The following is a 72,089-nucleotide window of genomic DNA, read 5'->3' on the forward strand; positions in this document are numbered from 1 at the left end:
CCTTGCAGTGGTATAACCGTTCTGTTGGACAAAATATATCTTGTGTTGGGAAAAATATAGATATCATATTAGACATAAAGGTTGGTAGAAATATTAAAAAATTGAATTCTTTACTATTAAGCCCCCATCTTAAAAAAATGGCATCACAAATAATTTTGTTATTAATACTGAGGATTAAAAATTATCATATGTAAGCCTATTTTTGTTAAACTAGGTATTTACAATGAACTTTACACTACTTTGTTCATACAAACAATCCCATATATTTGTGTTTAGGAATGTATTTGTACCAGTCTATCTGGTGGGCTGATTTAAATTTAAAAAAGATTTTTTTTCATGAATGAACTACTGAGGATAGAGCTTCCTCATACCACCTGTGTGACTGAATAGTTTTTCATCAGAAAAAAGTAGTGTTATTGACTGTCTTATGTGTCTAAGTTATACAGAAGCATTTCCTCTCTGATTCTTCTTTCTTGTCCTGTTTCCCTCTTTCCTTGTCCTTGTTGCCGTTTGATGTTCTTTAAGGACCCAGTCCCTGAGGTTTTCTCAGGGAAAGCTAAGTCAAGCCTTATTCACTTGCAGTGAATACTTTTCTCCTCCAGGCATAGACTATTTTTTTTTCTTTAAATTCTAGTAGAAAGGATCCAGAACAAAAGGTAAATATCTGTAAATTAGAGGCCCCAGTAAAGACTCTTTTAAACCAGAGGATTACCAGAACTCCATCTCACCATTTGCATCCTGTGAATGGTTTAGACACTCAAAATAAACCTCACATGCTGGCCCATCACACAAACTGGTTCAGGGGCCCTTTACATGCAGAAAATGTTCACACAAAATACTCAGGATCACACACAAAGACAGTACTTTTTTGTTGATATATCCACAATTGTGAGGTTCTTTCAATGCCCAGCAGCCAAACTGTTTAGTCATACGTGAAATAACATATTCAGCTCTTTTGGGCTGGATTGTTTGGTTATTTTTCCCCAAACTAAGCAAGAAACAGATCTATGGATTTCACTTCATATTCATTTACATTATGTTAATGAGGATTTTTAAATCTCAGTTTTAGCTAGTTACAGATGACTTGCCATAAATATTTAAATTGTAATGCTGTTACCATGCATAGCACCAGGTAAAGAAGCCCCAAAAAGCAGCTAACATGCTGGTATAGAAAAATAACAGCATTGTGCTATTTTAAGATACCACTAATGTACTTTCTTTTTAATATCACTTTTCAGCTGCATTTTTTGCTACTCTGAAACAGGTGGTCAAAAGGTACATATGAAGGTACTTAGAAAACTTAGAAATCAAAGAAACATTGACACAGTCACAAACAATCACATACATTCCCTGTGGTAAATCATGTATTTGATCTAAAAAAAATTATGTCCATTTTGTAATAAATATTTACAAAGTCTGTGCAACTTCAGACTCCATATCTGCTACAGTTTCTGGAAGTGAGACTGACCCATGCCTGTTTTAGGGCCTGATCCAAAGCCTACTGGAGTCAATGGCTACAGATGAGGATCTAGTTTCAGTGAAACTATTAGTTTTCGTTTACAAAGATTGTTTTGTTTAAACAAACTGATTAATACTCTCTGTAAGTGGATTAGAACTTATATATTTCTGTGCAAAGAGAAATAGTATCAGATGCCTTTGGAAAGAAGGTGATGCAATATCCATATTCATTTTCATGGCTAGGCTTCGCGAACGAAGTAAGTACAAAAATACAGCAGTATGATGGAAATTATGTCTGTTATTATACTGGAACAGATTCGCATCTGTACTCTTTGGTATTCCTGCATATCTCATTGTGGAAACTGTGCACAGATAAAAACTTGCATCTGTGGCCCTTCCAACCGCTAGACTCCCACGGATGTCAGTGCAAGTTACATGTGGGATCAAATCCTGTTTCCCTGGCACGTGGATAAACTCATGGGATGCAAAGCTGGCCCCTGAATCTGCTTAGATACTACTTGGGTCAGGATTGCCTAAGGGACTAGGGAAATCTGGATTTAGCCCATGTAAGTAATCTGTTACTCTTTTGTTTCTCACGCAGAAGTCATCAAATTATAAACTTTCTCTGAAAGAAATGAAAATATTTTTATTACTTTTTAAGTAATAAAAATCTATAGTGTTTATTAAATACCATTTAAGTTCTGTTTCTGAGAAGGCTGATTCTGCTGCTCAATATTAGGGTTGAAAGCCTTTCTTCTGTAGGTCACCCATTTCAATATTGCAACATATCTCAGTATTCAAATGTTATTAAAAGGGTGGTGTTTGCATTTCATATCAAATGCTTGGTAGTCTACATTCCGTGTTCCTACAGGAGATCTTGTTCCACAAAGCTTCTTGCTCTCTTCTCGTCACTTGCATCTTCCGGTCATCATCAAGGATCCAATTTGGTATGTAGACAATGTTTACAGCCCAATTACTCCTCCTAACAATCTCTCTCCAAATTATCAAAGATGTAATGAAATCAGGGAGTATGATTTGCAATTTCCCTCCTGCGATGACTGTACTATAAATTTTCTGTCCACCTTCCAAACTGTCAGGATGGAAATCACTCAAATAATTAGGAATTCATGAGAAGAGAGGAAATAGAAGGGCTTGGTGAGGAAGGTTTCTGTTATTGAGGGATATCAAATAACTAGACTCATTCATATGAGCCATTCTTTTACCAGCATTAATTTAGATTTCAACTAAACTCCCAGATTTCAAGAACTTTCAAGATCTTACTTGGCATTCACCCTAGAGATAAGAGTGATGTTCATCCTTCTGTATTAACTATATCACTTTCATCTTGTAGCATTTGTACCAAAGTTCATATTTTTCTCTCTATTCTATTTTCCTCCACCAAACTTTAAGTGGGTTTGTGTGTGGTGAGTGGGATGAAAAAGTCTTTCTGCTGTTTTCACAAATACTGTTTTGGCCTGAGGCTGGACCTTGAGAGTGGACAAAACATTTTTTAATAGTAATACTACTGTTCACTGAAGAGTTAAACTGAATTAAAGAATAATCCTTAGCGATTTTAGGGTATTTGTGTATCTTTTACATCCTATAGCATAGTAATTTCAGTAATGTATGTTAAATGGATAATTTTTGTTTGATTTATGAAAGTTGCATGTTGGTTGGTATTTTACATGTCCAGATTGCATTCAACTTTGTTTTGTAATATAACAAGTGGGTAATGAGTCTGGGATACAGGACTGAGATGTCAAGTGCAACTCTCCATGTCTCATCTGTCTTTATGTAGAAGTTCAAGTCTGTTTTGCAGTGGGCATGAAAATTACCACACACAGTCTAAAAGTAAAAAAAAAAAAAAGAGACAATTTTTAGCTTCATCCATTTGAAAGAAACTGGTAAATGTCTCAACTTGTTTGTGTAAAAAAGGAGTTATCTGACCTTGAATAAAGATTGTAAAATTGAATGCATTTTTAATATTTTTAATTGTTCATTCTACATTTTCTTTTTTGGCATCTGTCTTTATCATTGTTTTCATATAGTTTCATCAATCTTAGCAAATTTTTCATGCTTTGTCATAGCCTAGAGATTATTTTATAACTTCTCTCCCTTTTTTAAGACAGCAATTTAATGTCTGGATTTTCTTCATTTGTGATCCTTTTACTTTTCAAGGAAATGAGTTAGTGGATGAATGTTGTAAGCAACCTATTTCTGGAACTCTGATTAATGACGTATGGCATTCTTTCATTCTTTGGAACTAGATGATCTTTTAGTTCCCTTCCAACTCAAACCATTCCATGATTCTTTTGTACAGTGACCCCTAAATTGCACAACTTGCTTAAAGCTAAAGATCCATTCTGTAAGTGTAACAGCAGCAATATCTTTTAGAAAATACACAACAAGGTGCATATTTTCTTTTTAATCCCTTTAATTCCTTTTTTTCATCTAATGAAGAGTCATGTACTTTGATGTTTGCTGATTTCCTGCTCTGAGGAAGAGAACCATATTTAAAGTCTGTTGTAGTCTCCAGGCATACAGTAAGATCATGTTCTCTTGCATTTCACAGTGGATTGTGAAAAAAAAAGTGATACAATTGCATAATGTATACTCATGGCATGTAATTTGGAACATATTCTACCCCAAGACTTTCTTGGTTTGTTTGTTTTTATGAATGATCATGCTTAGAAACCTCTATGTTTTTACTGATCTACATATCAGCTAACATTGACAGATAGCAACTAACCCACAATAACAACAGGTGGTGTAGATAAAAAAAAGGCTTTGGCTTTTCAAAGATCTTGGTAGACAAGAACTTAGTTTCTTGAAGCTGGGTCATTCTCTCTTTTCAACCAATCATCACGGAAAAGCATATAAATACCTTCCTTGTGGTATTTATACTACAATTTAGACTTATTTTTAATCAAATTGGACAATTTAAAATAATTTCAAGACATTTCGGTATTCAGATAGATGAGGTTCTCCAAACATGATACTTTTTTTAAAAAAACATTTTTCCACAGGGTAAATTTCCTCAACAGGGGTTTTTTTCATTACTGTTTCCATATTTAGAAAAGGTAGGAGTGTAAATAAAACTAAAGTCTTTAGGTGTGAAGAAACAGGAAATTTCTATTTAGCATTCAGCAGTTAGATGTTACTTGTGTTTGGAAAACTGTGTACCAACATCAGGCTTCAAAGTTAATAACTCTAGTTCAAAGGCAAATTGTATCTCATGTTGATCTTCTTAGGTGAGGTTAAAATTTGCTTTCTCCAAAACTCTCAACAACTTAAAAACCAGACCTATAATTATAGTGTAATTACCACATAACAAAAGCTTGATTGCTTCTATTTTAGGTTTTGGAGGATTTGAAAAACTATAGATTAAAAAAAAAAAAAAAACAAAACAAAGTCCAGCAACAATAACAAAAATCCCCAATTATCTCAAAGGTGATGGAGAAATTAAGCCTGACAATATATCCAACCAGAAAAGAACTGTTCAGCCTAAGAGTCCTAGCAAAAGAGTCCTTAACATCAATGAATTGTTAGAAAAACTTTTGACACACTTTCCCTCTCCTTCACCAGCATCTGCAGGGAGAGAAAGTCCTCTGTGGTACTGTGTCACGAGCCAGCACACAAGGTGACAGTCCAATGAACCACAGTCGAGAGAATCTGGCTTTTTACAGAAACAGTGGTCTGTACTTCTTGTATTCATCCTAGAGTACTTACAGCTACTGCTGCCACATGTCTGGAACAGCAGCTGCAAGAGAACAGTTCAACATCTCCCTCCCATAGACTATGACTTTTGGATTTCCTTTCTGATGCTCTCTGAATCTGGCAGATAGAGAGCTTTATTAGAGAGGCTTCTCACTGAACACTTTATTTACTGTGGGTGATTTGTCAGCATCCCAAAAGAGCTTATGGAAAGATCGTCCCTAAGGGTTTGTCCACTAGTGGCACTCAAGAAATTAATTCGGAAATATATTGAGGAATTTATTATGGGCTGAATAATCCACATGAAAACTGTGTAGAAAACGTTCACTTTGAATTGGACTGGTCTTAATCAAGTTAATCTTTATTTCAAAGTAAGGACAAGAGTGTCTGAACATGTTTAATTCAATTTATGTGATTTACTGTACAGTCACTAATTTAATTAATTTAGATTAAATTTTGAATTTTTTCATGTTGAGATTCTAAGGATGTAAAGGAGGAGAAAGTTTAATAGCTGGGAATTTTTCTTTCTTTCTCTATATCAAAGGCCAAACTGGTTAAAAAGCATTGCTGGCAAGTCGTTCCCACTGATTAGAACCTTTCAGTGACTCATAGTCACAGCATCTACCCTATTACAGTTTAAGCATTTAAGTTTTTTGACTGCACATTTGCATCTGATGATAAACTCAGTCTCATGTTAGCAAACAGAATTTCCCTGCAGAAAAATTATGCAGTTCTCACCAACATGTCTAACTCTTCATAGGAAAAAATCCACGACCAAGTGTTATTCTCCTTCTTCCTGAAATAAGCAGGGACTAGAAAACGCTTGGTCTTATCAATCCAATTTGATTTCTTGTGCTTGTTAATGAATTTTCAATTGGGCATGGAAGAACACAAAGGAAAAATATTTTTGCTTTTTCTATTTTCTTAGCAGCATAAAATTCAGAGAAGAGAGCAGAAATTTTAACAATTGGTTCACTGGTGCCTACACATATGTGTGTGTGCTGATATAATATAAAATATAACTGTATAAGTAATGAAGACAGATTCTATCGCTTGCAAAACCAATGGGAGCTCTGGTTTCCAGACTTTCTTGAATGATGGTTCTTAAATCCTCAGATATGAGGCTGACTGTATATCTGATTTGCCACAGAGCAAAATATCGAAGATAACAAAAAAAATCTATGCCTATGCATTTTTATTGAATACAAAGTAAGGTATCTAATGCAAGGATTATTTCACCTGAGAAGAAATTGGTTAAAGGAAAGAGGCAAAATAAAATTGCTTTGAGTTTCTCTGTGTGCATATTGTCTAATGAACATAATAAGTCTTTTTATATTAACTGTGGGATTTTGGAGTCTAAATGTGTACGCATGGCTGAGAAAACACGATCAGCTCTTGTGAGAAGTGTACAAGGTGCAAAGGCACACCCTGTCCTAACCTGTGAAATCATGTCAGCACTGAGTACACATTATGCCCTAGAATTTCTGCAAGCATATATCTTTGTTCCAGGTGTTACACACAGTCAAGTTTTTTTTCCGACTAGACTGATAGTACTTTGTTAGCGGTTGTCTGTTCCTTCTGAGTTGTTCATAATCTTTTAGTAAATGACAAAGTTTAATTTTCCTAACCTTCACTTCTGGCCACTCCAGGTTACAACAAAGCCAAGCCAGGCTCACTAACCCTCCTGTTTTAGGCAGCCTTAAATCAGCAGGATGCACAGAGAGGCAATGGGACCTGGCAAGAGAGCTTCTGGTGGCAGTCACTGGAGGTCAAGGCTGGCTGGTGAGGCAGCGTGGGCATGCAGCTATGGAGGGAACACACTGACTGAGGGTCTTGTGCTTCTTGAAAGCATCAGTTTTCCCAGAGCTAACAAAGTTTCCTCAATGCTTCATTGTCAGAATCTATGTTCACTCCCACTTTGTTTTTAAAGTGGAACCTGCATATTCCCTATTACTGTGATTTACAAAGCTTTGTTCTGATAAATTAAAGATGATCTGTGCTTAAGGAGTTGGTTAGCATAGGGTAGAAGACACATCTGGCCAAAGAAATCAGGAATGGTTTTGCCTACAAACTTGTTTGAATATAATTAACAAACAGAGAAAACAGTCTCTCAGATGCATTTAAGCCAGGAAAAATTTCTGGTAAACAATTATATGATGGCTTTATTGGTTTGTTTAAAAAGGATAATATTTTTTGATCACAGTATGGGTAATTTCTGGTATTGAGTACAATGAATCATAGGTTTGTTTAGTAAACAAGTCTACAGTGTAATATTAATAGCTTTTCCTGGGACCACATTAGCCATTCTCTCATAGCAAATCTTTGCAAAAACAGTTTCCTTTTATTGATTTCACTAACAGTACTAACAAGAAGGGCAAAAAAATGACTATGGTACATCAAAAGACGAATGACACAGCTAAGGATCTCAAAGGGAAAGGATCAAAGATAGGCTTTGAGAAACTACCAGTGACAGGCCAGAGGCAGCTCTAGCCCCATTAACCAGTTTTGTTTTATTGCAAATCTTTCAATATCGGATTTTTTCCCTTAATGCCACATCAATTACGTGAAAGTCTGTCTGCTATTGAATTTGATATTACTGCCAATCAACAGCCCATTCGATAGAGATTTATAGTAACAGTAAAATTCCTACCAAAAACTGGCAGTTTACAATCAGAAATTTCATTTAACCTGAAACTGGCCAGCGCAGACTGTCCTGTAAGGCCGCCTTACCCAGTGTGAGCTGACAGGGAGTGAAACTGCAGAGCCTGATGGCCACAGCAATTACCTGGGAGCCTGGAAGAATGGAGTGGTGTAACAAACACAGGTGGGACTGCCAAAGGAGAAAGGCTGTCACTGCTCATGTCTGGGATGCAGAGAAGGTGGAAGCAGTGCCTGTAGTGACTATAACCAGATGTAACTGGACTGGCAGAGTTGATAAATGAGAGTAGTTCTGTCTCTGGGGTAAACAGAAAAGTTGAGTAAAAGGGAAGATGAATGCAAACCTGGGAGTTGATTCAAGATGCCATTTTTCAGAGCCAAACAGGATGTAGGACAGTCCCTCCAAGAAAAGATGGCAGTATTGCTTGCTGGGCACTGCTAATGCAAGGAATTTTTGTCCTGCTTTTTCTTCCTAGGTATTCTCTGGTTTGGTATTTCCATTCTGGCTGGGAAAAAAATGAGACCTGTCCTCAGACTTCAGATTATGAACAGAAATTACTGTGTGAGGAGTGCTGAGCACGACACATTGGATCTGTGTGTGTGCCTTGGAAAGGCAATGGGTTTGTGAGCAAACTGTATTAGTGTGAATTTAATAAGGGTTTTTATTCATGGATGCAGGTAATGAACATTCACTGAGTTCATATGTCTGTATGGATCTCACACAGAAAGTGAAGTTAATGTCTAAGAAAAGATAGGGGAAGGAACTGAACATCTGTTTAGAGTACCTAAATAGCAAAGGCAGATCAACTCAGACAAGTACATATATATTTATATTTATATTTATATTTATATTTATATTTATATTTATACATATGGGTCCAAGAATACACAAAAAGAAAGAGAACAGATCATCAACAGAGAAATGAAGAGAAAAATATTTACAAAAAGTGAGTTCCAGACAGAAAATAAAATAAAGGAGCCAAATCACTACAGCAAATGCCTTGAAGGAACATACATAAAGCTTCAAACAAACAAAAACCCCCAACCAACCAAATAAAATTGGAAAGATATACCATTTAATGTGCAAGGCAATATAAACTGCCATCAAGTTTAATTCAGAAAATGTTGTCAACCGTGTTGATTTTACAGGCCACTATGCCAGCCATTACTATTGTAATTAAGTAGGTATAGCTTAGCTATAAATAGCTAGGTCAGTATAACTACAGCTGCACTAGAAAGAATTTACCAGTTATGTCAGAAGAACACAGACTCAGAACAGTAAAAAACTGTTTAGTCAAAGAAGCAGATCTGAATATCAAAGGGAAAAAAAGGCAAGGAAAACCACACAGAATGAATAAGTTGCTAATTTGCACTTAGCAAAATATTTACAAAAATACTGCTATTAAGTTAATTATTAGCAATCTGTAATCAGAACGTGCTTATTTTCATCTTGCTGAAATCAGCAGAAAAAAACACCTGAAGTGAGGCTTCTTTCCACAGCCCAAAGAGCCTCATTTCTGTTTACTGGCCCAATATTTTTAAATGCTGTACCATGTACTGTGCACAATTTTTCAGTGTGACCCAGCAGCAGGTTCTGGAGTAAGAGAGTCTTTTTCTGGAGGTCAGTACTCAAAGCAGTAGCCAAACACTCCTGAAGAGATGTAGACAGTTATGAGTGGCCAGATTTTCATAAATGGCTCATTAACAACCTTCTTTCTCAGAACCTGAAAATCTCGGAAAGCTGCAGCTTTCCTGAGAAGAGATACATCACAGTTCCATGAGAGTCACAACTCTTCTGTCTTGCAAAGTCAGACCAGTTTGTTCAGCATTTTCCTACTGCTTGTTCTCTGCCAGACATTTTTATCATCTGTTAAATGGGAAGAAACTTCACTTATGTGCTTCTTTCTAAGTGTTCGGCTTCATTTGCATCTCAATTCCTTCTTCTACTGAACTATCAGAGAAATTTCCCCAAGCACAAAGGCTTCTGTTTTCCATCATGATTGAGGTGGACATGGGGGAACAGAGTCGTGGTTCAGTTATGCTCCAACACTGCATTTATTTTTATACATTTATGTACATATTTATAGAAGTATTTCTCTCCTAAGCATAAAGAACACCGCAAAAACATGCTTTTGCAGATTAAAAACGAACTTTCCTGCTGATTCCAGTAAAGTTACTCTATTTTTAACCCAGAGGTTCTGCTTTCCCTAAAACTGAAACTCAACCCAAGGAGGGCAGCTCCTGCAAATACTCCACTGAAGACAGAGATGAACAAAATGGAAAATTGCCATTATTTTTGCCCATGCCAAAACGTAAAATGACTTCCAGTTCACAAGCTGACGTGCTAAAAACACAAGTCTCCGAATGGGATCTAGGGCAGTAGGGATGCTCAAGGGCAGAGCCTCGAACCTGGGAACACGGACTGTGCTGACAGAGGCCTCCCACCTCCAGTGTCTCTATGTGTTTTCTGCTTCTTTTTAAGATAAAAGTACCTGCAGTGTAGGCAAGTAAAGTGTTTTCAGATGGGAATAAGGTTAATACAGAGCGGTTTGTCCGCTTGAACCCACAGCTCTGACGTGGGCAGACGGCCCGAGCTGCATGAGCGGCATTTCCCGACCCGGCCGAGCGGTCTCCGGCGCCGTCCCCCTCCCGGGGACGCGGGAATCCTGAGAGCGCGGCTCCAGCGCGACTGCCGCGACCTCCCCCCGCACCCCTCCCGCAGCATCACGGGGGGAGCCCGCGGGCCGCCCCCGGGGCCGCCCCTCCTTCGCCGCCGGGGTGGGATCGCTGCTCTGCCCTCCCCAGGGCAGGGCCGCCGGGTCCGGTGCGGAACGGCGGCGAGCGGGCGCGGTGCCGGGGCGATGCCGGCGGTGCGGCTGCGGCTCCCGGGCTGTTGCCTCCTGCTGCTGCTGCTGCTGGGCGGCCGCGGCCCCGCTCGGGGCACCGCCGCCCTCGGCCGGGACGGGGTGCCTTCCCTGCGGAGTGAGTGACGCCTCGGGGTCGGCCCGGGGGTGGGGGGCGGCGTGCGGGGGGCAGCGGCGACGGCCCCGCTCCGCGCCGGGCGGAGCCCTTCCCCCCTTCGCCCCGGGCCGTCCCGCAGTCCCGTCCCGCCGTGCGCGGCGCGGGGGAAGCGCGCGGGTTTCCCGTCCCGAGCTCTGCAGAGCCCCGGCGACTCCTGGCGCTGCAGGATTCCAGGACGTGCGTTTGCTGCGGGTCAGCCCCGTCCGCACAGCGGTGAGGGGATCTGGGGGCACGAGGGGCCGGGAGCGGGCACTGAGCCCTGAGGACCTGCCCCGCGCCACGTGCGTCCTCCTTGCTCATTATTCCGCTGCCCATTGCGGTCCTCCATACCCGGAGGAAATATGGATATGTTTTTTTCTCATTTCCAGTAAATTCCAGTTACATTCTCTGTTACCACATAAGCAATTCTCACTGTTTTTTTGGGTGGAGGAAAGGAAGTGGAAGGTAAGGAGGAAGGAAATGAAGATATCTTGTCTTCCTAGTTTTGTTGCAGCCGTTTATTCCCGATTAGCTCTGTTGAACCCAAGTAAACAGGAACTTGGAGGTACTGGTCAGCTATCAGGTCTTCATCTGGGGCTGCATATCAGCTTCAGGCTTGCTTCTGGAAGTCTGTTTCTTGTCACCTTGTCCTTCTGTGGAGGGGCAGGATATAGGAGAAGCAGCAGTTTTCCAAAGGCTTCCCTCCACCCTGTCAATTTCTAAAGCATAGACTATTTCCCACATCCTCCTTCGGGAAGCCCAGCCATGATATGATAGACTATCTCCTTTACTCTTTGGATCTTCTGGGGCTTGCAAGTTCACAGAGCCCCAGTTGCAGGTCTTCATCTGCAGGACTTTGGGCACAGAATTCTCCCTGACACCAGGAGCTTTGTAACAAAACCCGTCTTTGTGAGCAGCTGTAAAATGGGTAATGTAGCTTTGCAAGCTGAAAGGAGGGAGGCTGGAGGCATTCCCAAGGCTTGAAGTTGCTCCAGTTGTCTCATTGCCCCACTTGAAGACAGGGCTGAGCTGGGGCCTGTGAAGTTGTCACTGAATTTGCCATCTCTCATGTCTTACTTCTGCCATGAGCTGGCCATTACCTGGTAGTCCTCAGGCCAGCACAGCTCTCTTGTCAATTGCATTTTGTAGTTGGCAAATGGAAGCTGCATTTGGAAGAGGGTTGTGTGGCTCAAGAATTATGGGCTGGCTGTTCTTGGCCTAACGTGCTGCAGAATGAAAAAAAAAAAGGACGTTATTCACAGAGATCATCCAGCTGGGTTATTTGTGTAGGCTGCGCAAGAACCTTATCTTTTCTCAGCAGTCATTTCAACTTTTAAGATAAAGGGTTTCAAAGGCTGAGAATCCTTCACTTCTGGGTTGTGGTGTTGCTCCCCCCACCCCAGGAAGGTGCTGTATGGGACCTACCGTGTGCTGTGGAGGTAGATTGCGAGTTTGATGAAGTCCATCCAAGTGTGAATCCCAGTATCATGGTGAATTAACCTCATTAATCAGTGTTTACTGGTGGTAACATCCCAGTTTTTAGTTATTCCAGTTTGTTATTAACAGTGTATTTTCTTGGTCAACCTGGATAAGACTGCCGTGGGAAAGGCAGACCATAGTGTGAGAGGCAGAAAGCCTTTCTGGCCATGTAGATAGAGACTATATGTGTTGCCCTTGGAAGATTGGGTTGGATAAGAAGGATGAAACCAGCACAAACTACAAAACTTCACAGAAAACTCTGTGAAAGCAAAGGGCCAAACTGGGTATCTGTCACAGTGTCTAATGGTTTTTCAGTGGGCTCAGGCACATGAGAGCTATAGAGATACAGTGGATTAAAGGAACCTTGCTCTCCCCCAGATGGTTAAGGACTTAACGTAGGAGAACTGCCAGGTGCTTGGGAGATGCAATTATATACATTAGGCTAGTTCTCACCTGCTGCCTGTCAGAAGGGCTTGCTCCTGCTCCTACACAGGCTCCCAATCCCTATAGCCACAGGGTAAACAGCCCCTTTTACTAGTGATACAATCTGCAGTGCCACCTCTCTGTAAGTCAGGCTGCGTGATGTGCTCGATGCAGAATCTGCAGAAAACCTCTCCGTAATCTCTCTCTTCTGCTTTTTGTGTACACATTGTATTGTTAAGCTGATCTCTTTTATGTCTGTTACACTGTGACACTGCTGCTTGAAAAATCTTCCTGTTTTAGGGCTGAAGCTAAGTTGTATGTACTAAACTAGGACACAGCATCTGGGTAGACCTCTGCATCTCATGCTTTATTTGTGGGCTACATCAATTTGAGAAGACTTTTTTTATTATTATACTCAGTGCTTCAGTATGTTAGGTGTTATGAATCGCAGCAGTTTGAAAGTACACATGGCAGAAGTTATCGCTGTAAAATTTCAAGGCAAAATGGAAGAAGTGCTGCTCGGGTTTCCACTGCATAATCTCCTGAGGCATAAAATAAGTATCTTGCATATAATGTAAGAGGAACTCTCTGGGTTAATTACCATTGGATTTCAGAGTGAATCAGGCTTATATTTTACTGATTTCCAGTTCCTCAGCTGCTCTCATTTTTTTTCAGTCTCTATGCTCAGTTTAACTTTTGTTCCTAAATCATTAAATAGCTGACTTTTTTCACATACTTATAGTGTGATGTCACATGGTTCAGTGAATTTCTGCATGATTCCAAGAAATCTAGGATATCAGGCTAACTGCACAACATCTGCTCTTGCGGAGGGTAGGCATGTGTAGTTGAACAATATGCATCGTATAGGGAAGGCATACTTTAACCCTTGGCCACCAATTCTCATGGTATAGATAAATCTTACCCTTTCTGTATCCTATTTAAAATGCAACTTATTTTCTTTCTGTCTCAATAGTTGCAGAGAGTGAAGAATGAATACAGTAGAGAATACGGTCATGTCAGCCTTAAACTTGTTAGCTTTTATTTTAATTGCACTCTCCAATCTACCCGAGGAAATTATTTTACAATATACAGCATGACTTCGTGTAACATTTAAAACTTTACTCCATTACTGGGATTTCTTGGTGACCAGTGGGTTTTTTCCTTTAAACATGACTGATGTTTTTAGGCATCCCATTTTTTTTTTTGGCTATCCAACTTGAGAAATATTGCTTAGCCTTATTTTTACAAGCTTGCAAGTATTCCACATGTTAAAAACTCAGCTGGAAGTAAATTTAGACCAATACTCTTATTTTTTGAAGTGACAGTTATTCTGATGGATATTTTCAGTTTTCTTCCTAAATAGCTCCAATTAAAACATTTGTCTTTTGATACTGTTTGTTCAATTGCAGTATTGTACAGTCTGAAAATTTGAGTTTTTTTCTCCCCTACAGATAAAGGGATATTTATTATCCAAAGTGAAGATTCCAACTTGTGCATTAAAGCAGAGAAAGTTGGCCTTGTTCTGGAAGACTGCAGTCAGACCTCAGAAGACATGTTATGGAAATGGGTATCCAATCGTCGTCTTTTCAACATAGGTAGAAGTACCTGTCTTGGACTGAACATCAGTAGACCAGAACAGCCATTAAGTATGCTTGAATGTGATTCAACTCAATACTCATTATGGTGGAACTGTGATGGAAAAGCATTAGTTGGTGTATCAGAGTACAAATTAGCTGTTGAAAACAGCAAATATATTGTGGCCAAAAAAAAATCTACTTGTCAGTGGAAACAGTATATGTCCTATGATGAAGACGTTTGCGAACACCCATTTCAAGGTAAAAATAAATTTTTGTCATCAAAATGTAGATAGGAAAAATTTCAGAAATTCTTTTGAAGGGAGTTGAGGTGCTTATGAAAAGTTTCAGAAATTCTTTTGAAGGGAGTTGAGGTGCTTATGATCCTTTCCACTCTCTATTGCGGTTTTAGACTCAAAGTTTGTCTTTTTTTTTTTTTATATGCAGTGGTTGAGGTGAACATACCACACTAGTGATTTTTTTTTCATTAAATGGGCCTCAAAAAACACCAGTATCCTTGCAAAGCAGGAAATACTCATTTCAAATCCTCTGTAAAATAAAAAAGGGAACTAAGGGTTTGCTGTTGCCTGTCCTGCAGCTTTCATTATCAGATAAACCCAAAGAGAGATAAGAAAGGATTTGGAATTCCCATCACTGAAAATCCATCTGTAATTGCAGTGTGCATGGACTGATGCTTGTGGCGTTCAGTACCTGGCCTCTGAACATGCTAAACTGTGAAACACGGGTCAGAATTTAGTGAAGATGTAGGAATGTAGCTCAAGATCCAAGTTTACAGACCTGAACAGTTTTCCAGGTATAAGGGCTAAGACAAACCCACTGACTACAAACAGCAACAGCCCATACCTTGATCCCTTCCTCAGCATTTCTGTAGAAGGAAGGACCTAATATTTGCACAGTGTGTCTTAGGCTGGAGCTGTTCATTTTCCCCATTTGAACTGGGTGTTTGGGTTGGAGATCTGGTCTCAGTGGTTTCCTCTGTAGGTATAGCTGTGCTCGGCCTCTCGGCCTCTGTTCTCACCAAAGCCCTCTTGGGACCTGTGATAACTGGGAAAGCACTGCAAGATCCAATCTCTTCTTTAAAACCTAGTGTAGTTTATACTTCAGACCCGACACTTGCTGTGTACACATAGCGAGATGAAAGTAGACCTGGTCTAGCCGTAATACTGCTACATCTGTGAGAAGAGGATTGCCCTTTGGCAGGCACTTCTAGCCTGGTTTAAGGACCAAAGTATTTAATTGCATGGCAAAATCTCTTTCACCTCCAGGTTCCATTTTCCCCCTTCCACCATAGCTCATGTATATGCAAATGCAAGCGTGTTAATCCATCAGGTTGGGGGAGGGAGGATAGTTACCTTCAAAGAAAAAAAAAATGTATAACTATGGTAGGAAATCTGTGGCTATTGAATTTGGTTTCTTGCCAGGACTGAGGTAATCCCTTGTAGCTCTATAGCTAGCAGCATGGTAGCAGGCAGACAGAGGAGCAATCCTGATTTCTTTTGACCAGTTCTTTGTATCATCTGTTCATATTGGAAGGCTCTAAAGGGGATTTACAATGCGTAAACTGCTCTTTTATATGTGCACAGCCAGCCATTAACTTTAGAAACCTCTATGAACCCGACAGTATGTAATGATTTTGCAGTTGAAGGACTTTGATCTTAAAGCTAGCAACTTGGGATCTTTGACAAACAATTTCATTCAAAGTGTGATTGTGGTTATTTGACCTATTTTAAAAGGTCCTAGGTTAAGGAGACACTCACTGAGGTAAACCTTTTACAGCTTTCAGTTGCACTGGATTCTCTCAATATTTTGATCCTCAAAGTACAAGAGGAAAATATTTAAATATTTTGGAAGGCATTGATTGTGACAACAGACGTATGTAATGTCAAATCTTTAGCTATGTTATTATTCTCTGTGGGATAAAAGCTTATTTTTAAAGTGTATTTAGTATTCCTTTGTCTTTTAAATTTCCTTTCCCATAGAACGACAAAGAGAATGGAAAACACATTAGAAATCCACTTTATAAAGAGTGGGAGGAGCAGGGGAAATAATGTTACATTACTTGTCTGTCATAGGCTAACAAATAAGTAAAGTTTACATCTGAGAATGGACTGATTTAGCTAACTGTTGTTTTATGTAGTGGTTTGAAACATAAGCACAGGCTTTATGTGTTAACTGATCAAGTTTGGAGGTTTTGGGTTTGTTTGTTTGGGGTTTTTTTCCATCATAGTTAGTTACGAGAATGTGCCTTGTGGTGACAAATTTCATAAACTGTTATTTCCAGAATCTCTTTACTGAAATTATGTTGCTCACACTTGGAATGCTGTGTTATCAATTATAAATTAAAATTAGAAAATAACTTTAGGCACTTTATTTTTATCATTGCTGGTAAACGCATATGGGAATGAAGAAATTTTTGTGGTCTGCATTTTTTTAATCTCTGCATTTTGTTTTTCCAGAAACATACACCTTGCTGGGAAATTCTTTTGGTTTCCCATGTGTTTTTCCCTTTAAATATAACAACAAGTGGTATTATGAGTGTACTAGGGATGGAAAGGAATCTGACTGGTGTGCCACAACAACTCACTATGAACAAGATGAAAAATGGGGGTTTTGTCCAAATGCTGGTAAGATGTTCCTTGTCTTCTCTCTCCTTCTTCCCCCCAAGAGGTTGTTGTTCATTAGTAATACTAGGATGCACGCTGTTTTTGGATTACTTCTCTTCTGCTAGAGAGGAATGTCTTTTTAAAAAACAAAAAAGCAGGCTTTAGCAAATTTTATCATAATTCATCATGCTTAACCTTTGGAGACTCAAGTCCTCATCCCAAAAGCAAAACTACAGGGAGTGAGCAGAAGGATATTACTCTGTGCAACCCATTGACCTTACCCTGCAGCTAAACATCTCTGTACTCTGTCCTAGTGATATATAGGCAGCTTTTCTGAAACACATAAAGTAAGGGTTGTCTTGCAAAGTCACGTTCTGCTTTTGACTGCATTACATCTTGCACATTCCTTTTCTTCTATGCGCTGCTTGGACGCATCTTGGGCCTAAAACACTAAGAAACAATAGCTTTAAAAATACTTGCTGTTGAATAGATTTTGGATGTATAATCTTTGTGAATAATTCAGCTTCTTGAATAAATAAGCAAAATAGTATCTTGTAGCAGCAGAAGGGAAAAGCCTTCCCTGCTCAAGCTATGTTTCTTAAGCATCTTAAAAACAGCTATAAATGTGTCTTTGTAATGGGTTTTTTTGGGCAATTGTTAAAATAGATGGTATTTTCGGCCTTGCTTATATTTTGTAATTATAGTAAGTTTATTCTCTTGAGTACAAGATTCAAGGAGATCCAGTGACTGTTGCTCCACAAGTTGGGTGAGGTGTTCATAGTTTGAATATTTCAACATTCGGCTTTAGAAACAAATGGTTATCTGGAATAAATTAAAACACACTCTTTTGGCTTTATGAGAGCTGTAAAAATCACCACCAGCTGCAGATCAGTTCCTGAGTATTTTATCAACCATATGAAATGTGGAGCAACATTTTATTTCATTAGTACCCGTTTTCCGTATGTTCTTTAACAAAGGAACAGGAAAGGTGATTGTAATCGTGCTTCCATTGGGATATTGCTGTCATTAATTAATTTAATTGTTCAAGGTGTTATGTTTCTGATTAGTTTGGAGTCTTGGAATGTTGGTGACGAGTCTGTTTTTGGGTAGAGAGTGGCTGTGACATTTTTTGGAAGAAGAACCCCAACACAGACATTTGCTACCAGTTCAACCTTGTGTCTGTGCTGAGCTGGCGTGAGGCACGGGCCGCCTGTCAGCTGCAAGGAGGAGACCTGCTGAGTGTCACTGACCCCGAAGAGCAGAACTACATAAGTAACTTAAGCAGTAAGTAGGCATTTCTCTGGGTACCTTGTAGGAAACCTGTAGTTGGTTTCCTCTTTACCCGTGCAAAGGGGTACATTTTGGAGCTTAATACTCTGTGTGATGTCTCTCCCACTGCTGCTTGTGGGGCTTTATCATGTAACACACCTCAGCAGCTGTTTGAAAAAGCAAGGATGAAAGTAAGTTCCCATCATAATAAACTGAAGTACAGAAGTGGTAATATGTGTTACACAGGGCTGTAATTTTCTTAATTATCCCTCCCCACAAGGACTCCCATTCATTCTGCAGCTGTGGTTAGGGAGTGTGTTTGTTTTGGAGAATTACACAGGTATCTACCTTCTCTGCAATGTAACCTGGTGTCCCTTTCTTCTGTTAAGTTTCCTTTGTAAGCTGAATTTCACCAAATGTGAATGACAAGAACATTTATGGAGCGAGCATCTCAGAAAAAATGTGCAGAGCCTTCTGGCAGCATGGCTTTTTGTGGGTATTTTAGGGTATGTGGAGAAGATTAAGCTGAGGAATGGGTGGTAGAGCTCTAATGCAAAAGGTTGCCTTGGGTTTCTTGCCCATTCCTTCCCATTATTGCTGGTTTTCAATAGCAGGATGTAAGCTAACAGGAAGTTTTAAAAATTATTTAATTAGCTTTTTGATATGCATACAAGACGGTAAAGGGACTGAAAGTTGTTTGGTTTATGGAAAGCTGAAACAGGCTAACTGTTATGTAGCTGGTTGTTCTAGACTTAACTTCTAAGGTCAGCAACAACTTCTGCAGGAAAGGTTTGCAGGATGAGTGGCCTTTGAAGGATTTCAGACTTCTGAGTTTATTCCTTTTCATCTTTGTGTTGATTAACAAAGTAACAAGTTAGGAGAGCAAATGTGTCTGTAGATATTTTAAAATATGGGGAAAGCATGGAGTAATACTTTGTTTATTTTTTCTTTTTCAGGGCAGTTAAATGCCACAGACGTGATGCTGTGGATGGGCTTGAATCGCCTGGATGATGATGCTGGCTGGCAGTGGTCGGATGGAGCACCACTGGTGTTTGTGAACTGGAGAGCAAGTACTTGGTGTTCCTCTTGCATATGTTATAGCACCATACACTGCTGTTTCTACAGCTATATTCGAAAATTGAATTAAGTGAATTTTTTTGTTTTTGTTGAAATATTAGTTCATATTCACTAACTGAAAGCCTTTCTAGGGATGTAACATAATTGAGGTTAGGTCTGTTCACAGCATTAATGGTCTAGCCCTTTTGTCATATACTTGTAAAGGTATTTTTAAGATTCCAGTTGCATATTTAGAAAATGTAGCTGGTTTCATGGAGGAAAGGAGTTTTGATTTGTTTATGTTAGCATGCTATAATTAACATTAGCACATTAACATGAGCTTTGTGACTTGGTTTGCTACATTTTAAGGTCTGTCTATCAGCAGACATAACATAGACACTAGAGCTTGTTTCAGCCTCTCATCTGATAAGTCCAGCCAAAGAGGCATTGCCACACATGTAACTCATGGTCAGTGTTCGACTTTCCATAGTATTGGTGTAATATTACTAGAAGTTTGGGTGTGCAGGGATGTTTGTACCTTCATTCAATAAGATGCAGAGAACCCTACAACACCATTTTACAAGTAAGAACTGATTTTTTATAATTTTGTGCTTCTCAAAAATGTGTTTGCAGATGTCTCTGATAACCGTTTTAGAGAAAATCATTGTGCAGTGATTAATCCAAAATCTAAGTATGGCTGGCACACTTATTTATGTGAATCTGGATTGCCTTTTGTATGCAAAAAATATTTAAATAAGATGGAGCATGAAACATTGGGTAAGTCTCTTAATGTTACTGTATCTTATTTGTGGGTGTGCAGGGAGAACAAGTGAAGCCACTTGAATATAAAGTCAGCAGAACAGAGTCTTAGCTGCACTAAATATGTCAGTTTGATAGTTTAAGTTGAATACAGTTTATTTTAACTGATGTATTAACACTTTCTTCTGTTTAAATTCAGTTGTGGAAAACATGTTGAGAGTCTTAAAACTAACAAATAATTTTAATATAAATAGCACTTAATGGATTCCTTCCGTGATCAAAATGCTCATTCTGTTTATATTACAATAAGAGCCATGGATTTGCACTGAAAAATAGGTTTTCATTGTGGATGGAATTAATCAGTGGCACACAGAAAAGAAAGTTATATAAATGCAGCTCAAAATTTGCAGTTATTTTTATGCTCTGCTGTACTTTTGATATACCAAAAAAGCATTATTTGTGATTATATAGTGAATATAGGATATATAGTACATAGAATGACTTAGACTGACATTCTGTGTGCAAGTTAAACACAGAATTGAGTTTATTCTAACATAAACATTTACTAAATAAAAGCAATTTACATGGGTTCAACTTCTTCCTGACATCTTAAAAGAAAATTTGGCTGCTTGTTTCAGATAATGAGGAAAGACTTAGCCAAACTTTTTGTAGGTAATGCATCTGAAAAAGCTTTATCTGTTTCTGAATCACGTTCAGAGGTAATAATGGAGATACAATGTGTTTTAAGCTGAATTAGTGTTTGCACTAGTCCAGCAGCCCACATGGTTGAATCATCAAATAAAGTGGAAGAAATTTCAGTTTGCTTGGTAGGTGATGTTCCATAGAGGATGTGTTTTGGCCTCCATAAGTCATCTTGGAAAACTTTGTTTTCAACATTTGAAGATTAAAAAAAGATAAATCTCTGAATGTGTTACGAACATAGCATAACCTTGGCAAATCTGTCTAATATATATGAACTTTTTATGCTCAATTAAAAGATACATGGAAGTATTATGCCACTCGTTGTGACACTGGCTGGTACCCACACCATCGCAACTGCTACAGACTTCATAAAGAGGAGAAGACCTGGAACGATGCTTCTCTCTCGTGCCAAAGTGATAATAGCAGGCTCGTTAGTATATCCTCCATGGCAGATGAAGAGCTGCTAATTAACTTGCTTGAAAGTGGTGAGTTTTGGGAGTTCAAGCATGCAGTGTTTCTTGGTGTTTTGTGGTGCTCTTTTGTGCAGCCTTTAACATTTTTAGCCATCTAAGCACTATATCACATGGCATGCCCAAATTATGTTTACAAAAAAAGAAAACATGATCATGCTACTCCTAGGAGTCTTATAAATGTATAGAGTCACCTTCTCCAGTAACAATTCTTAAAATATGAATCCACAGATTAGACACAGTGAGGCTGCAGTAAACGTAGGTAGCTTTTGTCCTTTCCCGTTCTTGCCTATTTTGCAAACTGTTGCAAAATATTCAGTGATCAACCTTATAGTAGAATTGTGCATAGAAGCAAAATCAATTCAGTGTGTGTTTTGCTTTCAAGCTGGCCTCGTCCACACTGTAAAGTTGCTGCTGCTAGTATGAGGTCAGAGTCCCTTTGATGTCAGCAGGGTGTATCAAAGGAGTTCTGCTGGTTCCCATTGTCCTAAGAGGTAGCATAATTATACAAGGAACTTAACGATCAAAAGCTCTTTGATGCATCAATGCCAAGACTTTTGTTGTCATAACAGCCACAAAGAAAAGCGAATATTTTTTGCCTGACACTGACATCAGTGTACTGGCAGAGCTGCACAGTTTTGCTGGGAGTTTAAGCCTCCCAGAGCTTGGGCACAGTCACATGTGGAGATTAGGAGATTAACCACTGCATCATCTTCCACCCCTCCATAGATACCAAATACCATTATTTCCAGTGATGCTGCAATGGGTAGATGTAATTGTTCTCAACTTATATGCAGCTTCAAAGTCTGCTGCTTCTCTCTCAGGTCTGCTTCAGGCTTGTCTTCAGAAGAAGGGCTTACGGGTCTGAAAGCCTGACTGCTTTTTCTGTTTGTAGTAACTGGCCAAGTAAGACATGACATCAAACCGCAAGCCTTGTCCTTCCTAGGTCTGTCAACCACTGTGGCTGCAAATGTGCTGTCACTGGAGCCTATAAGCACTTGGAGAAACCTAAAGCTCAATGTGCATGGAAAGATTTTAAGAAGTATTTCACTTTAATGTCAGTTTTTCTCCACCGTTCACTTCAGAAAAGAACATATGCTCCTAATTTGTATTTTTTCAGGATTTCAAAGCATATTTTATTGCATATATTGCTCTATTTTTGAAACAATTTGGTTTTCGAGGGCAGTAGAACATAATCTCATCAGTAGGGTTTCCTAAAGCTTATACAGCTTTTTTTTTTCGCTGAAAGAAGGACATTCCTATGAAAATCCCATGAGTAATTTTTAATAGTAGTGTTGATATTACAAGAAAAACAGGCTTTATTACTTCACCATTAAAATCTGAACTCACTTATTCTTTTACAGAAAATGTAACTGAAACATGGATTGGATTATACAGTAATAACACCCCTGTTGTTTTTGAGTGGTCAGATAGCACCCCAGTAAAATTCTCTAATTGGCATAGCCAAGAACCTAACACCTTTCAAAGAACAGGACAACTCTGTGTTTCAGCACAAGGATCTGTAAGTTTTCTTTTTGAAAGAATTAGACACTTTTATTTTAGGTCATAATAATTTTTTTCTTGCAATGCGTACTTCTTTAAACCATGACCTGGAGTATGACTTTCTTTTTTGATTCTTAATATATTCATGTTATGATAAATGCAGTGTAGCCTTTAGAAACCAATGCGTTTTCCAGCGCTGATGCACAGAAAATTAATTGAGCTTATGTTCAATAAAAAATGGTACATATGTAAAGCTTGCCAAATGGAAGAGAACTAATATGAGTGGGTAGTTTGATAAAGTATTTTAAAATCCAAGTAGTATGTATCATAATTTATGATGCATCAGTTCTTGTCTTGAAAGCTTCAAATTCATGTTTTGAAAAACTGTCAGCTGTGCCTATATTATCTTGGTGTCAGTATCAATAAATTTTATGTAGCATTTTTCAAAATCATGGTACTCTAGGTCTACATGAAATTATAGAAGTTTACAGCAGGAAAATTGACTTGAAATTAGCCAGGGGTTATAAAAGTGAGAGTAATGTTAAAACAACACTATGTCCTGTCCTATTGGTATTCATGGCACTGTCAATTTTTTTGTAATTTGGTCATGCATTTACTTTACTTTTATAAATAACAGTACTTAAATTCACTAATACATGACTTACATAAGTAGCACTATAATCTTCTTTTTTTTTTCCTTTTTTGCAAAGTATGTTCTGACTAAGTGTGAAAACTGTTTTAAAAAGAGTTTCTGTTGTCTCTACAGTAGTGGATCCAGGTTGCAATCTTTAATTCAGGGGAAAGCTGGGGCAATTTCCAATGACCTGGAAAAGTAGGTTTCTATTGGAAGCAGAAAATAGGACTTTGGTAAAATTGTGGGGTTTAGATTCACAAAGTCATGGTTTACTCAGTTTTCAAGTGTAAACAAACAAATGAAAGTGAAAAATACAAAGGAAAAGGAGGTTCAAGATAAAAATTTTCAAGCATTACTTTTGGTACATATCCAGGATTTACAGATCTGCAAAAATTATATGGTACAAACTTTGTAATATCTTGAGTAAGGACTGTTCAAATATAAAGATTAATCTTACAAAGAACTATGATAACTAGCAAAAAAAGTAAGTGCTCTGGCACGGCCATAGTGTTAGTTCATTAAGATGCATTACATCCCAAAGTCTGATTCAAAGAGACAAACTCATTTGTATAATTGATTTGAGAATTCTGCCAACAGTGTTGGTAGAAATAAATGGTCTATCTAAGAACAAATATATGTAGTGAGAAAAATTATTTATTTTTTACTGAAGAGTTAAAAGAGGAGGAGAGATTGTAATCTAATATGTGTATAGATATGCATGAGAATATGAATATGTACAGAATATACTTCTTTTTATCCCTTAGGAGGGACGTTGGAAGATAAAAAAATGTGAAGACAGATCTTTCTACATTTGCAAAAAAGCAGGGGAATTTGATAATGTCTCTCCTGAACTGGAAGCAAGTTGTCCAGAGGTAAGGGAGTTTTTGGTTGTTTTAGAACCATACTTATAAAATAGAATTCTATGGGAAACCTCTAAATACAGCTACAGAACATGTAGATGTAAATAGATAACTGTAGTTTTTCATATTAAAGACAGTATGTTTTGCTAGGAAAAAAATCTGTTTAGTTTAAAAGTATGTAAACTAAATTTTAATGTAATATTAAAAGCTTTCAAAAGATGCCTTTCATGGCTTGATGTGTTGTCAGTGGTTGTGACCCAAGTTCCTATTTTTTCTAGATCAAAAGTGAAACCCCTTTTGTCCACCATCTGTGCAAATAATGACTGTTATGTGATGCCTCATCCCACACATGGTTTTCATACATTGAAATGGAATGTCAGGGTGAAAAACAATCAGTTCCATTGACATGGAGAGTGAACTCTTCCACTTGTGCATTAGCTTTCCGTTTGCTTTCAGACACAAATGGAAAGGAGCACAGCTGTGTCACTAGGACATTGCATCAGGTCTTCAGGCTTTTAGGCTCTGCATTCTGCTAGTAAAAAAGTAGTATGTAAAGTATGATTTTATTTGCCATCAGTTCCTTTTCACACTGTGAGAAGACCAAATTTTTAGACTTTGTTTTATTCAAAACTCTAGCAGAAAAAATCTCTCTTCTCTAATTTGCCTTACTCTTTAGCTCATTGCCTTCCTTTTTTTAATTTCATGTTCTGTTTCTTGAGAAATGAAGAAACACACCCAGTTCAACTGAATTGTAAGAAGGTTGAAGTGTTTGGAGTCAGCTGCAGTATTTCCCCAGACATACAGTGGTCAGATCCAGCGTTCTTCTAATACCATTATGGAAGTTACTGCTTTGTTTCAGCTTAGCATTTCCAAAAGTTTAGGGTAATTGTATTAATTTAATTTGGACCTATTTATTTCAGCACTCAAGAATTTTCTGTGTTATTAGTGTGAGAAAGGTTTTTCACAGTCTTGACCAGGTAAAATAGTGCAGAGCATCAAGATTTCATTGACCAGCTGTAGTCAGCAGTTTGACAGCACTTCAGCTTCTCAATCCTCTGCCTCTCAGGCTCGAGACTCAAGACATTGAGTCACTTGTCATAAGTATTTCAGTCTGCTCTGGCAAATTTCCCACTCAGGATAAATTTCTGCTTGCTGATGTTTCACACCCTGTAAAAACACATGCTGAAACCTCTTCTTGGTCTTTTGGCTTTGATAGATCCTTTTCTTTCCAATGTGAAAAAAGTTATATTTAGTTAATCAAAGAAGTCAGTATTAAGTGTACTCAAAGCTACGTTTGATTTCAGACATTTTGTTTTGTCAACTTACTTTCAGCGTTCAATATATTTGTTTTGCTAGTTTTTGGCCTAACTTTCTAAAGCTAGGTCTTTATTTGATCCAGAGCTTATCCCTTTCCCTTCTTTTCTCCTTTGCTGTTAACATCACCATCAAGCAGTGTTTGATGGTGTCCATCTGGGTCCTGTGGCTTGCTCCCCATTATGCTATTTTGTGACCTTCCCTGCAAGCAGCACCTTCCTCATGAAAAAGTGAGATCATCTGGTTCTTCTCTCTGTGTGTGGCTTCAAGATGGATTGGACAGAGTATCTCTGTATTATCTCTTTATTCTATGGATTGTTTAAAACATGCAATCAGGCAGGTATGCCACATGAAATCACACCAGCAGAGCTCACACCAGTCCCAGTGATGTCTTCTGGACACTGTGGGATGTAAAATAGTAAGAAATAAAAGATTAATAATGAGATGAAATGAGGCAGACCGACTCAGTGTTCTGGCTCATCTGATAAACCATAAAAATGTGTCATTTTGATTCTGCCTTATTAGAGTAGGATGATGGTTAGTTTAAATTTTGTTTTTAGGATTTAAACTTTGAAATTTTGTTAAGTTTATCCACATTCTCAGTGACCTTGAAGGTAGCTGCTCTTCAGCCACAGTAGAAAAGAGCTATAGCAATGCCAGTGATCATCAGATAGGAAGTACAAAAGGGGATCAAGTTTTTAACACCTATACAATAATTAATAATCTATAAAATAATGTTCATTTCTTTTAAGGGATGGGAAAGACATGGTGGATATTGTTACAAAATCGACAGTACCCCTCGAAGTTTTGAACATGCTTCCAGTGGTTATTTCTGCCCATCTGCACTTGTATCAGTAACAAACAGGTAGTTAATCCTATTAGACAGCGTGAAGATACCTCTAACAAGAACTATTCTAACTTAATAAAGTGTTGCATGGCAAAATATATTACCATTATGAAATAATATTTGTGTGACAGGTGAGCATAATTACTAACATTGGCTAAAATCAAAGGTGTGCTTTGCTTTATTTTTAATTGAAAATGAATTTAGAAAAAAGCAACTGTTAGGCTAATAAGCACTTATAGCAATGTGCACACATGAGCATGCAGGAATCTGAACAAAATGCTTTCTACAGAGCTGTATGACATCTTTAAGAAACTTTAGAAACTATACAGAAACTTTAGAAACTATACAGAAAAATGAAATGAAAAATGAAAAATGAAAAATGAAAATATACTTATTTTTATAATGAAAATATATAAAGGTTTCATCCATACCAATGTTTTACAAATGCTTTTATTTATGTATGCATTTTATGTGAATTCTCAGCAAATAGGGTAAGAGAGTAAATGTTTGAAAGCATTTGTCACTGTTTTCCCTTGCTTTGTTACTATTTACCTTTGTTCCAGCTTTAGCAAAAGCTTCTTCCTCTGCAGATGTCCAGATGCTTGGCTTTTCTCTGCTTTCTTTGTGATTTACTCTTTATATTGGATTCCCATTGAAGTCTGAAATACTGATAGATTAATTACTTAGATACTTTAGCTACTATGTATTTATTGAGTAAAGAAAACCAACAAAAAAACCCCCCAAAACGCAAGGAGGAAAAATCCACTCCCTTTAGGCTAGGGAAAGTACTATAATCACCAGTAATCAGATGGCTAGTAGCCAGAAATTTTAGGAAAACATAGGCTACCCAAATCAGGATTTGCATCAGTGGGAATTTGTCTTGCCAGGTGATTTCAGGATTGTGCACAATGTGTACAGTGCTGTGCTGCAGTGTGACAGTAATCCTTTCAGGGAGGACAAAGGACAAATTCTTGCAACTGAGCATTGGCAACCCAAATGTTGCAGGGAGCTGAGGGAATGCTGCACATTACTGGAAGCATGTATTCTCTCTTTTTCTGCTTATTTTATTTTTTTTTTAGTTTCTTTCTTCTTTCTGTGTGTAGCCATCACTAATTATTATGTTAGTTCCCAGTTCCACTGTTGGAGTAGCAATAATATGTTATTTTAGTTTTGGTGGGTTTTTTTGGTTGGTTGGTTTGGTTTGAGTTTGGGTTTGATTTTTTTTAATTAATGCTGAGGTTTGTTGTCTTGGTGTGAAAAATGCAAATACTTTTCAGTTATTGATCCTAAAATATTCATTAAATAGTAGGTTGTAGAGGAAGTAATATTGATATAAAAAGAGAACATACAGAGGAAGGGAAAATGAAAAATAAGTTCTGAGTCACTCTCAGTTTTACAGATACATTCCATTTTTTACATTAATGTTATTCTTATGGTACCTAGCCATTCTTTTCACATTGTGTAAAATCAGGAAGTCATGTAAGTCTTCATGAAATTGGGAACTTATTTTGCTGTATGTTTTTTCATAGGCAGCTGATTAAATGTGCTCTTAAATGAAGTATTTTTGTATAGTCCTATACCAATTATGTCAGAATTAATTGCACTTAAGTGACAATTGTGTTACTATAGGCAACAATTATTACTTGCAAAAAGGTGTATATCTCTCACAAAACTTTAGTGAGGAAATTAAGGAAAAAGTGATTGATTCTTTCTGTAGTCAGATCAGCTAGTGCTTTCGGTCCTTCATTTCTGGTTTTTTAGTGCTCATTTGTGTTTCTGGTTCCAAAAGGATGCTTCTGTGCAAAGATTTTCCTTTCTTCTAGATCTTTTTCAGACCTCACTGACTTTTCTCCTTCATACAAGGAGTTTCTTATTTTTACTTGTGCATCATTAATATGTTCTGTCTTTACATCTTCAATGTAATTCAAGCATTGAGCTTACAAGATCTCAATCTAGTGTTTCTTTTATGTGCTCAAGTGCTGAAAAAAATTAGAGAAAAGTTGTGACTTATGCTACAGACTTTTTCTTTAAGTTTCCCACAGCATTCTATAAGGAAAATTAAGTACCTCTTGTATAGTTTTCTCTTCTCACATAATTTAAATAATTTCATGAGAGCTATTCACTGAAATACCAATTTACCTACTGTATTCTAAAAAACTTTATTTTGATTATTTTATCAAGGTTTGAACAAGCTTTTATCAACAGCATGATCCACAGCATGGTAAAATCTGAGAGAACTTATTTTTGGATAGGATTGCAAGACCTTAACAACACAGGAGAATATTTTTGGCTAAGTACAGCAGGAAAGATTCGCTCGTTGAGCTACACAAACTGGAACAAGTACCAGCCACGTGAGTAACATGCTGATAAAAAAAGGAATGGCTTGGAGAGTGGGGAGTGTGCTCTCTTCCCAATGCCACCAGTGGCTTAGCAGTGACTGAAGAGTCCCAGTCCTTTCCTCGCTGCCTGGTCAAGAGAGCGGAGAGATAAGCTTACATCTGCCACTCCGTAACTTCCTACCATGGATTGAGTTAGGTGAATTGGCAGTTTTGGAGAAGCTGTGGAGCTTCCTTCCCAGCTGTCCACCCAGGTGCTGTTATTGTGGGCTCCCAGTTGTGGTTGGATGCTGGATGCCACACTTCCCACCTGCTAGTGTGGTGAGGGAAATATTAATCTAGTGTTTCTTTTATGTGCTCAAATGCTGAAAAAAGTTGGGAGAGAAACCATGGTTTATGCTACAGACTTGTGCCTGAAGTTCCCCACAGCCAGGCCATCCTTGCATAGACAGCTAATCCCTGAAAGATTCTTCTTTTCCAGTGAAGTATTTTTCATACATTTCTTTATGGACTTTAATACATTTGTTGTATATATGATATTTTTCAAAAAACATCAATAAAACATACATAATGTTTTTCATACATTTCTTTATGGACTTTTCAAGATCTTCCTGAGACTCCCAGCAAAATATCCTAGAGATGTCATGAGTTTTATTCAGTAACAGTCAGAGTTTGAAATTTGCATTTTATATGAAAAAAGAGGTCAGAGATTGACATACATTTCTGTGAATAAGAGCCTGTATATGGAGGTTTCTTCTTTTTCCCCTTTAGTTTGTTGATACTTGGTTTGCTTGTTTGATTTTGTTTGTTTTATAGTAATTCAAAGGAAAGCATTCCAACAAAACAAAAAGTGAAAAAAATAAAACAATTGTTCAACCTTTGAAGCATAAACCTCTTAGCAAAACCTGAGAATAGAGACATAATAATAAGACACTCCATTTCACTAATTGCTTCTCAGGTTTGGACGCTTTACATTTATTGCTTTATGACTGCATTTTGCAAAAGTTCTGTTTTTAATTGCATTTCATCCTGCATTTTGTGAGAGGAACCCTTTGTCATGGTTCATTTTACAAGCTTAAGTCAGCCAAGATGAGCTTATAAACTGGCTGCTGACCAAAGAATTTCCAACTTTTGTAACTTCATCAAGGTTTTGTCCAGAAACTCATGCTAATAAAACAGCCACTTCATAAAAAATTCACAAAATTTGGATGCTTTATTCTGATACTCAACACATATTCATTCCCATGTCTAGGTCATTCTGGGGGATGTGTGGCTATGCGAGGACAGCACCCCGTTGGTTATTGGGAAGTGAAAAGCTGTAAGAACTTCAAAGCAATGTCGTTGTGCAAGCAAAAAATCAGTTCTTACGAAGAACCTGAACTTACTTTTCAAAAACATTTGAGTTCCTGCTATTTTGGATGGGAGTCAGAACCTCATCTGCTCAACTGCTACAAGGTACGTGTCAAATTTGCTTTGAAGTTTTCTGATTCTGCACCAGCTTAGGGATACACTGTTCCTGAAACATTTTTGAAAATGCATTGTTTCTTTCACTCAACAAACAAAAATTACCTGCTACCATCCTTCACTGCTTTTTAAAGTGAATGAAAGTATTAAGATTCAGAACCATACTTAGAATATACATTGCTTTACTTCAGAAAAAAACATGACTAATATTTGATTTTTTTGGCTTTCTGAAACCACTGGTCTCTCAAATCAACTACATTTATGACAATGTTTATTTTATTGCAGATATTTCACAATGAAAAAGTTCTGATGAGAAGAACATGGGATGAAGCAGAAGCATTATGTCAAGATTTTGGAGCACATCTTGCTAGTTTTAGCCATATCTATGAAGAGGCATTTTTAAACAATCTATTATATACAATTTTTGATAGGTAAATATATTTTTAACATCAACAAGATTTATCTTAATCATACTAATATGCAAAAATAATCTACAATTTAAGCGTAGATTATTACACCACTTTACTAGTGTCTGAGGAAGTCCCTACTCTAACATCAACTTAAAAATAGGTGAATAGCAGCATTATAATATGATTCGTTTTCAAGATGATCTTTGTGGTAGATGTTGAGCATCTCTTACTGTCAAGGTGATATTCTTGTGAGTTAACATTCCCCATTGAAATGGAGGCTCAACTATTTTAATCGTATTTTAAATGTTTTCATCTTGAAAAATATAATTTAACACTTTAGTAGGAAAAACAGTTTACTTCAAGGATACTAAAAAGTTAAGGAATATATTAGGGAATGATGTATTGAATTCAAGAAGAAATTAATATGTGTGTTTGTACTATTAAAAAAAAATTGTTTCTGACATAGCTACGGAAGAAGTGCATGAGAAATGTTATTTTCTTTGTTTCCATTATAGAACAGAAGAAAGACAGTTCTGGATTGGATTTAATAAAAGAAATGCACTTTCTGGAGGGACATGGCAGTGGTCTGATGGAACACCTGTAACTATCTGTTTACTCTGTATTTCAGTAACCTTTCAAGTCATATCTGAGCATACATACAAAAATAAGCCTTGTGAGCAAATAGTGGCCAGAAAAACTGTTTTCATGTACACATGGTCACTTAAAGTAATTGTTACAATAGTATTAACAGTTAACTGCTATTAAAATAGCAGCTTGTGCAAAAGGGCTGTGCAACTGTGAAAGGAACTTGGTAGGATTATAAAGTTTTGCAGACGTGTGCTTCCCAGCAAAGTCGGCTGTGTTCAGCCCAGGACCAGGCATATGCAGAGTGAACACGTGTGCACATGTGTGTATAGACATAGTTACATAGGTATGCAACACACATTGGAAAGCCTTAGAGCTGTGCTTACATGCTTTGTTTGTTCCTTGACTGTTAGGTTCCTGCCTGCATTCAGAACTAAGTCTTTCCTTTTTTAATACTGCTTTTGACATTGCATCCTTGAAGATGTTGATGGTGCATGATACACCAATGGTTAGCACCTGGGATTTAAACATCAAACAGCTGAAGAAGGGTCACTTTTTAAGACTGAAAACCAATTTCAGTTTTAAGAAAAGCATCAGGTCTGCTGTTGTTACTTCAGTCATTTCAGAGTGCAATCATGCAATATGTTGAACCAAAGCAAAGGCTGCTAAATGTGGGCAACTGCTGTTAATCATATCACAGAATTGTTAGGTTTCATAGCTATTCAATTATTTTTATGAAGAAGAAGTCTGATATAAGATGGAAAAGTTGGACAGAACATGACTATGGACCCTATTTTTTGCATTTTACCACCATAATTTAGGTGGTCCTTTAGTAGTTGCTTATGATGTTTTTATTGTACGCACGTCTAAATCCTTCCTTTTTCTCCATGGTGAGATTTTTAAATGCTTCTTCTTGGATTGTCAGCGAAAGAGAATCAATGTGCTGTTTTCAGGTTGTATCTTCATTTTTGGAGAACAAGTATGTTGAAGATGACTCAAGAAACTGTGGTGTGTTCAAAGTAAACAGAACGGTCTTTCCAGCACACTGCAATGAAAAGCGTGAATGGATATGCAAAATACCAAAAGGTGAAATGTTATTTAACATACATTGTCTGTTATACCCATTACTTGCAATTCAGGAGGGACAAGAAAAAAAAAAATCTAAAAATCTACGTTTTAGCCACCTCTGGAGTTCTCATTGGTCTTCTGCATGAAATCATGGCAAAGCCATATGGCTTACTCCATTAGCATTAGTTGGCCAATTAACAGATCTAATGTGTGCAGTTAGTTTAAAAATATATAGCAAGATAAGCAGTTAGTTAGCAGTAGTTATTCAACATTCTTATTCATGAAGATTACTCTAAATGTTTTTCAGTAAGTGCAGCTATTACTTTATTTTATTCCATGTTTAACCCCTTTTTTGGTCCCTGAATAAGAATAGCAATATTCTTAATGATTTTTTTTTATTTTTTTGCAGGTGTTAAACCAATGAATCCAGTTTGGTACACGGCTGGTATGAAAACATTTTCTTTTTTTCATCTTGAAACAATATAACTTGAAAATACAATTTAAGCCTTTGGTAAAAGTAAAATAACTAAAATATTCTGAGTTGAAAATTTACGTTAAGGGACTCTTTAGGAATTTCTTGTTACAGATCAAAATCTACCACTGTTGTTTAGGAACACTAGAACATCAGATACTACACTGGTTAGGTTAAGGAATAAGGAATGCGAGTAATAAGCATAGGAGTTTGATAACCTCCCCATCACATTAAAGCTGCCTTTTTGCTAAATCTGGACAACTCTCTTATATTGCTTCAGCCTTATGGGATAGAATATTAGAAAAAAAATTATTCATAGTGCATTTTTTCCCCACAAATTAATATGTTAAATGTGGTTTTACTGTTCATTGTGGCATATTTGTCCTCTGACACGTGGATGAAGGCAGGCTGTGGGGTAGAAAAAGATGAGACTTGAAATGAGTTTTTACCCCTGCACGCCACTGACTCTCTTGTTTTCCAGAACTGCCATGGTCATATTATCAAGGAGCAGAATATCTTTTCCATGTCAGTCCTGCGGACTGGGAAACCTACATGTTTGTCTGTGAATGGCTTCACAGTGGAATGACAACAATAAATTCTCCTGCTGAACAAGCCTTTATTCAAAATAAAATAAGGAAGGTAAGAAAAACTACTCCTTTTAAAAAATAAACCCTCAGGCAGTAACCGGATATTTTCTGCTGCATCTTTTGGAATATCTGTCTGCCTGTTACTCCAGGTAGAATCCAAAAGACATTTGACTTTAAAAACAATGCTCTTGCCGTCTTCATTTCCCACATCCATCCCTGAAACCCTGTTTAGCTAAAGAAGAAAGTAACATTTCAGATCTGCAGAACATCTGTGCTAATGAGCAGGTTGGTCAATCTTCCTGAAAAGACCCAAGAGGAGCAAAAACCAGCTTCCTATCCCAAAGTTGGGAAAGTAATTGGGGGTAAAGAGAAAGGTGTGTTTTACATGTGGTGTATATCCTTCTCTGTTTCTTCTTCTTCCTCCATTCCTCCATGACCAAGGGGATCCATTGTGGTTCCTCACGTGTTCACATAGTGGTTCTGCATCCCCTGGGATGTCTACCGATGCAGCACAGTTCCACAGTTCTGCTCAATTCCTATTCTGTAATTTGGCAGCTGGTCATCAGGTAGTAATACTGAGGGACGTTTCAGTGGGTGTATTAGCATGATGTGGGCAGCAAATGCAGATGTTTGAAATGGTCTCCATAGTTTAAATCTTCAGTATGATTTGAAGGGTTACCCTTGGGGAGAGCTGGCCAAGAGTGAAGGATTGTTGGTTTCTCTGCACCGTAATTATACCTAGAACTCTAAAAGTATTGGTGAGTGCTTATGACCACGGAAAATAGATTACCTTCTCCTCTGTGTATGCCAGCTTGGGCAATGTTCCAGATTTGGGCAGTGTCCACAGATCTGTATGATGTCTACTGAATTAAACCCCTTTGTGACTGTGGATATTTATATGGGATAAAAAAGACACCTACCTCCAAATTCCCTCCTCTCGTTTACAGCAGAATTTCTCTAGAACCTTTCTGATGTAACAAACAGGTTTGAACTGAGAAATAACTGCAGAAGCAGATGAATTCCCAGGAAACTGAGTCTGTTTACTTTTAGGTGTTCTCGGTAAAACCAAAATAATGGAAATTTTAAAAATTAATACAAATCGTCTGTCTACCTTACTGAGGACAAAATTCTACAGCTGTAATGTAAAGGGATATTGCAGTGCAATCTTTAAAAGAACAACTAGTTCTGGGTAGAAAAGCTCTTGGCCCATACTTAGTCTTGCTCACGCTGTGCACAGCCTTCTCTGCAGTTAGCTTATAATAGAAAGTGTAAGTAGAATTGTGTTGTATTAAGATGGGATCTTTAAGTTTCCAAGGAATTATGCATAATTTTTACCTGCTATTTAAGTAACTTTGTATTAAAACATAATGAAATGGATTTAAACCAATAGTTCATGACAGAAAAAGCTTATAATGAAAGAACAACATAACTGGCTAAACTGTCTTCTTCCACATATACCAGAGATTGTGATGCGATATAATTACTGCCTTACCTAACACGGAATGTTTATGAACGAAAAATCATATAACTTAAAAAAAAATGTATTTTTCCAACTTAAGATCACTTAAAATGGATAATCATAATGCTGCTTTAAAGTCATGTTTACTTATAAGAGATCTTTTAAAAGTGGATTTATCATTAAAATTAGTGGGTATTTCAGCAGTTTGTGAGCATTCTGCAATGAAAAAGCAGTTTGGTGACTGAGTGGGATATTCAAGACAGCTTCGGTTTAGTCTCTTGGCACTGGAAATCAACTTAACTTCCTTGAAGTTTTGTCCCGGAATACAACATACACAGCTATTTTAAAGCCTGCTGGCTTTGGCTAAGCTTTCCCAGTATATCTAGGTTTGTCCCAGAGTGACTGTAACTAGTTTCCTCTGGAAGCAGGAGTAAGTATGGCGATCACTAAAATGATACTCAGCAGTCCAAATAGACTTTGCATGTGTCATTAGAAAACCTGGTCAAAATTTCTTAGCATGGAATTTGAAGTCACAATTTTCACTATTTCTTTAAAAACTGTAATATGTAGGGTGAGTGCTGTGATTAGAAAACTAAACTCAGGGGCAAGTCAATACCAAATCAGAGAGCATTCCAGAGTCTTTTCTTTGTCAGAAATGTCTATTTTCTTCATTTGATATTGCTAAATAAGGTGTAAGCCAGAGAAATCTTAATTATAACTCCAAGGACAGTATGGATGCACAACACAGGCTGTACTTCAGTTCTTTCTGACAAAAAAATAAATGTTTCACAGAGCCAGGATGGCTTCTCCAGTGTCCTGCAGATTCAGAACTTTTTTTTTTTCTTTTTCGAAAAACATCTAGACTGTGTCTGACTGACTAACCCTGAAAGTGAAACCCATTCATGGTTTAAGGTAGAATCAAGTCAACACAGCAATAACACGTGGCTGTTGAAATTGTGTTATTTCTGTGGCTTGTCCATAATGCTTTGCCTTTTAGGAGAAAGGTCTAGACCTTTTCAAGAGAACAACAATCAATCTGGAAAGCATCTCTAGGAATCTCTTGCATAAGCTATACGAAGTTAGTAAATGTTCATAGAAAGCATTTTGGAAACATAAAGGATCAGCAGTATATTAATGCTGAAAGGAAATATTTGCTATTGTCTAATTTTAGGAGTTGAGGAAAAACAAATTCTGGTCTTAGACTATAGTGTCTTTTCAAACCAGATAGGCTGTAGATTCCTAAATTTGTAAATTCTTAAGTTACAGAAGATACAATCCTGTGGAAACGTGGGAGCTAAATCATGTTCTGCTTATGTGAATAAGGTTACTGAAGTGATATGAAGTAACATGGGCAGGATTTAGCACCTGTTTTTCCCATTAGAACCTGATGGAGATGCTATTTGTCTGAATACAGAGTCTGACTTTAGGAGCTTTTTAATGCATTGATAAGACAGCAACAACAGCTAAACATATGACAAAACATTTTTTTATAGCTATCGAATAGTGACGTTCACTGGTGGATTGGATTGCACGCAGAAAACCTCAGTGATGAATTTCGGTAAGAGTATATATGCCCCAGCTGCTGTGAGTTGTGCTTGGCATGCCGTTCAGTATGACCGGCCAAAGCAGTTTGGTGACTGAGTGGGATATTCGAGACAGCTTCAGTTCTTGTGTAAATATAATTCAGAATATATTGTTCTTAATTTATCTCCATGTTACAGTATTCCTTCTGACAGGGTTGTAAAAGATAAAAGCCAAAGACATTAATATCAACCATAGTCCTGGCAGTTGTCTGCTTTTCTAATGCTTAGTAAAGGGGCATCTTCTCACTTGTATCTCCTTGTGAACCCTTTAATGGAGGGTGTATTTTTAGGTAAGGATAGGAAAACGTGAAACTACACTCTTAATATTTCTGTGCAGCTGGAGAGATGAATCACCAGTAACATACCAGAACTGGAATGAAGGGAGAGAAAGAGATCTACAGAAACCAGGGAAAAGATGTGGCTTCATTTCATCACAAACAGGTTTCTTTTATATTTCCTTTTGCTGCAGGCATTGTGACTTGATTCTGTTGTTGGCCAAAGGGTTTATATTTTTTTTTCATTGCTCTCGAGAAAGGCAATCCATACTGAAGTCCTGTTACATGGTTACAATTTGCATAACTACTTCTGTCATTAAGGAAAGAATAGTGAAATATCATTAATATGCTCAGAGACTGGGTTGTAGTTTTTAAAAGTATATTAATAGTTACAGCTCTCTAATATCAAAATACAAAGATTCCAGTGATACTGATAGTTTAGTTTTAATCAGTCTGTTATGTGGTGCAGCAACAATGTTAATGCATTGCTGGTGTTCATAGATAGTTTTCACATAACCAGATGAGCCAGATGGACTGAGCAACCATTTTTCCTACATCTATAAACTGGTTTTTGATCAGCACATAACTTTAAATACTCAGGTTTCTGTCTTATTTTTAATCCTATAGCCAATCTGCTGAGGGATTTTTGGGTACTAGCCTTTACATCATAACATAGCTCTATATTTTACTAGAGTAATAAAAACATTTACAATGCTGCTGGTTCCAGTGGTTTCTGTCATCTCACAGTCTCTGTTTTCTGAAGATAAGCAAGTTATGTGGTAAAGTAAACATGTCGGGTTCCATGGAAAGCAAAAATACCCAGCTTTGTACTTCTGAGAAGAGCTGAAAAAAAATTAATCCAACTGCACTCTTGTAATCTCAGCCTCAAAAGTCAAAAATGGAAAAATGTAAAAACTTTTCTCCCCACATATCCTGGGGTTTTGAATGCTTGAGTTTGCCATTACTGTAGTTAGTATCAGATAAAAGGAACAGATGCCTACCCTCCCCCCTGAGCTGGCCAGCAGATGGGGGGTGGCCAACAATTTGTTGAGTGTCCTGAGAAGTGTGTTTTTCTCCTAAGGTCAGTGTTTTATGTCATTACCTGGATCTTGCCAAAAATTTTCAATGTAAGGAAGTCAAGGTATTTTATCTGGAAGTCATCATTCTCATACTTCTTTTTTTCCCAATTAATTTTTTAAATAAATGATGATATAAGCATATGTTATGTGACTCAGTGTAGAGGAGTTGGTTTTACTTGATAAAATTAAACTGGGAATAGAAGTATGAGTGCTATAAACCATTAAATCAATTGTAATGCAGTTGTCCAAATATATTTGATGTAGCATCTCCTTTTATTCAAACACTAAAGGATAGTGATCTTAACAATATCTAAACTAGCTAAGAACAAAACCCTTTCCAAGTCTCAAACCAATATTAAACTATGATTTTCCTTTTTACGCAGGACTCTGGGGTGATGAAAACTGTACTGTCTCTCTTCCCTGTATTTGTAAACGTAAAATTGCAAGGAAAATAGAGAAAGTGATTCCAAAAGACCAGAAACAACAAGGAGTATGTCCCAAAGGCTGGTTGCACTTTGGATTCAAAGTAAAACATTTTTTTCTGTTTGATTGCTCAAAATGCTTTCCATATTTAGGACAGAAATTCTTAAGGGTTATTCAATATTTGAAGATTTTCTTCCTTTTTGACAGCAGGACCATTAGGTTTATAACTACTGACACAGTAACACACTGATTTATTGCTAAGCTGCTTTGCACACTTTAAGAAGCTGTCCTAATAAAGTATCAAAAATTTTACTTTAGTTCCAGTGAGTAAATACTCATATATGCAAAAGCTATCAAAATGTATTTGTCCGTTTGCCATAAAAAGCCTGCTCCATCCTTTCTTTTCCACATGTGACAATTCCAAGAGTCTTTCATAATCTCAAAAGACATCTCTAACCTCTTAATGTATTAAATTGATTCCTAATTGCTGCTGTCCTCTGAAAGATGCTGTTTCAAATGGGGTTCAAAGACAATTATAAGCCAAAGTCTATTTGCAGTTGAGGGTCAAAAGGTAATTATTTCATCAGGCTTCTCTTAAATGCATACATTCCTTAATAGCAACATGCACTGAGGTGACTGGATTTATCCCAGTGCTGACTGCAGTGGCTACAAGGATAACTTTAACCCAGATTGTGTTTGCCTTTAAACAACTGATTTGAATACAGTCCTGACGGCAGATGAAAACTAATACTGAGCATGTTGGAGATGTCCATGGCAGGACAGAAACTAGTGGAATGCTTAACATTCAGGAACAGCATGTGAAATGTTTTAGTGATCACTCTTAGTGATTGATACATCACTGGAGGAAAAAAAAACCCACAAGGTTTTTTGTTTGGTTGGTTTTGGTTTTTTTGAAACAGTGCTTTCTGATACAAATTCCGAAGGATCCAGACCATCTGAGAAACTGGTACTCTGCACAAGAATTCTGCAGTAGCTATGATGGGTCACTTGCTTTCTTGGAAAATGAACTGGAACAAGGTAGACTGCTGCAAATGTTGTTAAATAAATAAAATTTCATCTTCATTTGGATGCTGTAGTAAAGTTTAATCTTGGATACAGATTTAGGAAAGATCATTCAAATCTTACTTATGGTTCCACTGTTTTAAACAAATTAGTGTTTCTCAGTTTCCCAAAATGTAAAGATTCACTGAGATATATGACAGGTACATTTTAAGGAATAATTGCAGTTTCTTTTGTGCTTACTACCGTGCATTAGAAATATGCAAAAAAATGGAATACTCATTTAAAAATTTGCTATTTAAAATTTCTACCTTATGAATGCAATATCTCATTTTTATCCTTTACTAGTACTTACAGTCTGATCTATAGTATAGCACATAAGCATAGTGCTAGGCAGGCTGGAGCTGTCAGAGAAATAAATGCCAGCACATTTGGAAATACTTATAATCCCTATTCATAAAAATCTGTGGTTGAATTTCATACATTTGTAAAACCACTTATTTGGAGGTGGGAGGAATCTCACTCTCTGTCTTTAGTTGAGAAATCTTATTTTCAGCTAAAACTGAGAAAGGCTTCTTCAATTGGACAGTATTATTAGCTAATGGACTAGATCCTAACCCAATTGAAATTAAGCAATTTAACTGAATTTATAGTTAGATGATACTGAAATGCCACTCACGTTCCTATTTTCTAGTAACTATGTGATATCATTGATTGGAAAATAAATTTTTCAATGCTTTAGTATGTTGCAAGAGACTTCATCTATCCCTAAATGCTTACCAGTTTATTTTATTTTATTTCTTTTTCATTTTCTAGCTTTCATAACAATGAATCTATATGGATGGAAAACTAGTGTTTGGATAGGTTTCCAGAGTGATGATTATGAAAAATGGGTGAATGAAAATCCTACAATATATTCTAACTGGTCTCCAGTTGAACTAGTGGATGTGAGTATTTTCAGGGGGTTTATGACAGTGGGAAGCTGTTTTATCCATAAAAATCGTGACTGCCATAAGACAAGGCCAAAGTTGTTACAAAAATTTAAGCTTCTCTTAATTTTTGCAGCTTCAAAGAACTGTGGATACAGATTTACAGCCATAACTAGAAGTAGCAAAAAAAGGCACTATCGAGACAGACATTTACATTATTTGTGTAAATGTAGTCACATTATAGTCACATTCTCTTGCAGTTGGTTTTAAGCAGAGAAGTTTGAACTATATGGTTAGTATCATATGTTTGGTCTGAGAAAAGTTTAGGAACAAGATTATGAAATTCATATTTTCATACGTTGTTTTACAACATGTTAGTCCACATTGGGGTTAGCATTTTAGTTAGTCCATTGTGAAAGCTTGTTATTTTATTATGAGGTTATTGTTTCAAACTGTATTTATAGGACTGTTTGTTGTTCTACCTAAATATTCGTAATAGAGATTTTCAGATAATTATTTCCTAAATTTAATGTAATAATTTTGCGGTTTTTTACACAGTATATTTTTAAATTGATATAAGTTTCTGTGTTGATTACAGAGACAGCATTTTAACATTCAAGAACAACTTCCACTGTGTACATTGGTATCAAATAACCCTAATTTTTATTTTACGGGAAAATGGTACTTAGAAAACTGTCAGAAAAATTATGGGTTTATCTGCCAAAAGACTCAGGGTAAGTTTTTGTCTTGCTTTACTTCTGTTTTCTTTTCTTACTTAATTTTCCTCTAGAAACAGCTTGTTATAGGTGTCTCTAAAGCCAGGAACATAAAAGATTTCTAAGATCATTTGATATTTAGACAGAATAGCTCTACACTATTTAACAAATCAGTACCTGTGATGTGGAACTAATTGCTAAAAGTGTTCTGTTATGAAGTTTTTTCCTAACTTTGAGCATTCTGTTGTGAGTCTTAGAATCAGGAATAGAGATGAAATTTCATATCTTCTCTCATGGCAGCAGAGTAACCGCATGAAATTACAAAAGGATAAAACTAAGGGTAATTTTGATGAAAATATGATTTTGGGTGGGCTGTTGTAACTTGCAATATTAGATCAGAATAGACTCTAGAAATTTTATTTTTCTGAACAATGCCAACTGACTGGCTGATTGAATAGGGTTTGGCTTCTCTTTTCACACTTCTCTAATTCTGGTACTATGAAGTCCACTTGCCAGAAGCACGAGGCTTTTGCGAGGAACACGGATTGTTTGGTTTCCTCAAGCCACGTTCCAGTTCTGCCTCTCGGCTGAGAGCCATGAGCAGCTTGTGCAGCTCTGGAGCCCAATCCCAGGGGCTGCTGCACCTCTGCCAGCAGGACGCTGCCAGAGCATGTTACCAAAATAGATCAGCAGCAAATTATTAACCCTGAAGCAAAGGGAGGGCTGTAATCTGAGCCTGTGAGGAGTCTCCTTGGCTGCTGCATTTACCGCGGGGGTAGTTTTCTGTGGCTCAACTCTGTATTATATATCACTTCTTGGTTAAGCTCTGGGTCTAAAGAGACAACTCATAGGAGGGGAGGTAGGGCCAGTTGAGAAGTAGAACGAACAAATGTAAGCTCTGGGCAGTGCTCGCATGTGACTCAAGCACGGAACTTGTATTTTACATCATTTATTGTGAACTGCAGTTGCAGGGAGTGCCGGAGTAATTCTGTACATAGTGTAGGAAAAAAAAAGTGCTTTCCTGCTTTTGTTTCAGTGTGTTTCAGTTACCTCCCAAATGCTGCTGCTTCAGACAGTTGGAGAAGGTGTGAAGAGGCAGGAAGGAGAACAGTTGCCGTATGGTGGCAAGTGCTCTGGGAGGGATTTGGGCTGCAGTAGGTGCTCAGGATCTTACATGTGTTTCCCAACTGGGTGAAAGTGAGAGTGGCCCATGGGCCCTGGATGAAATGCAGCTCAGGGCTGCCCCACACACAGCAGAGTGCTCCTGGGTTTGAAGGGACCATCCTGCCTCTCCAGAGGGACACCCATGGCACTCTTCCAAATTATCAGGCAGTTCATCTTGCTAATTCAGCCGAAAACCTTCCTATCTTTTTTTTTTGCCTGCTTCATTTATTTATTTTTCCCTAATTCATGTCATGTCAGCTGAGTCAGGCTGAGTTAGCTTTATGCAGGCAAACACCAGACCAAGGAATACACAGCAGGAAGAGCAGAGAAGCAAGTAAGGGAGTAGTGAGACAGCCTCTTGTTGGCAGTAGTGAACTGCTAAATTTGCTCAAGTGTCCAAACAAATGTGTCAATTCCTGGAAAGATGAGCTGGTGCTTTGCTTCTGCCATCCTGTCTGCATTCTGTTTCCCCCTGTTTGAATTATTTTCTGAAGGAGACTAAAATGAAATAAAGCAACAGGGGATCTGAACGGGGCTCTGATCTCTTAATGATGTTTGAGTTAGGATTGTGTCAGCAATTTACAGCATTTTCTGCCTTTTTTAAACAAGTGACACACACTGAAAGCTGGAACAAAACAGGGTGCTTCAGTTAGCTCAAGAGCAGAACTTTTACTTGCTTAGAACTTTTACTTGCTTAGAAGTTTCTAATTTTACATGATTTGTGAATGACAAGTAGTAAATTCATTTACTATTTTAAGGTGCTTGTTAACACTACTCCTCCTCCTCTCTTAGTCATAAAGGGGGAACCAAGTCTAAAAACACTCTACCTTGTAGAAAAGCAACCACTTGATTTTGTAATCGCAGAGAGGCTTTACAGACAGAAATAATTAATCCAAACTGACAAACAGGATTAAAACCATAGCATTGCTTTATTTTAGTAGTCTTGTTTAAAGTTCACTGGGGGCATTCATGCACATTAGCAAAGGCATTTGCCTTCTGTAGAAGCATGAGCCCAGCAGCATTGCAGACTGAGCTGGAGTGGAGATGGTCTCTCTCTTGATTTTTTTCATCATGGGAGACTGTCTTAATTTCTTAAATCTAAAAAGCCTGTTTCTTCCTTTCATTGTTTTGGACATTGCTGTGTTAGTTTATCATCAGAAAGAGATGAGTCTCCATGCATAGAGGATTTCTCTTTAAGTGCCCCTACATTGGCTCATGGTTAGTGAAGATGAGCTCAAGAAACTCCCAAGCCCACACTCGTACCATGAGCCAAAGTTTGTTATCCTAAAGGCTGTGCCAGTACAATCATCTTTGAGGCCAGGCTTTATGCTGTAGACTGATCTTGGAAATTATTAATAATAACACGTCAAAAAAGAAGTAATCTAATTTACATGCAAGGTATCTGGGGTCAGAGCACTCTGCAGCCCACTGCTACTGGACATTTGGGATATGCACAAATCCCAGGTGATTTCTTATTGACCTCAAAAGATGCAGTCAGTGGAACTGACCTCATTCAGGTTGGGGTTTTTTGTTGTGCATTAAACTCATTCATTCCCGTGATGAGTTTTGTGTTATGATGGAATTTTAGGTACTGCTCTAGTAGTCATCATCTTTTTAAATTTCACTCCTTCCTAAAACCAAGGAGTTTGCAATTTTTAGATTTGTTTTTAAGGATAGTTCTGATTTTTTAGGAGCTGTTCAGCTATGATCAAGTTGTCTGTTTTAAAAATAAATAAATCCTTTTTTTCTCTTTATAACAGACACATCCAGACATGTCATCAATGCATCTGAAATGTATCCTGTGCCAGATACTTTAGAATATGGAAACAGAATGTATAAACTATTAAGTGGGAATTTTACATGGTCTTCAGCTTTAAAAGCCTGCATGGCAAACAGTGCAGAGCTGGTCAGCATTACAGACCAGTATCACCAAGCTTTCCTCACAGTCATTGTGAATCGGCTGGGATACAACCACTGGATTGGACTGTTCACTTCGGATGTACGTAGTAGACTACCTGGCTGTGGATATGATGCTGCAAAGGAGTTTTTCCAGGAAAAAAGCTAGTGAGCTGTGTCATTCATTTGAAGTCACAGAAAGTTTGCATCTGGAAAGGAAACCCTGGAAAGCTTGAGCCCTAAATGTTTTTTTGTTGCAACGTAATGTATAAGTCTGATGAGAGCCAGTTTGGTGCAAAGACTACTGAAAAACAAAAGCCATAGAAAACTTCTAAAAATACACAAAAAAAAATTCTTGTAGTGTCAATGCTGAAATTTTGTTGTTTCATTTGTAGTAGCCAATGGCCCGAATAACCACTTGCTGAAAGCAGCAGATTAGTTGTAGTTTGTAGTCTCCCAAAAGTAAGCTGGGAGGATCATTGGATCTGCCTTTTGTAGATTCTTCTGGATCTACCCAGCCTTTAGAAAATTAGAAGACATTCTGTAATACCTGCCACCAAAAGAAGATTAACTTGTATGGTGCTAAAGCATATCGGAAAGATAACCTGAAATTTGTTTTGGCAGAATGGGCTTAACTTTGAATGGTCGGATGGGACTAGGTCTTTGTTTACCTTCTGGGAAGACAACGAGTCCCAGGCCTTTGGCAGTTGTGTTTACATTGATACTTCAGGGCATTGGAAAAGCACAAATTGTGAACAACTTCTGCAAGGAGCAGTTTGCCATGTGCCACCTAGTAAGTCAGAGTTAAGATTTATATCAAATCTTTGCAGCTGCAAATGTGTGTACTAACAGTGGAAATATGTAAAGGAGATTCATTGGTTTGAAGTTAAGCAAGGTTAAGTATTATTTAAAACTGAAGTATATTTCTGCATTGTTTCTCTGTATTTCCTATTTGTGAAACCATTTTTCCCCATAAAATATTGGCCATCAGGTCTGATCTGTAGGAGAATGTGAAGACAATTTTCATAACAGAAAAGAAAAAGGAAAATCACTTTGTCTCTTCAGTGAACACTATATTATTTGAGAAAAATGAGGATTGCTTATAACTTAGCTCAAAGGGAAATAAATTCAGTTTGCTGCAATTAACTGTGGGATGGGAGAAGGGAAGCATTTAGAGCAAAGTGAAAAATTAGTCACATCTTCACTTATAAGCACGTTAAAGATTTTGCAAATTTTTTTGGTAAAGATAAGAATATTTTCCGGTATCCTAAAATATGTTTCCTAAAATTCTCCGGCAGTTACCTGGGCTTCAGTTGAATCCATAATTCGGGTCTAGAACTCCATTTAGTCCAGGACTGCAGGGTCTTTGGCAGAATCCAGTTCTCCAAATAGTTCCTATTCAGTGGTGTTGATCACCAGAGGTTCACCTACAGCTTATTATATTTTTTGGTTCTGTTGAGTAGAAAGCTGTTTTGGAATCCTTCAAGACAAAAATTATTCTTTAGCATGGATTTTTATAATGAAGCTGACTGATTTTTTGGGGTGTCAGGGTGTGTAATCATGTATAGCCTAAGGTTTATGTGTTTTATAGTAAAAGTAGGAGGCATATAAAACCATAAGTAATGTAGCTGAGTCTCCAGCACTGCCAAAAAGTGACACGGGGTATGACAAAGTGACCTTGCAGAGTTGCCTTGAGTCAGAGGGACTCTTTGCTGCAGCATATTGCCCACTGGAGAGGCTACCTGCTGCTTACCGATGGGAAACTCTCACCTGTGCCATGGTCTTTATCTTTGTGGCTTGCTGGAGAGAGGCTTTGTGGTCCTTGGAAATCCCCAGCCCTTTGGGAGGTGCTGGGCAGCCCAGAGTGCTCTGACTCATGACTCCCTCTGCACATCCCTACCAGTTAGATTGTTCTGATCCCACTGTTGCAATCCAGGAAGGCTTCTGATCAGAAATAAAACCAACTTTACTCCTCTAATACAAATATATGCAACCACTAGATTTTCACTTTGAAAAATAGAGGAATAATGCAATAATATGCTTATTAGCATTACTGCAGAACAGTGTGTGGAATGTTATAATAATGTGCATTTTGTTGTGCCTATAAAGCTGTGCTGTTATTTCTATCACAGAAAAGAAACTCAATGCCTATAAAGGCTTATGTTCAGAAAAAACTGTACCCTGGATCAAATTCAAAAGCAGTTGCTACAGCTTTTCCACAGTTCTGCAGGGCACGAGTTTTGATACTGCATACGAAGTCTGCAAAAATCAAGGTGATTGTTTTGTAGCTACCAAATGTCATTGTGATATCTTAAAATTATACATATTTTCTGAAATTACTGAAACCGTGGCATATGTTTTCTGTATTTCAAGATAACAGTAGTGGAACTCATAAGCAAACTATGAAATTGGAGGCAACATAAATCAAAAAAATGTTCCTTTCCATGTGAAAATATTGCTTTCTCGAATAACACATAAAAGGAAACTTTTTCCCTTCAAACTTTAGTTTTAAAGTCATGTAAGAACAGTTTTATATTGGTCTGAACATTTTCATATTAATTACAAGTTTAAGAACTTATGATGTATAACCAGACCTTTCAAACTTTTCCGTCAAGTCTCATAACACTAACTTTTTGAAATGCAGTGTTACATTTCAATGGCGTGGATTGTTTAAAAATTTGTTTAATTTATAGGATCAAATCTTCTAACTATTCAAGATGAAGATGAAAATGCCTTCGTTTTGGAAGAGCTACACAATTTTGGTTATTCTGTGCAAATGGTTTGGTTGAACATCCTGCTTGTTACAGACAGTAAGTTTTGAGTGGAATAGAACTGCATGTAAGAATCTGATTTGGTTTTCGGTTATTTTAATGCTAGCATAGCCATCTTCCAAAAGACTCTTATCTTTTGAGATTTTGTTCACTGACTGTTGCCTGTTTATGATGTAGTAAAACGGGTCAAGCTTTCTGTAATCGTAACCAGTATTCTGAATACTCAATATGCATAGACGCATGTGAAAACTTCTTTTTCCTGCTTAGAGAAGCACTATAGACTGTTTTCTGTGTTAACTACACAGGATGTTTTTAAAACCTTCAAGAAAAAAAGGTAATGTAGTGGCCAAACAGACAAAATCCTTGCATTCCATAATACAGTATTTTTTTATGTGAGGGTAAGTCCAACTGAAACAGAGATACTTTATCAAAATAATATGCTATTTTGTAATGATTTGTAACTTCTGCCCATAGATGAGACAGTCTCCTGGTTTGATGGTTCTGCTTTAAATTATTCTAACTGGGGCATCAGGGAACCTGACTTTGACCATCTCAGAGGGAATTTCTGTGTCAGCCTGAGGACCACAGATGGAGTCTGGCAATTATCTCCATGCAGAGAAAAAAAGGGATTTGTGTGTAAAATGGATGCAGGTATGTTCTTCCAAAAAATAAGGCAGTTGTATCCTTCTAACCACTGTTTTACATGTTCCTTGTTGCTTGCTTACTTGCTGTTAGTTTTCATTTAAATAATTCTGTCCCTTGGTATTAGAAGAAAAATACCTGCAAAAACCCCAACCAGATAGGGTGACCTCCTTTTGAGGAACCTGAGCAGCCACTGCGTTAATGCCAAGTGCGTTGGATTTTCTGTGGCATCAGGCTGACCTCCGCAGCCCCGCTGGGCGGGCAGCCACATCCTGGGAGAGCTGTACAGACCCCATGCCAGTAGGAACATGGGCCTGTGAGAGAGCTGAAGAATTTCCAGAGCCCACACAAAATCCCGCAGTCACTGCTGGACCCAAAAGCTAGATTAACCTACCTCTGCATGGTTCTGTTCATGCACTTGTACTTTAAAAAGTGGGTAAATACCACTGTTCATCCATGCACAAATGTCAATTAATATGTTCCACCAAATTAAAGGGATTTCAAGTAACAGATTAGATTATGTTTAACTTGGCCAATTGAAATAACACTGACATGAGTCAAATTAAACAAAGAACAGTGCTTTCTTGTGTGGTTTTAGGTAGGTTGTCTTCTCAGTATCCGTTTTACAGTGAGTATACATAATAACTTCTGTTACCTCTGTGGGTAATTTTGTGATTGCTCTGGATTTTATTTCAGATATTGATGCAACAGAACCCTTTGAAAATGGTAAGTTCTATATACTCTTCATTTTTTTTAATAAGGAGTAATACACATTTTGAGCTGATATTTTGTGAGATAACATTTTACACAGTTAAACCTGTAAATTAAAATGTGTGACATATATAAGAAGTACTAATACGTTTTCCATAAAACAGCTATATATTTAGAACTATCTATAATTGTAGCTATATTTGCTTAACAACAATTTCTGTCCCTCCCTTTCAGCATCATATGGTGGGCTTGTAGCTCTGGCTATTCTTGTGACGTTGGTGATGCTGGCTGCCATTTCCCTTTTTCTGTGGTGCCTGTACAAACAGAATAACCGACTCTTCCACCACATACTGTGGGTCAGAAATGCCTATTTACCACAGATTAATGCTGACGTTCCTGCTTTGGAAGAAAGCATCCTCATTTCTGATTTTGAGAGAAGTGACAACAATTAATTGATCAGAAGTAGCAACTGGTCTTCTATTCTCTGTGAAACTTCACAACCTACAGTGGTTTTCTCATTCTCAGGAGTCCCCCAGGGTACCCATAGTCTGAGAAACCATCATGGCTATCGGTATGAATGCTGTAGGGGCTCCCCTTGGAGGGCTTTTGCTTTGTGGCAGGATGAGTTGAGGACGCAAGGCGGAGAAATTTGCTCCTCTGGGAAATTTGCTCCTCTGGGACAAGCCAGGAGTTGAAAATACTCACACACCATAAACCTCCAACCACTCACGTGGGGCAGTTGTGTCTGAGGTCCCAGAGGAATGGGGATTTTCATGCAAATTTTTCCTTTGGGAACATGTGGGCCTTTATGTTTTGTTTCTGTACATCACATAATCTGCTCATGAGGCAGCATTAAAATTTACCTTGAATTTAGAAACTCTGAAACATGTTCCAAGGATGATGGGGTAGACTTTTTTTTGTTTTGTTTTTTTAACTAGCCATCCCTTCTGCAAAATTAACAGTTATTTTTCAGACAGTGAATTATTGCCAGGTAGATTTGCAAGTTTGCAGGGAGATAAAGTCACTTTTGACTTGAGAGTGCCAGAGTTTTGGTAGTTTGGCCTGTGATGCCTAGTTCATGTTATAAAATAAATTAGTCCAGAGATGTAACAGCATATGGGCTTTGTCATCCTGAGATGTGTCCAGCATCTTGTTAAAGATTTAGCTATGTAATCTCTCACCTAAGATTATTTTAGACATGGAATCCCATCAACCTCCTTGAAAGACATTTTTGATCAATATCTGTTTGGAAAAAACCCCCTGTTATAAATCTTGCTAAAGTTACAGTAACAAGTGACTTTACTGACAGTATTTCTGCAAGCAGTATTCATGGAGGCTCTTCTGAGACCCTGCTCTCAAAAGCGAAGGGTGATAAGTGGGCGAGCCACAGTGCTGTTCCCAAAGGGTGCTAGAGTCCTCTAACCCCATGTAGCAGACACTTTCCCTTTCAGTGTTCATACTAAGGTGCTAAGAAAGGAGATGAATTTTGCTGACTGGTTGGTCTGCAGGCTGATGGTTGTGAAGGAGCCAGCTCAGGTCTCTCTGCTATCTCAGTTACAGCAGCCCAGGACAGAAGTGCTTACTCTCCCTCGTACTCCCACCACCCTAACCAGTCCTCTACCCACCTCTCTGAAAGCTTTTCAGGGATTTTATTTTTTATTTTTATTGCAATGTCGAAAACCAAATGGTTAATGATGTGTTTCTTCAGAATGGATTTACTGTAATTTCAGTCATCTCTAAAAGCTGCTGTGAAGGGCTGCATTTGTTGTTCAGTTTCTTGGTTTGTTTGTTTTAAGGTGACTCATTCAGCATTTTGCAAGAGTCCTAAGATGGAGGTATGTTCCTCAGAGTTGAGCAAGCAGCTAAGGCCAACTGAAATGTTTTTACACAGTATTTGTTCACATGCACAGGAATGTATGACTACCTTTTAGTTAGATTTTACATGGCCAAACAAAAATTGCCTACTCATAATTATATATAGGGCTGTTCTAAAAAAATTGTTTAGTACATAGAATATTTCTGTGCTGGTTTACAGAACCATTCAAAAATGTGGTCAAAGAGGCTGCAGATGGTTTTGATCCCAATATAATTTTCAGCCTACTGTTTCTGATAACTTCTAAGGTCGTAGCTATCACAAATTCTTAATCTGAGATTTTTCTATCATATAAAATATAAATAGATTTTCTGAGTATATTTTGTCTAATGGTTTGACCCTATACATTATTTTTCAGTAATATTTTAAAAGTTTTTGTTTAGCCCTCTAGATTTATCTGTGAGACTTTTTTTATTTGTGGACTGCAACTTTTGAGTACAATTGCCAGATAATCTGCTGTTTATGTGTATGAACTATGGTGGCTTCTTTACCACCAAAATAAAAGAAGAAAAATGCTCATGACCTTCTCTACTTTCCCCACGAGAATTTCACCTATTTAAACTACAATTAGAGGAACTTAAACCACCAAATCCCCTTCATCGCATTCACTGCCTTCTTACAGTACAGAAAGCAGAGTGGCTTGCAAGGCAGTTTCGTTTACAAGAGTAAGCTGTGTCATCTGTGAGGACATGTATTTATTGGGCTACAAAGCTGTTAATATTTATGCAGACTCTGGTCAGATTTTTATGTGGTTAATGAAGTTGTATTTTTCACAATACTTGACATAGGCATTTTATCAATTTTCCTTGAGGTTTGCTTTAATCATTTAAATGTATTTGAATGGCAGTGATATAATAACCCTAACCTCAAAATAGTGATCGTTCATTGACTCTGATGTAGATGAGCTTGCATTAAGGGAAAAAGAGTTCAAACAGTGTTTTCTTCCTACTTTGAAATGGCTTTGAAGGAACAGACCTTTACATATTTATTTTTAAATCTTTCATCATTTAACTATTAGAATTTCAGGTATTATTCACTCAAGAATGTAATCATTGATTGCTTTCTAGTCTTCCTTCTGGATTTTGTTACTAATGGCTTTCAACTGTTTTCCCTTAATCAAAGGTCTATATATTGTCCCTGATCAGAATATGTGATGACTGTTGTTTTTATTGATGATCTTGATGATATTGGCAGTGAGATTTACTATATTATTTCAACTGGAAAATAAAAGCGTGATTAATAATTTTCTGTGCTGTAATTTTTCTTGGCTCTTTCCCCAGCTTTAATAAGAGGGAGGCTTTAGTGTCTCATAACAGCAGTGGCCAGGCTTTGCATCAGGTCATCCTGGTAGGAGAGGGACAGCTTGCACCAGCCTCCTTTGTGGCTATGTGACTGGACCTAGACCTGGGCACTGTGTATGATCTCCACACACATGGTGGTACCAGTGTTTCCCAGGATGCCTCAGAAAGTGTGTGCAGGAGATGCTGAAAGGAAGTGGGAGTCAAAGCATCATCAGTGAGGATGATGGATGGGATCATGGCACTGATATACAGATATTCTCCCAGCCTACTGCCTGTTCCCTGCAGTAGGGAGCTGGGGCCATCAGTAATGGGCTGGAGGAATTTTCCTGCTGAACTGTGGAGGGTGTGTTGTGTGGGAGCCTGTTTGTTTCTGCCACAAACAAGGTGGAGATATATGGACTGCAGCACAGTAGCTTCCACGGATAGCACCAAAGTGCTTCCTGTGTCCAAGAACTGGGTTCCCAGAGCCTGAATAGGCAAAGGAATGTTGCAGATTTGTCTGCTGTGCTAACATCTTTCAATCTTCTTACTGAAAGCGAAGTGTTAAATCTTTTCATATCATTCGTTTGCTTGGGGTATGGAAAGGTATCCCCACCAGAGACAGGTACATTCAGGTCAATATATGACAAAGCCCTCTCTGCCAGATATTGGGGTTTGTCAAAACTTCATGTGCTGATTTTTGCAGATGCCATTCCAGGAGAAAATTTACCTCCCAGTGCCTTTAGCAATCCTTGCAGCATGTCTCTGAGGCAATGCAGCTGTCACATCCCAGTTGGACATGAGTCTGCAATGGGAACATATGTATGCTGGAGATGTCCAGCACGACTGGACAGAGCGAAAGGTTGTAGCACAAGGTTTTAAGTGGGCAACGTGATTTCTCTGCAAAACGGTTCCTGGCTGTGTCACCCTGGGTGCAGTGCTGCCCTCCCTTATGCAGGGATTCTCCTTCCTCTACTGCCTTCATACACACACACTTTTTCAGCTGGGTCATGACAAGAGCAGAGCCATGGGGCTGTTTGAAATCTGGGCTGTGCAGTTCAGAGGAGCATAGGGGAAAAAACAGGTTTTTGCATTTCTGTGAGACTTGACTAACTCTGGTTCCCAGGGCACCTCTGCACAAATTCCCATCTAATTTAACCCCCTACTTTTTTTCTTTCATTATGGTGCCCCTCCCTCAGTGTGGTCACAGGCATCCTCAGTCTCTTGTAATAGTAAACCCACTGTAATGAAATCCATGGCATACCCTTCCTCCAGGGCATTTATTTGGTTAAAAGCTAAATTGCACACATTCAGCAACAGGACTCTAAATCCACAGCTCAAAAAAAAAAAATCCACAAAAAAAAAGAGACCCCTGCTTGAGCTTTAATAATATTATAATATTTCCTCTGGTAACCAGTGGAATGTTGGCTCTAAACCCCTGCAGGCCAGCGCTGATCTTTTACAATCTGGTGCAGCCCTGATGTAGATATGTGAGTAACCATCAGGAGCAAATCCACAGGCGTTCATGCTCTTCTGAGATGGAAAGAACTAAGGTTGATCTTGATGCTTGGAAACACAGTCAGTCTCGGTTCGGCCAGTAGATGGTAGTGGTACACACAGAGCTGAAAAAACGAGCTGTGCAAGATCAAAAATCACAGGGATTTGCTCTGGATCCTTTAGAAGTGCAGTCAAATGAGCAGCAAAACTCCCAAGTTGCAGGATGGCAAATGTTATTGCGGGTTCTTAGCCACGGCCACAAAGTTATAAAGCTGTGTTAAGATATCTTTCCAAGTCCTTCTCAGCTACTTTAATGGGATGCATTGAAGTGCTTGGAATGGGACAATCCAAGTCCTTACCTTGGTCAATGGGTTTTTCTTTTCCTTGGTGAGTAATGCGAAAATCCACTTGGGTTCCTGAGTATTAAATAAATATCTTCGTGGTATGTTTTGGTTCTGATGCCTTTGATGGAAAGGTAATTCACTGAAAATGCTCCAGCCATGTCTCTTTACTGATGAAAGGATTTATTTTAGTATTTTATTTCTTGACTGTATCAGTGCAGGCATATACTTACTCATTTTCATGGGAAATGAAAAATTAAGCCACAGAAATGACAATTAGTAGACATTTTAGACATCTATTGCATAAATAATCATTCCACAGCACTGTTGAAAGCAGATTAATTTTCTTCTTCTCACAGTTTATTCTGTAAGTCACTCAGAGCATGAGTTGCTGATCGCTTTCTATATCCATTATCTTTATGCAGGAAGACCATGATTTGGATTCTGATCTTAGAAACTAAACCATAAGAAAGGGTACCAAGAATAATTTTGTAATAAAGCCTTGCTTCAAAGTCTTAGTTTTATAACATTGTTTCCTTACGCTGATGCGTTTCTAAGACTTTCCCAGTCCTCCTGTAATGAAGGCCATCCAACCTCAGTGGGTGGACTAGTAGAATGCAGTAGCTGGGTCAGTGTCTCAGAAAACACTGGAAAACAAAACTATCCCTGTATGTTTTCAGATTTTTATAGTTGAATGTTCATCCTCAGAAATTAAAAGTTTCCATTTATGTTGTGCAAAAACATCCTCAGTGGTTTTTCTTTAATTTTTTTTTAGTGAACACTGATAATTATCCTGTCAAGCACGTTCCTCTTGTGAAGCTATTTATTCAGGTCATTTGTTCTAAAGCATGATCTTAGGCCTTTGATCCCAGCCATAACCTGATTAAATCTGCTTTACCACTTATTCCTGCCATAAGCCTTGTGTGCATTGTAAGTGAGAAGCCCCTGGAAAGCCCCTTCTGGAAGCCAGAAGCAAGCTTTAACAGAGCTGATAGAAGACAGACTCTACCTCGTCAGCAGCTTTGTGCTGCATGGCTTCACTTCTGCTGGGTTTGAGACACCATACCAGAGCTTGATGCTTCCAGGTTCCTTCAGGTATGCAAGCAGAATCCCTAACACTGAACATTGCCAATGAGCTGGAGTACATAGTTTTTTAATATAAAGTAAAAGAATATTCTAAGTCATGTAAGGTTTCATTTGCTACAGTCCCAGCACACCTTAATTTTGCTTCATCTCTACTAGTTTCATTTGCTGTTTCTCTTGTTGCAAGCAGGCTTACCTGTTATGTACCTGAAATCTGATACTACCTAAATGTTTGCATGACCTAGGCATTATATCTTCTAGTATTTAATATTCAAGATGTCAGAAGGATTCTTTTTGAAAAGGTAAAAAGGTAATGTTTCTGCTGCTGCATATTGTGTCCTGCTAGTCTTATGGGATGAAAATTTTGTTGAGAGGCAAATTGAATTACTTTAAATATTGTTTCAGAAGCAAATATTGAAGATGGAATTGTACATATGGGATATATCGTGCTATAAAAGACATTAGGTACCATTAAGTTAAATGTGGAAATGTATTAGAACAGCTCTGGGAGGCTTTCCATTGGGAAAGAAGAGATTAATAGAACACCTACAGGAACAGTGGCTCCTTTACCTTTTAATACTTGTAGTATAAATAGCAGAGTGACTATTCCCCACACATCATATCCAGGAAGGCAGCTGATGCAGCTTATATCCTTGGATGCTCCCAGAGTGCCTTGTCCCACTCACATACCACCTCTGGAACATGCACAACATGTGTTAGGATGTCCGAGTGTGGTTGAGTTACCCATGGCTGGGCTTCACGAATGAAGATTTGGGAAGGGCACTACCCACATTTGTTACAAGCACATTGGTGGCTAAAAAGGCCAATACGAGATAGGCATGTCCGGTTGCAAAAGGCACAGCAGAAAGACTCCTTAAATGGTGTATTCTGCAAGGCATGATTCTTTCTGCGATGTCTTTTCTCCTCAAGGGTGATCCTGCGTGCTTTCTCAAAAGCATCAGCAGCGTTATAGATGGTGTGTCTCCAGACCTCCTGATTGGAGGCCAGAGTAGACCAGTTATGTTGATCAAGATGGCCAAGGCTGAGATGTTGTTTCAGGGAGTCCTTGTATCTCATCTTCGGGGCTCCTCTCTTGCGGCAGCCAGTGGCAAGTTCACCATAAAGCAGGATCTTAGGGAGGTGATGGTCCTTCATCCTGGAGACGTGCCCTGCCCAACGCAGCTGCGTTCTCAGCAACATGGCCTCGATACTTGTGACTGCTGCTTGTTCAAGAACAGATGTATTGGTCACATAATCTGACCAGTGGATATTTAGAACTGAACGGAGGCAGCATTGATGGAAACATTCTAGGAGACACAGGTAGTGGTGGTAGATGACCCATGATTCAGAACCGTATAAGAGAGCAGACAGCACAATGGCTCTGTAAACACTGATCTTTGTACTTTTCTTCAGGTGTTTATTTCGCCAAACTCTTTTATGAAGCTTTCCGAAGGCACTATATGCCTTTGCCAACCTGTTGTCTATCTCCCCGTCAATCTTACCATCTGAGGAGATGAGGCTGCCTAGGTAATTAAATTGCTGGACTGATTTGAACTCTGATTGGCCAATGGTGATGTGGGGATGATGGGGGACTTCCTGAGGTGCAGGTTGATGGAGAATTTCTGTCTTCTTTAAACTGACTTCCAGCCCAAAGAGCTCAGCAGCGTCTGCAAAGCAGGATGTTAAACGCTGCAGAGCTGCTTCTGTGTGGGCAACAAGGGCGGCATCATCAGCATAAAGCAGCTCCCAGACAAGATGGTTTAAGGTCTTGGTGTGGGCCTTCAGTCGCCTTAGGTTGAAAAGGCTTCCATCAGTACGACATCGAATGTAGATACCGTCCTGATCCTCGAGATCTGCCGTGGCCCTTTGGAGCATCATGCTGAAAAAGAATGTGAATAGGGTTGGAGCGAGAACACAGCTTTGTTTCACGCCATTCTTTATTAGAAAGGGCTCAGAAAGTGTGTTACCATATCTGACTTGGCCATGCTGATCCTCGTGGAGTGAGATGATCATTTTAAGGAACTTGGGGGGACAACCTAAACATTCCAAAATCTGCCACAGACCTTTTCTGCTCACAGTATCGAAAGCCTCGGTGAGGTCGACAAAGGTTACATAAAGAAGGAAGAAAGACAATGTGGGCTCCTTTCCTCATCATGTCCTTGACCATCCATCCTCCCTTGACCTTCCAGAATCTAGTCTGGGTTGATGACATAGCTTTAATTATTGCTATTTATATATAAATTTGCCTTATTTTTGCCAGTTGAAAGACTGTAAAGTGAAAATTAGTGATTCTCAGCTGCTCTTACAGGCTGTTTGACCACTTGCTCTGATGTAGCACAAAGCAAACCCTCATGGAAGGAAAGATGAAAGGAAGAGCTGTTCACTGGTGAAAGCAAACATGTAAAGAGAACAGGGTTCAGTTTTTCTTGCTACTTGGGAAGACTATAACAAGAATTAAGTGACTGAACCACAGCAGGAAATATGTGATAGATAACTGGGATAGCTGGATAAGCAGCCAGTGCAAGTGGTAGGGTCACTTTCAATGGCAGTGTGCGCTGTTATGTTGGATAACTGTGATTTAGAAACAAATCAGTCCACCATGGATTCTTCCTAACAGTGCTGGATGGCCCTTTCAGCTCACCCTGGGTAAAGATGAGTAAGCCTTACCTGAAAATATTGGTGTGAATATGTTTGTGGCACTGCTGATGCAACATCCCACTGCCTTCTAGCCCAAACCTACCTTCCAGCTTCCTGACCCACACAAGTGCTCAGGAACCAGAATTTAGGATCTCTGGACACAAATGCCATGCAACTGGGATATTGGAAACACCTAAAATTAAATTTGTGATCTGCCTTTGGATAGAAAGAGACAGTTCCTAAATGAGTGAAGCTGAATCATCCAATTCATCTGCTACAGCAGCCAGTGGGGACACAGACATCCAACCTGCCCTGGGTACCTAAAATCCACATCCAGGGTAAAGGAAGTGAAGGTCCAGAATCACTTCATGAAGATCACAAAAATAAAAGGATATATGCAGAAAAAAAAAATGAATACTTTTTGTTTCTTTTACTCTCTCTTTATTTTTTTTTTTTGTTTTCCCCCTTGAAGTCCCAGACCCAGGTGATGGGATGCCTGATGATCTCTTTACTTGTGTAGTACTTTGAAGATGTCTCTGTGATGCATCTTTGAGTGATCCAGTTGCCTCAGCAGGCCTGGAGCTGGGCCCCAGGTGGGGACAGCCTGTGGGGAGAAGCAGCAGTTCTACCTTCTATGCAGGAGCCAGCAATGTCCAAAACTCCCCTTTCTTCCTCTTGTATAACATGTTAGTGGAAACAGCAACTTCCTGCATAGCAACTGCCTGGTTCAAACCACTAGGATATGACTGACTGACAGGGCAGCTTTTGGCAGGCTTACAAATATCTGTTCCTAGCTCCATGTGGATCTGCTGAAGTATATCTGTGGCCAAATCTAGTTCAAGAGCTGTGGGATAGACTGCAAGGCCCATGATGTTCAAAGCAAAGCCATAAGCTATGAGAAAGGGTGGGAATCGTTGATCCCAGTACTACTAGGATCATAAAATCATTAAAAATTTCCTTTATGAAATTTGATGCATTTAATCCATTTGGATAACAACAGCAAAATGAAGACAATTATTTCTGACATGGACATTCTTCAGTGTTTCTGGAAAAGGTATTTAAACAGAGCCCTGACACAGTTAATAGGTTTTCTGTCTCCCTCTGGAGACATAGGAACATTCATGGGATGCTGCAAAAAGCTGGAGCCCTAGAAAGGCCACATTGGAGCATGTTCCCAAATATAAGGACACCCAAAACAGATGCAAAACTTAACTGAAGGTGCACAGTGCTATGTCGGTGCTAGCATTTTTTGGTTTTATGATCGCATTTTAAAGCAGTCATTCTTTTGATCCACGCTAACTGCTGGTAATGGAAAGAAAAATAAAGCTTACACAGAAAATAACAAAATTTTCTGACTGGAGGCCAAAACTTCACAAGAGAATACTGAAGCCTAATATGTTTTCTTTGACGTCTTTGTTTCTGATAGATGTTGACTGAATTCAGGAGGATGACGGCACTTTGAACAAAACCAGCTGGGGAAGTCAGTTTGCTAATTATTAACCCTGTAGGGAAGAGATTGGATTGGGAATGTGCATACAAAACATTCTGGGAAAATATAAAACCTAATGTAGATCTCTTTGGAAAAGAAATACTTAACACTGTGGCTTGTATTTTTAGGAGGAGGGGAGGAGACAATTTGTGATATATGACTGAATTCATCAAGATGGGTAGCAATTCAGTCTTAGACTCCTTTTTCCCCAATAGTAGGATTTAGCAGTCCTGAGGCTGAAGTATAACATTAAGGAATTACTTTAGAGATTGAATAGAAGTTCTACATTTATTATGATATAAATCATAGAGGGGGTGGGGGGAGACTGTTGTCAGCCTCTTGACCACTTTGCAATAAGGAAAAGGGGGATTTTCAAAGCTGTTAAGCAGGAAAAAGCACCGAACTGCATACTGTGCCTTACAAAATATTATTCAGAAGCTACTGTGATAAATATTCATATACATAATATAAAATATAAACAAAAAGAAAACAAACAAAACAGTCTTTAGGCAGTAAGCTCTGATGTGACGTATTTATATCTCACTCTATCTGGATGCTCAAATCCTTCCTCTGTAACCTAGCCACAGAGATGACTATACAGTATGTGCAGGGGTTTTTTTCACCCATTTCAGGTGTTTTAGGAATAAAAGAAAAGAAGAGTTAGATATGGGCACTATACCAAAATCCAGTGCAATTCAGTGTTTAACTAGTGGCCAGTCCTAACTATAATTATAGCATGAAATGGAAACAGAACAAAAGAAAATAAAGGGGAAAAAATTCTAGTACAAAAAAACCCCAACCAAAGATGGGAGAAGAAATTTAGGAACAACTTTCATTATTTGCTTAACATTGGAGCTGTTTTCCTGCTTGACACAGTGGTTGCAGCACAGAAACATCAGCTGTTACAAGTAAGTGCCAAAATAGATGTAGTAGAATGCATTATTGTTTAAAACAAATAGGTCATATGGGATGCTGAACTGATTTTTTTTTCTGTCCCATAGTTCAGAGTGATGCCATTTTAGGTGTCAGATTGTTAGAGAAAAGTCTTATAGTTAAACAAGCTTTTTAAAGTTAAACCACTTGACAATTAATTTAATATCAGAGTTGTGCGTATTTTTGCCTTTTTAATGCTGTAGGTGGTGTTACATACCTAGCTGAAGTGCCATCCAGGAGGCAGTGTGGTAGCTAGCAAAGTACCTTCTGAACTTTTTCATTCTCTGACTATTTGCAACTCTCTTTAGTTGCTCTGATACAACTCGTGTGTGCGTACTGACAACTGTTACAAATGAGGAACTGGAGTAATTATGAAGTGTGCATTTCCAGAATACTGCAACCATCCCCCATCCCTCCCAGGAACAATTTAAATTGCAACTGGTTGTGTAAAGTGAACACTTATAGTATTTTTGACAGAAAGCTAATAAAATTCAAGCAGAGTGACCACAAATGAGTCTCAGTATGTTACCACACACTTCAAGATTAGAGGGGAAATCCACACATTTGCACAAGAATTAATGCAAGAGGGACCCAACCCTGACTGAAGTGTCAGCTGTGTGAGATGCCTTCACTTGTGGGTCCTGTTGATCTCATCCTGCCCGTGTGAGGGAAAAAACCAAGCCTCCAACCAAGCAAACAAAACCAATAGGTGGAGTATTCAGGATGTGTGGGCATGCACTGCTATTTCATTGCTTAGGCAGTTACAATACTAATAAGTAGCCAAATGACATCAGAGGTCAATCACTGAGCCCATGAATTAAAAAGTATTTATTTGTCTATTTCAGAGAAAAAGAGGGCTAAGAGAAAGGAAAAGTTGTGCATTTTACTGTTGTGCTGTTTGATGGCAGGTACAGGCAAAAGGATCTGCCCAATGCTGGGAGCTGGGGAGGTCCAGGCTTTGTTTCCCGGCTTCACCATCACTATGTCGTCTTGGCCAACTCACCTGTTTTTTTGCTTTGAGTTTTCCATATATAAAATGGAGAGAAAAAAACTTACTCTCTGGCAGTCTTCTTGTGAGAATGATTGCCAAGTACCATGCAAGCTGCAAAACCAACACCTTGTTACTAAGGGGAAACCCCTTTGCAGGAACAGAAGTACCTAATTCCATCACTGTTTCCAGTGTGCTTCTGAGGCCAGACAGATACATGTTTTGCCAGAAAATTGTTGGTAAAATTTAATTTTCAAACTTTTTTTTCCAACTAAACTTGAAGTAACTTTTGTTCTCAGTTCAGGCTAATCACAGTAACAGGAAGGGGCTGAAATGACGCAGTAAAGAAATGGATAAACCGAGTCTATTTTCAGTTACGTGTTGGGTTAAAAATGTGAGATTACCATCCCATGCTTGTTTCATTACAGTGTTCTTATGGTGTTATATTACAGCATTAGCAATCTTTCAAAATCCATGGTATTGTTTAGAAAAATGAACTAATTGAAGGCAACTTCTGTTTAAAGGGATCTCTAGCACTATTTGTGTTTGCTCATACTTTCTTTTTATGTCCAACGCTTGTGTTTAAATTTGTTTTGTTAGAATAATAAAATATACTCTGACTTGGAGTCTTCACTAGCCTTTGCTTTTAAAGTCAAGACTCTTGGCTTCCCTTTTACTTGTTCCTAACTTGCCATGTCTGTCACGTCCTCTCTGGCAGGGCTTGTGGCCATAAAAATGTGTGGGAGTAAAGGTTAAAGATAAATGCTAGGTTTAACAAATATGGTTATTCTTGCTCTATGGATTTGCTTCCAAAGTTAGTGGTTGGTTCATCCTATTTTTAAGGTAGGATCACAATTGCATTCCATGTCTGTGCCTGAGTTAAAATCAATATACTTTTAGCACCTTGTCTCCCTGAAGACTTCAGTTTGTCAGCTCAAGGGCTGGATTCATAAAGGGAAAACAGTTTAGCTGTCGGACTTTATACCAATAAGTAAACATTCAACAGGTCACCATGAGGATATGAGTGAGGCTGTGCTCCACTAGTAGCAGTACTTGTTTGTGGGACACAGAAGAGAGATACATAAATTCCACTTTGTGCTCTAATAAATATTTCAGTGCTTTGAATAAAGTGCATCAGCTCCAAAAGGAAACACTGTTTTGGCAGCAAAAGGAAGACTAGAGAAAATGTGAGCCTGGTGCTGAGTAGGGTGGTGGTAACACAGGATGTGGAAAAGTCAGAGGTACTCAATTCCTTCTTCATCTATCTTTACCAGTAAGATTTGTTTTCAGGAATCCCAGGCCCCTGGAGATCAGTGAGAGCATCTGGAGCAATGAAAATTTAGCCTCAGTAGAGAAGATCAAAACATTTAAACAAGCTGGACACAAACAAGTCCATGGGACCCAGTGGGCTGCATCCACAACTACAGGCCAGTCAGCATTATCTCAATACCCAGGAAAGTTTTGGAGCAAATCATTCTGGAAACCATTTCAAAATATATTAAGAACATGAAGATGATTGGGAGTCATCAGTATGGATACATGAAGGGGAAAACCATGCCTGACCAATCTGATAGCCTTCTATGATGAAATCACTAGCTTGGTGAATGGAGAGAGAGCAGAGGATGTTAATTATCGTAACTTTAACAGGGCTTTCATCACTGGCTGTATCCTTATTAACCAACTGCTGACTAGACAAGTAGATAATGAAGTAGATTGAAAACTGGCTGAAATGCCAGGCTCAAGAGATTATAATCAGTGGCACAAAATTCAGCTGGAGGCCAGTCACTAATGGTATACTCCTGAGATCAATGCTGGGACCAATATTGTTGAACACCCTCATTAATGATCCTGGATAATGGAACAGAGTGCACCCTCAGCAAGTTTGCAGACAGTTGAAGACTAGGAGGAGTAGCTGATACACCAGATGGTTGTGCTGCCATTCAGGAGGATCTTGGCAAGCTGGATAAATCAGTCAAGAGGAATTTCATGGAATTTAACAAAGGGAAATGCCAAATCCAGCACATGTTGAGTAATGCCCCCTCACCACCACCACATTACTAGGGCTGAGGACCTACTGGCTGTGAAGTAGCTTTACAGAAAAGGACCTGGGAGCCCTGGTGAACACCAGCTTGAACATGCGCCAGCAGTGTGCCCTTGTGGCAAAGGTGGCCAACAGTATCCTGGACTGCACTAGGAGGAGCATTGCCAGCAGGCTGAGGTGGGTGATCGTTTTCCCCTACTCAACATTAAGACACATCTGGAGTGCTGGATCTAGTTATGGAGTTCCCAGTGCAGGAAAGATATGGTTTTACTGGACTGAATCCAGCAAAAAGCCACAAAGAGGATTATGGAACTGGAGTGTTTGTCATGTGAGGAGTGGCTAAGAGCTAGAGGAGAGAAGGCTCAGGGAGATCTTATCAGTGGATCTAAATATCTAAAGTTGGGGAGAGTAAAGAAGACGAAACTAGACTCTACTCAGTAGCATTCAGGGAAGGAACAAGAGGCAATAGGCACAAACTGACCTACAGGAAATGTTTTTTTAAACAGAAGAAAAAGGTTGTTTTTTTTTACTTTGGTATCTATCAAACACTGGAACAGATTGTCCAGACAGGTTGAGGAGTCTCCATCTGTGGTGATACTCAAAATGCAACATCGATCAGCCCTGGGCAATCTGCTCTAGTTGACTCTGCTCTAAGCAAGAGGGTGCGGTGCACTAAGCGATCTCTACAGATCCTGTGATTCTTTGACTTAGTTGCTTCAGTTCAACAGCATCAGAATATTTCTTCCAGGTTCACTGTTTATAAAGAGTTTTCTAATGTTTCCAAAGTTTTCACATGCTGATGGGACTAAAATTATGGTCCACAGGTTCCTGTGGGAGCATTTAAATACTGCCCATGATAGATCCAGCCCAGGTTATTCCTTAAGAAACTTACAGACTTCATAGAATGAAGTGCTGCTGTTTAATAGAATATATATAAAAATTGATGGTTTAGTACTTGTGGGCATATTATTGCCTCAAAAAAAGAAATAGAAATGTAGATGCACTCCTTAAAGTAATAGGACTATATAAGTAAGCATCAATTAAATAGATAGCTAACTACAACTCTACACGCACTTCACTACTACAACCCCCTGTTCATTTTTTTTAAGAATTTTGTGATTTATTTAGATACATTGATAATTAAGACATATACAAATCAAAGAGTGATAATAGTACTGTTTAGGTATTTTACTGGTTTTACAGTGTTACTACCTTTTTTTTTTTGACATTTAAAAATACAACTAGAGATGCTCATGCAGCATTGTTAAATATGTCTTCCATAAGCTACCATAAAGAGCAGACTTAGTCCTTGAGAGCCTCAACAAAAGAAAGAGAGTAGGCTTTGATTTTTCAAAACAGGAACAGGTTCAGCTTGGACATGACTAATGATCTCCACAATAGAAGTATGTCACACGCAGAGGTGATCTCTGAAGTGACCAAATCATGAAGCCTTTATAGCTTAAAATCTACTCAGAAGTTTCGCCGAGAAGCTTATTAATGGTTAGTGCGCATGCAGAGCACTGCAGATCTGAGTCATAAGGGGTCTGTGCTGCTCTGTGCTATCTTCGTCTTTCACATTCCTCCTCGTGTATTCTGTGTCAAGCACATGAAACCAGCTCACCAGCAGTACTTGTGCAGTGATGAAAAGCTGATAGCAATACTCTCATAGTCTCTCCCTAATTTACCTGTGGTGTCAAGCACAGAGAGAAGTTCTATAAACTCATTTATATGCACTGTCCACCCACAAACTTTATCTCAAGTTGTGTGAGTGTTGAGTCACAGACAGGTAGTTCTTGTTCATGTAAGCTGTGGGTAATAACAAAAGCTATTTCAATCTCACTCACAGAAATGATGAGTAAGGTACAAATACAACAAAGCCCCCTCACATCAATAGAAAAATCCAAATAGCAAGTTCCAGTGAGGAGTGCCTGCTGATTTGTTCAACCAGTAAGAGCTTTCATCCAGATTAAGAAACAACTGGTGGACCATATCAGCCAGATCACTCATCTGTGTGCTTGCTGACCTCATCAAAAACCTGTCTAGGTGCCTAGATGGTAAATACTACATTTAGAGAAGATGCGTTGGCACTATCCAAATATATCATATTTATCCAGGTGCAGACAAATTCTATCCTTTATTGCAGTTTCTACTGCTTTGCCTGGCACAGATATTAGGCTCGCCAGCCTTTATTATTGTTCATACTATTGCCTCTTTCCCGCCCTGGAATTTTTTTTAGAGTTTGGTGTCACATTGCCACCCTTCAGACTCCAATCACATAGAAAGTGTGAAGAGAAAGATAGGCCCACGAGTAGATTTGCTCTTTCTCAGTGTTCAGCTCTCCCTTAGAAAGCTCAGATGCCTGAGGATTTTTTACTCTGCCTGCCTTGGATTATAGCCTTTCCCAGTTAGCACACTTTGAGAAAAAGTCTCTGCTGACTCTCAAAAAGAAAGGTTCAAGTATGGGGATCATCTGCTTATTCCAGTGAACACATGCAAATATATCATTTAGCTTCCCTGGAAATGTTTTGGCCTCTCCTCTTTTTTACTCTGCATTGTCATCAACCTGTTAAACTCCAGTGTGCTTCTTGGTCTTGATGTGTCTAAGGAAAGATTTAATATTAGCTTGGATTCCTTTTGCTAGTTGCTGCTCAGACTTTTTTATTGTTCTTTACCTCTGTTTTTCTTTAACATGTTGGTTTATGATCCTTTCTGTGTTTTTGCATTTGGATAAGACTTAAATCTTTTATTTCTAATAATCTACCCTGTGATGAGACTATGGGTGCCCACTTTCTGTTGCAAGTTCTGAAGACTTTAGTAGATGGCATACACTGATGCTGTGCTGTGCATCCTTCAGGAAGTTCAGCTCTACCTTTAAGAATTTGCTGTTCCTAGCAGCTCTTTTTTGTTTCCTCTTCACAAGCTTTCTCATTGCTGTCTCTGTCCCGTTTGAAACTGGGTGCAACTGCTGTGATGCATGGCCTTTGTCAAGCCTGTGGGAATATTTAATGTAAACACAGGAACAGAAACCATGAGCTGAAGATGTAGGTCAAGATCTTGCACATAAATAAGGACCAGACAAGGGGCTGCATCTCTTCTGTGGCTTCCCTGTCCTACTGCTCTGTGAAGCAGTATTGAGGAGTCTAATGTAGTCTGCATTACACAAAAATGCTGCAGTGTCCAGACAAGGGGGCATTACCTGAAGTACAGTGTTGATTGTATTTCCCACCCTCTTTGCCCATTTGATCTCTCTCAGCATACCCTCTCTGGCCTTCTGGTCAGGCAGGCAGTCTGCAGAATCAGGGCTACATTTGCTTAAAGCTGACATTTTAGTCCACTGGCATTCTGTGTCACCTGCTGGGTTCCTATTTTGTTAATTTAATTTGATTACAAGATCTCAGTAATAAATTTCATTACCTCATCAGCACCAGAGGTGACTCTTACCTTTCCTGTATATTTTATATTCTGGTTCTGCTATGTCCTGCACGTGTGTAGCATGTCATTGTCTTTACGTACGACTAGACACTTGATTTCCCTCCACTTATTCATTGGATTTTTAGCATTTGTATTAGAAGTATGTGTTGTTCCAGTGTTTGTTCCCTCCTTCATCTCCCATTGGAAAGGCATTTTCCTTATTTTCCATTCCTCTCTCTGGCCTCTCCTGCATTCAGAAAGACACAATTTCTAAGCCTTTGCTGATGGCATATTGAACTGTGTGTTCCCCACACCTGCTGCTCTCCAGTGTACACCTTAATCAATCGCAACCTTTAAATGCCATCAGCTTAGCCCCTAGTGAGTCCACACTTTCCATACAGGCTCTTTTTATCTCAAAAGTGCTTCCAAGTTCAGATCAATCTGGAATTTCGTTCTTTAAACCATCCTCTCATGTGCATATTGAAAGTTTGCCCTTTCTGGTCAAACATAAGGTAGTGGGGGCATTTTGGAGAGTGCCATTGGACTTGGATGAATTTTAGCTCAAAAAAATGTGAGACACAAAACTATGGGCTCTTCCCCAGCACTTTTAGGGAATTGTTCTGCTTCATATGTCTCAAAAAGTTAAAAAAAGCTTTTTAATTTAAAATTAGAAGCTCTTCCTTCTGAATTATTTTGTATTTGCTTAAAAAACATTTACCAAGTTATAACTGATTTTCTTTTAAAACATTCTTTCAAAGCATGTTTTTTGCAACAAATGTAATGTGGTACAACATATCATCTGAGTTTCCAGCTCCCAATCATAATTTGAGTAAAAATCCCACACTGGTACAGTGACAACAGAAAACAGCTTTTGAGGAGATTGAGCATATAAACTCTGCCAGTAGAGCAACTAAACTGAGGCACAATTTCTGTTAAAATTGCACAGTACAGGTGTCAGAGACCCCTTTTTAAAGTGCTACTAAAGAGTATCGTTTACCACTTTAAATTTTAAGTGGTTCTCTCATGTTGAAGCACTGCTTATATTATTTTGTCATTGTTCCAGGAACACACAGAGATCCCAGCAGGAGTCAAAGCCAAACCAACATCCAGAGAAAGACATTCCCCATTATCAATAAAGATACAATGTGGATGTGCCCACACTCCTTTCTTTGTCTTATTTCTGAAGCCTGTTTCTAGCATTTCAGTGGGCCTTGTCTAATCTGAGTTTGAATATGCACCAGGGCAGAACTGGAGGCAGCATTACAGAAGTTGCCACTGTCCCATTTGAGTAAAAAAGGAGGTTGGTATTAGAATAAAGGTAATTTTATTATTTCTGAAAGTTACCTACCATGTTTTGGGCAGTGGAAGAAACAGAACAGTCTCTCAAATAATAACATCTATATAACATCTAGCTATAATGCTGTAATAACATCTAGCCTATTTATTATGAATGGTGACACTTAAAAAGAGTCAAATGTAAGGGTCCCTAGCAATAATAAAAGCTTCAAATGCAATAAAACCATCAAAACCTTGGAACTCGTACCAAAGATTCATATAGATATTGTAGAAGAGATGTAAGAAATACATAAAAACTCAGCTGAGAGAGCATGGGATTCCATCTTAAGTTTACTGTGCAATACAACAATTTCATAATGTGCCAAAAAGTTAAGCTGCTGCCACTGAAAGAGGAAATCTTGAGCAACAACAGAGAAAAAAACATTTTTCTTTGTGTTCCCTTTTTGCTAAAAACAAAACATTATTTAGTGTTGAAAATTTAATAAGTCCTCAACATTTGTTAAAAAAGCAAGCCAGCAAATAAATTCAAGTGTCCATGAAGAAAAGACTGTACAGGTGGAGTTAATGCAAAACTAAGTTGAAGTTACTGCTTAAAGACCTCTCTGGATACAGCTTCTATCCAAATCAGTTGCTGGATGCTTTTCACCTCCTCTTTGAATTTTAGTGACTTTTTTCATGGTTATGCATGGGAATAACTCAATCAGAGTAAACTTGTGTATCTCTCAAAAAATAATCATTGGGCTTTTAGCTGTGCTTATGGTAAAAGTTGCAATTGTCCAGTTTTCTTTTCCATTAAACTCTGTTTAAACGTGTCCAGGGCTGATATTTTAGATGATTAGTGTGCACTTTACTGAAACTAGAGCTGTGTTCTAATATTAAACTTAGCAGCAGGTAGCACTGAAATCTTTGTCTGCTGGCTGCTTTGTGGGCATCATCACTTTCTTGGAGAGAGTCCTCTGCCTCAGGAAATAACTCTGCTCCTGTAACTCTTGTAAACTGTCATTTTGCTGTTGAGTTTGGTTTGTTGTTTTTTTTCCTGTAAGGACTTAGGTATTGTAAGCACCAATGTTGCAAGGTGAAAAAAGTAATAGATAATTAGTGTTCGCTGTTCAGATGTCCCAGTTTCAATGTCACTGCTGGGGGAAGCAGAGAAAAGCAGAAGTTGCCATCTCCAGAATCTCTTCCCACTCTTAGAAGATGCTGGAGGTAACAACTTTTTGCTTTTCCAGCATTCCCTTTGTGCTCACTGGCACATGTAGATGCACTCAACTTAGCCAGTAAAACTGGATTACCATGTGTTGATTGTAAAAGAAGGAGGAAGGTCGCTTATGCAAAGTACCTATTTCATGTGGTGAGCAGAAGAGAGATGGGGTGGAGATTTACGGATAGACAAGTGTTGACACTTTCTGCAGGTAATGCTATTGTTATAAACACATGGGCATGAAGGCAAAGAAATTATATGTTGATAAGCAACAAAGACTCCTGCTAGAAATACAAGGCTCTTAGCCATGATGTTGTCAACTCAAAAAGCTTTTTGACTGGAAAGGCAAAGTAGTCTGCTTGGAAGCAAAAGGCTGCTGTGCATTACTGTCAGTTCTGTGGTTGGGTCTCTCTCGTATCTGAAATTCTGTATTTTGTTATCTCTGCAGGCATAGTTGAAATTTGGTCAGCCATTAGCTCTGCTTTGAAGTGAGCTGTAAGTATTCATGAGGACATGATCATGTTTGTGACTTGCAATACAGAAATTGCTCATCAGTTATGCTGTGAGTAATGCTGCTGTGAAGCTCACATTAAATTCAGAAGCTCATTGATAAAGCTAGGATAAATCTTTTAAGAAGTTGGCTTTGGCATTTTTATACGCTTTAGTACAAAGCCACTTTTTCAATAACAGAAAATTGTATTAGAATTCCATGGGCTGGAATACACCGAATTGACATACACCAAATTTCATTTTTTCCTGCATGTTCTTTCCAAAATTTGGATTGGTTGGCGGGCTCACCAGGGCTGTACATTGTGTATGTCCTCTTACATTAATGTTTGACAGAATTTAAGTACATGTGCACGCACACAAAACTGAAACTAAGAGGCACCAATACAAACAGCAATTGTTCCTATCCTTGGGTATTATTTACTTTTTGAGTCAGGATTGTGTATTATCAAGCATGGTATTTTATAAACCAATAAACAAAAAAGGACCTCAAATTCAAAGCGCATATCAGAGAACATGTTACATATGTTACGATACCTTAAGAGAACCTCCCCTCTATTGACACACATGTTGGCTGACATGTGTTTGGTAAGTAGGATGCTGTTAATTTCACAGTTCCTGGTGTATGTTCAGTAAATATGCCCTACACGCTAGTAGTTTAAAAGTTAAACTCTGCTACTCACCATAACCAAACTGGGACAGTCAGTTATTACATTGATAATAACATGCATTTGGAAAAGTTCATGGCAATGCAGGTTTCACACTTGCTTCTTATTATGATGCTTTATTTAAAAAAGAGACACATCATCCCACCATGTATTTAATTTTAGTTTCAATAGCTTGCTTTTGTATGAGCTCACCAGTGGGAAATTTCTTCCTCACACTCTCTATATGGAGACTTTAAAGCTTTGTTCTTACAAAAAATGAACTATTTCTGGTAGCACAGCTTTGATTTTGCTGCATCTATGGACTCCTCTCTTCCTGAACCTGATTTCCAATTTTCCAAATACCTCCTGCCTTGGCAGCCAGGTGTTGCTCTGTGGTTTCCAGTGGGAGTAACTTCCATTTGCTAACTTGCAAGTGGCCGGTTTTCTTTACTGTCTTTCTACTCAATCCCCAGTCTGGAATACCCTCAAATCCTGTGTCCCCAGATGTCCAGATTCTTACATGATGGGCACATTTGAAAACATATAAAATAGACTGCACATTGCATTTCCCATCTTTATGAAAACCTAGTATTTCTTTCCCTGAACAATTGCTCCTCTGAGTCTAATCAAAATAGATTTTCTAGCAAGAAATGTTTATTTCTTGCTTTTTTAAACAGCTGGAGCTCGAGCTATACAGCCATTTCAAGTCAGCACCGAATCACTCAGCATGCAGCTATAATATAGATATTTTATTTTACATAGTTTCTATCAGTTTCCCTTTGTTCTCTTTTCCTCCTTCAGGCCAACTGGTTCTTGACATCTTTGTGTTTTTACTTTTGGTTTCTGTAATTTCCTGTAGCAAGCACCAAAATTTTGTGACAGTTATTTCAACTCCTCCCATCTCCCCCGGCAGGGACAGGTCAGAAAGTTGCAAGTTTAGCTGCTAAAATTTCCCTATGGAAATTCAGCAGCCCCTGCCTTGGGGATGGCATCATGGTCATCACACCAGGCCTGACAGCTCATGGCCCCACGGCCAGAGGGGGTTGAGGATCACAGTGTGATGCTATAAAAATGTATTATTTGTAGAATTTTAGATGCTTTACTTCAGCATATTTGTTAATTTTGGATTATTCTCTTCACTTTTTTCCTTTTCTTCACTTCTAGCACTTACACTTTACCTTTTCCCCGACTGAACTTCTAAAAAGGTTTTGGTTTTGTTTTTTTTTTTTAGTTTTAACGCATGACAATTCAGTCTGCTTTTCTGTTTCTTTCTGTCTGTCTTTCTTTCTTTCTGTCTGTCTTTCTTTCTTCTGTCTTTCTTTCTTCCTCCCTTTTTTTTTTTCCTTCTCCGCAATTCCCCTTCACCTTTACCTCCTTGTTTTCACTTGCGACCCCCCTTTCCCTCCCCCGCCTTTCACTCCCTCACCCGCAGCCCCGCTCCCGCCGGGGCCGGGCCCCGCCTCACCCCAACCTCGGGGCCACTTTTCTCCTGGCAACAAGTGACGCGCGGCAGGGTGGCCAATGGGGCGGCGCTGGCGGGGCCGGGGCCGGCGGCGGGCGCGCCGCTCGGGCAGAGCGAGCCGGGCAGAGCGAGCCCGGCAGCGCGGCCGCTCCGCGCAGCCTGCGCGCCGCGGGGGGACCATGGCCCGGTCGGTGGGGCTGTGCCTGCCCTTCTGCGGCCTCGCCCTGCTCCTGCTCTGCTGCGCGGCCAGAGGGGGCCCCGCAGGTAAGCCGGGCGCCCGCCGTGCGAGGGGGAGGCGGTGCGCGGGGGCGCGGCGGGGCGCGGCGGGACCTTCTCCGCCCCGGCCGGCGGCGGAGCGGCTGAGGAGGCGCTGGGACGGGCCTTCCGTTTTGGCCGCTCCGCCGGGCGGCAAAGTCCAACTGCGTGGAAACAACCTGGGAAACTTAGTAGGAACAGAGAAAAAGGCAGGGAAAAACTCCGCATTTCCCTCACGGACCGTGCGCTTCGCCCGGGGCGGCGCGAAAGCCGGTGCTGCCCCGCCGGCCTCGGCTGCCACGTTCCCGAAGGTGCCCGCGGGGTCGGGGCCGCCCCGGCCGGGCCGAGGCCTTTGGCCGGACACCTCGGGGAGAGGAATAACCCCGACCCGGGCGGGTCCCCGGCAGGGCGTCCCGCCGTCCCCGTTACCCCCCACTTTGTGCGCAGGGAGAGGCAGGAAGGAGGCTTCCCCTGTCCGACAGAAAGCAGGTGGAAAAGTTCACGTTGAGCACATTCTTGTAAACCAAAGCCACGGCTCGGTGAGAGCTACTGGGAAGCAAGTTGAGCTCAGTTCACTAACTATTTGCAGCTGACGTATTTTTTATATCCTGTGTCAGTAACAGGGTAAGGTTTGTAGCTGAAGACGTGAAGTAAAACTTCATGGCCGGGAGTGTTGAACTGGACTAATTGGGTATTAAGAAATTGCTGTACAGAGAGATCTGATGAGACAACACCAGCAGTTTTTCTGTGAAGGTTTTAAAAAGTGGTTTTCTACTTGAGATCAGCATGAGGGTTGTGGGGGAAGAAGTGAAAGATGTAACATGTTTTCAGCCTCTTCTCACAAGAAATCGAAAAAAGGAAAAAAGTCTTGAGGGGATAATAAAAAGCAAAAAGCAGATATAGTGCCGAAAAAGCACAGCCATGAAAGGTACCGCAAAAGTGAGTTTGATTGTTGAAATGTCTTAGTTAAAAGGCTGACAGGGACAGTTGGTTGAAACGTGCTGTTTAGAAATAGTCGCTGCAGTAGGTGGCTGACTTAGAGGTTCTTCTTTACAGTGCGACCAGCTCAGTACTATTTAGATACTATTTGGCACTCACACAGGGAAAAATTCATGAGTATACTGGGAAGTAGTGGTAAAATTCACTGCATAACATCACTGAATATTTTCCTTGCTGTTCAGCCAAACCTATTATTAACTCATAATAGAAAAATG

General features: G+C 38.8%; 3 protein-coding genes across 5 annotated transcripts in view; all 3 read left to right on the forward strand.

Annotated features, from left to right (window-relative positions):
• Window positions 1–3,454, forward strand: part of ITGB6 (integrin subunit beta 6) — a 50,050-nt gene extending 46,596 nt beyond the window's left edge. For both annotated transcript variants that reach the window (XM_017825416.1, XM_017825417.1), the window contains one exon: window positions 1–3,454. This exon is cut by the window's left edge and continues 190 nt beyond it. The gene's annotated coding sequence lies outside the window, so the exon portion shown is untranslated.
• A 10,729-nt stretch (window positions 3,455–14,183) lies between these two features.
• PLA2R1 (phospholipase A2 receptor 1) lies at window positions 14,184–51,140 on the forward strand. Its single transcript, XM_017825397.1, has 29 exons — window positions 14,184–14,567; window positions 16,784–16,951; window positions 18,041–18,214; window positions 19,156–19,269; window positions 19,889–20,032; window positions 21,013–21,201; window positions 22,551–22,708; window positions 24,088–24,195; window positions 26,250–26,362; window positions 28,526–28,695; window positions 29,933–30,135; window positions 30,430–30,575; window positions 31,070–31,154; window positions 32,093–32,225; window positions 32,617–32,652; window positions 33,161–33,318; window positions 36,219–36,283; window positions 36,646–36,749; window positions 38,046–38,188; window positions 39,006–39,123; window positions 39,922–40,052; window positions 40,633–40,768; window positions 43,675–43,913; window positions 44,435–44,603; window positions 45,943–46,083; window positions 46,504–46,620; window positions 47,056–47,232; window positions 47,920–47,949; window positions 48,169–51,140. The coding sequence occupies exons 1-29, from the start codon at window positions 14,285–14,287 to the stop codon at window positions 48,384–48,386; spliced, it is 4,170 nt and encodes a 1,389-aa protein (XP_017680886.1). The 5' UTR covers window positions 14,184–14,284; the 3' UTR covers window positions 48,387–51,140.
• A 19,632-nt stretch (window positions 51,141–70,772) lies between these two features.
• LY75 (lymphocyte antigen 75) overlaps window positions 70,773–72,089 on the forward strand; it is a 43,792-nt gene continuing 42,475 nt past the window's right edge. For both annotated transcript variants that reach the window (XM_017825352.1, XM_017825353.1), the window contains exon 1: window positions 70,773–70,884. In XM_017825352.1, the coding sequence (XP_017680841.1) occupies window positions 70,800–70,884 (85 nt within the window). In that variant the 5' untranslated portion in view covers window positions 70,773–70,799. The remainder of the gene's footprint in view (window positions 70,885–72,089) is intronic.

Source organism: Lepidothrix coronata, unplaced genomic scaffold, assembly GCF_001604755.1.
Source record: "Lepidothrix coronata isolate B3197 unplaced genomic scaffold, Lepidothrix_coronata-1.0 Scaffold118, whole genome shotgun sequence".
Classification (NCBI taxonomy): domain Eukaryota; kingdom Metazoa; phylum Chordata; class Aves; order Passeriformes; family Pipridae; genus Lepidothrix; species Lepidothrix coronata.

Excerpts from the sequence above, each read along its gene's own strand:
- PLA2R1 (XM_017825397.1), top strand. The coding sequence starts at position 14,285 with ATGTTATGGAAATGGGTATCCAATCGTCGTCTTTTCAACATAGGTAGA. Across the intron at positions 32,653-33,160 it reads TCCAGTTTGGTACACGGCTG|AACTGCCATGGTCATATTAT; the intron begins GTATGAAAACAT and ends CTTGTTTTCCAG. Across the intron at positions 40,053-40,632 it reads CTCCAGTTGAACTAGTGGAT|AGACAGCATTTTAACATTCA; the intron begins GTGAGTATTTTC and ends TGTTGATTACAG.